Genomic DNA, 72,089 nt, shown 5'->3' with positions numbered 1-72,089 from the left:
GGATTTTTTTCACTCATGCCATAGGTTGATTTCCCATACCTGGAGATGATGCTGTACACAAAACGGCTACTTGGCCCCCTAGTGACAGGGAACAAAACCCAAAGTGCTGTGCATATCTGTTCAATTACCTTATTTTCCATTAATCCTCTTGGCCTGACCCAACAGCCAGCTTCTGAAACTGACACAACCAACCATCAGGATCCTAAATATTCACAGAGTAATCTCTATTAAATGCGTTCAGGTTAACCCTTAATACACAGTGAGAAAATGCCCCAGATGCAGAATGTTGGGATTAAAAAAAAAAAAAAAAAGATGCCCCTTTTGGAATAACAAAATTCTGAGTGACTGCTTCTGTGAGTGTGTGAGGCTTTAAAATGAGAATGCTCAATATATGACAAGTGTCAAGTCCTGTTTTGCTGGAAAATATTTATCTGTTTTTCCTCAAGGTGTGTTCACATAAAAGATCCCCTGTCTCATGCAAGAACTGAAGCTTGTTATATAAGCCATAAAAATCAATCTTAATATTCTGAATTTATGAGATTTAAGTCTTCAGTATTGCCGTTTCTCTGTAATCTGCTTTTGATGTAATTATTTTCCTTTGAGAAAGGAATGAATGTGTATTACTGCTTAAAAGAGTCTTACTTGAGAATTGTGTCCCAAAGCATAGGTTAGGTTTTAAAACTGAAAAGTTCCCTTTGTATGCAGATGGGATATGGGAGTCTCCCGAGAGTTCATGATTTGCACTTCTGTGCTGCTTTGTGCAAACAGTACTTGATAGCAGGAACTTACCTCCAACTGTGTTCTTGGAGGAATTTGTTATTCTTGTTCTCAGGGGGTGTTGCTTGTTTGATCCATATGCTCTTTATTAATCTTCTTTGCTGAATGCCTGAGAGAAAATGTGATAGGCAGGTATGGTCAGTTTAATAAATGAAGGCATTTTTGTATCTGTTTGAAATGTCTCTTTGCTGGCTGGAGCTGTGGCTGTTCTGTAAGGCTGCCAGGGTCTGAGAAAATTCATACTGAGAAATGGTATTTTTGAAGGTTCTTGAAGGGTGTGGTTGAATTCACACTTCTCTTATCCACATAGAAGAAATAACTATATAAACAGGATGCCGTGATTCTCTCCAAAAGTAGTAAAGAGCAGGTATGTGGATTTACAAAATAAAGGAATAAGAAGTTATTCCCAGCTATTTTTTCATTCTCATTTAAATACCTGAACTATTTGATCTTGTTTCCTGCTCCTTTTAGTGATAATTTAGCTGAAACTTTGAGAAAGGATTCTTTGCTTGTGGTGCTCTTGATGTCATGTCCATCATCTAGAAAGTCATGACCAGGCCAGAGACCTAAGGCCTTGGAAGACTTTTATGTTGCATTGGGATTTTTTTGGTGAAACATAAGTGTATTCATTTTAAGTACCCATTTTCCCCTGCATTATTCCTTTCTCCTCCTTTTGGGATTAACCAAAAAGCAATTATTAGCTGCTTAGTACCAGAATTCTGTATTCTAATTTCTGGGAAAAAATCTCCTAAATAGAGAAATCAAGTGAATTACTCTAAGCATGTGATTTTTTGTGAAACTCTGAATTAAGCATATAAAAAGTCACTCTTTTCAATGTCTTGCTGTGCTAGAAAGAAGGATTTTTACACAGGGAGAGTTCTGCATACTTTGGAAAGCACAGCAAGAATGCCAGTGTTCATAAGTAAAATGCATTTTCAAATATAGTGGCAATGCCCTTAAAGTGGATGTTATAAAGTCTATTTACTGGCTCATCAGTTACCTATAACCTTTACCTTCTTGCTATATATCAAATTTTCCACATTTTGAGGAGTACAAAATTGATGATTTGAGATTCATCCATTTTCAATTTCTTTTTGGATTGGCATTTGTGCACTTATTGTCACTTCTTGAGCAGGCTTTTTGCACTATCTTCTGTTTCTGGCTAAATAGGATGGATGTGCATATTAGGGATGTGTACTGGGAAATGTCTGCTAGGAATTCCTTAGGTCTGTAAAAGTCTGGAAGTGCAGGGGCAGCCTGCTCACCCTCCTGGCCTAGAAACAGTTGTTGCACAGAGGCGCTGGCGTTCTGCAGACACAAACTCTTAACTTTTGAGTTATAATGGTGTTGAAGGGAGTCTGTGAAGTGCAAATACACGTTAATGGAGTATTGTATGTGTTATAGTGACTCATATTTAGCAAAAAGACCATGGCTTGCCTCAATCCAGCGTAGCTGCTGTTAAACTTTTATTTGTTTTCCCTGATATTTTAGACTTTTTAGCAGCTGTCATTAATCGTGTGCTTGAACAGTGTGAGAGCTAGTTGGAAACAGGTGGTGCATTCTCCAAATATCTTGAGATACAAATGATGGTCAATAGTGTTACTGAAATGTGGATATTTGTGATAGCTTGTGTTGGTTTTGTTTCAGCAGACTTTCCGTATTCTTTGCTCTGGAGAAATACGTACAAAGTTCAAAAATTAATTTAGGCATAAAATGTTGCTGAAACATAATTCATTTCAAATTGCTAAGGCTGTATACAAAACCAACATAGAATTTGTTGGCTTTATTGTGGAAGGTATAGATTAAAGCAGCAGCAGAATGTCACGACTCTCAGCTGAAAGCCAGCTTTGTATGGAGCATTTCATTTAGCACTCTGCAATTCCCACCCCGAATATTCCCATGTCCAGTGAATGTGGTGTGTGTATAACTGGGAGATACACTTGCATAGCACAGTGATATCTTTCACAAGCAGGCACTTTGGGAAGGCTCAAACTCCAGGCAGGATCTGGTATTTTGTACCTTATTTCATTTGCATTAGCCTATCCTGTAGCACAACATTACTTTTGGGTCTTAAATCTTTTTGCAAATTGAGCCTTGTGAAGTTGCAGCTAAAAGTGCATCGTTCTGAGTGTGCTGTAATTGAAGACTTTAGAGAAGAAGAAAATTGAGGCGATTAATTGGGCCTCCATAATTGAATCTATGGCTGAAAGGCTCTCATTAAACCTTTTAAAAATATTTTCCGTATCTCTGTGCAATGTTGTTTTGCTAATCTGTTCAGTCAAGTAAATGAGGGTTGATTCAGAGCTTTCTTTTAAGCAAAGTCCCTAGACCATTAAACTGGCTAAAATAAATGTAGGCATTTGGTTTTCATTAGTGTTGTAACTGAAACAAAAACATTTTAATGACTGATCCCAGAGTGTTTTGAAGTTTGTGCAACTTTGCTGGGAAGGTATTTAAACTGTAGTATCAGTTGCAGGTTGGCCATAAGCCAGGTTTCAAAGCTGTTTCAAAGCGACATGTTGGATTTCCAGAGTGTTGCAAAACAGTAAAACTTTGAGAGGAGAGAAGTACTGGAAGGTAGTAAAATTTGTATTTTATACAAATAAAATGGTGAAATGAAATTATCTGCTAAAAGGAGACAGTGGCAATGTTCATGCTGCACAACAGTTTGCTGCTTTATTGAAGAGATATTTCGGTTATTTGGAAAGAAACATGATTTTGAGCTTTAATACTTACGTTAATAAAGAATTAACTTTGCCCAGGAAATGGTGTGCATTTTTAGTGGGCTTTTGGTATCTTAAACTTGCACAAAATGAGATCCTGCTTTTAAGGGAAAGAACTTAATATATTGCTTACAAGATCTAATTTAAAAAGTACTTTTTGGGAAAATATTTAAATTGGTCTTGAAAGATGATGGCAGTGAAATCTGATTAAAAATCAGCATTTGGTTTTGCACAACTAAAATATTCTATAGCTTTATATTTGTAGGAGAAGCTGGAGATAGCTCAATCTTCTTCTTACAGTACTTTAATATTCTGTATCACGCTGTAGTCACAATAATGTCTCGAGGCAAGCCTGCAGAAATTGTTGAAATATTCTGGGTGATCAGGGGTCAGTCGTGGCAGCAGGGACTGGATATCAAGAGTTTCATCGTGGCCAGACTGCATTCTTGTGGTTGCTGCTTGGCCTGGGTACCAAAAGTACTGTTTACCAGAATAGTCTTAGGTTTTGGTGTCTCTGTTTTATTTTTTGTGTCCTTATGGTTGATTTGGGTGTAAGTGGTAATTAGAAAAAGACCGATGACTTCATTTAGAATATTAGAAATGGGTAGCTATTTGAGCTAGGGAAAACCAGCACTTCTAGCCAAAAACTCCAGAACTTCTCTGATGGAATTACAGAATGGTTCATCTGAACATGTTTGAATTTTGATGGGTTCTTTTGCATAGTTATAACCTTAGTGATTTAATCTGTAGTTGACTAAAAGTAAGTGTTTTTACAGAAATCCCTCTGTTTTAAGCAAGAAGCAGTGATCTGAGAGTTTCATCCCAGTTTTCCAGTTGGAATGTTTATACTCCACTTGATATATTCACTTTTAGGAATAGTGTTCTTATGTAGAGATTTTGCATATCATGAAGGTTTTATTTGAATGCCTGAATTAAAGATTTTTACAAATGTCAAATAATGAAAAGTTGTTGCCCTTCTGGGATGGGTCTGAAAGGCAGTTTGTCTTTCCTCTTCTCCCATATTCTGTCTCCAGGCTATTTCTTCTGTAGTTTCACTGTTGGAATGTTCTAGATGAATTGTACCATCTCCTAAAGCTTATGGAGAACATTGTATTCTTACACACTCTCATGTTCTACAAATGGAAATAAAGGAACTGATGCACACAAATGTTTACTTTGGTTTCTTTAGCTACAGGTTAGAAATATTTTCACATTGAAGTTGGTTTTGCTTGGCCATGTAATAGTCATCTGACCACAAGGTCATAATAGAGATAAAAAGTTTTGCTGAAGATGCCTTGCCTCAGCTGAAGATTTCGGTAGTACCAGTTTTGTGATGTTCCACACCTGAGAAGGAACAATCTGTCATAATTCAGTTTAAGGAAGATAACTTTTTTGTGATCATAAAATGCTAGAAGCTCATCTATAATTACACTGTTCTTTGAAACCACTTCAGTCAGTTTTCTTTTTTTCATATCTTCCCCCATTCTAATAGTCATTAGAGGTTCTTAAAAATATTGCTTTCAAGTCTAATTTTAGAACTTAATTTCTTGAGAATATTTAGTTGAGATTTATTACTATTTGGTAGCACCATAATCTTGGTACTGAAAGGAAATACTAACTTGGTGCTAGTACTAACATGAAGAGAAACATCTGATCTAGCCTAAGGAATTAAAAACCTTATTAGAAAGGGGAGAGCTGTTCAGTACCCTTTTGCTGTACCATTTATTCACTACTTTTTTTGATATTGTGGTAGTTTGAGGAGAGACGAGATGGAGATGGCAGAGGACTGAATAGCTATGAGAAGGCAGAAAGAAATCAAATCCTTCTGTTCAAGGCTTGTCAGAATGCTGGGTGTATATAGGAGCAGTGATGCTTTTTGCAAGTGTGGAGGAACAGAATAAGCAGGAAGAGAATGCACCATTATTAAAGCTGGAGAAAAGGCAAGTTGGTGAAGAATGTGGAATCTTACTCAGAGTGTGAAATTATTTGGGCTAGAGGCATGAAAAGCTTAACATCTTAAACAGCAGATACTTATCTCTCTTCTAATAGTCCTTCTGTTGACATTAATAGTACAAGCAGCTAAAAGTTCCTGACAACCATAAAAATTTGCAGTGTACTAAACTTTGCTGTTTTCCATGGTTAGCATCATGTGGCAGGGATTTTTAAAGGCTGATTGATTTCAAAGACATTAAGGTGCCAAATTTAGATTTTTATTGAATGTTCCCTTGTCAGGAGCAGACAACTTGCTTTGCTTCTGTTGTATTGCTCTCCACTGTTAGGCTGCAACTGGGAGCAATATTCCTTCTAATGAGACTCCTGAGCATGGAGCTGCAGTAAGAGCAGCAACATCTGTCTGTAATAAGGCTTTCCTCTCTCTCCTGCTTTATTTCCAAATGCCTGGTGGCTTCATGCAGCTCAATCTTGCTCAAAGCATTTGAGTGTGGGGAAGAAAATGAGGGTGCTGTGTGGAAACCCAGGAGATGCAGGCAGCTGAGGGGGAAACAATGTAAGGTGGGAATATAAATTGCAAGCTCAGGAATGTGAGTTATTGCAAGGGAAATAACTTCTGTAAATTCAGTGTCTTTTGGTATGGATGGGCTTTTTTCCCTTCCACACCTGGGTAAGTCAGAATGACAAGAGTGCTGTTTTACTAGGGAGAGTTAGGATGGAGGGTAGATGGAAATTCTGTGATTGGGAATTGGTTTCTTGATGCTGATGGAGAAGAAGAAAAGCAGGGACTTGGGGAAAGATGCTGCAGTATTGACTGCAGAACCTGACTTTGAGAGAAGGACCTGAGGAATCAATCAAGAACAATGATGAAGAGGTCTTGGGTGGCAATTGCATTAAAGGTAAACTTTACAAGTACAGTAATTGACTTTTAAGTAAAAACTGGTCAAATGAGCCATTATTACCTGTAAAGAACTTGAAAGTTCTTTAGCAAAGCAAAGTTGAATGTATGGGATTTAAAAGGCAATTAAGTAACTGAGGATTCTTTTTACTGAATTTTTTTGTTATTTTCATTGTTCTGCTTGTAATTATTGTTATATCTGATTTGACTCTGTTAAAAAGCAAGTAGAACAGTTAAATGATTTAAAATATAGTGCAGACATAAGTGCAGCCTGTTGCAGAAGTGCAGACCTAATGGATGTGCTTGGATGGGATGGAAGCTGGGCACAGGCTGTGGGTGAGGTCCTGCAGCAGGGAAGGGTGTGCCATTAAAATGACATCAATACTTCACTTAAACATCGATCCTGTCAGTGGAAGCAAAATAATTTCTGTGTGATTCATGGAATTGTTGACTTGTTGGAGTTTTTCCCTTTGGTTTGCCTCATTGCTTGGACAAGTAATGAAGGTGGCTATAGGAATACTTACTTGAAATTTGGAATTAACCCGTTTTCATTTGAAGAAAGAAGGACTTGGTCTGGGTGAAGCTAAGGATATGGTTTCTCTATAGGAATAGAAAATTGTGTAAAGCTTTTAGGTAACAGAACTGAGAGTGAAACTTGCAAATAAAACTTGCATGTGTGCATTTTCCTGTTCCCTTGTTCACATTACCCACTCAACATCTCTAAAGGGCCAGTGGCTGGAAATATTTATCTTCTACATGTCCAAGCAGAACTACACCTATATAATAATACCTAAAGATTAGAGAGATACTGTGTGTTGATGTAAGCCTTGACATTTTTAGTCATTTAATTGGAAAGTAGTTCCATGACAGGGAAAGCAGCATCCAGAATTAAGTACTTCTAAAAATTTATTTGCTTTGTAGAAATGCAAAAATTGCAGCTCTTTATTTATAAGAGGCATAGTTTGTTTGGAGATCAGACAATTTGGCTACATGGTGCAGAATTGATGATGCAAAGATAGGGTCTCTGCCATATCTGAAACCTACCTTAAAAATGTCATAGACTCCAAAAGTTCAAACAGTTTAAAAAAAAAAAAATCATAAATTCCTAGAGAAGGCATTCCCTATAAAGTTGTCCATTTTGTGGTAATCATACTTTTATCTGAAGAATCAGATATTTTGTTGGTTTTGAGGCTTAAAAAGTTCTTATTTTGTGGATTGATTATCACAATCATTCCTGTATTTCAGTCACAGAAATGTAAATACCTACAGTTGTATGGACTGCAGTGTGTAGTATTATAGCTGCTTTCTATGAGAGAAAGGATTTCATGAGCTGCAGAAAGCAGGAATGCCTTTTCTAATCCATAAACACATATACTTCAGTACCATTGCTAATTGTTTCTCTTAACCTGATAAATACCAGAGAGAACTGTTATTTCTGTATTGATTTACATGTGATTTCTCCTCCTAAAGGCCTCTCTAAAAATGTGCAAATGAAACTAACCTGTCTCTAAAATCCCCAAGAAAAGAGACTTCTGGCTCACTTTCTTCCAGCAAGGAGATTCTTAGTTTTCTTTTTCTTATTGAATGTTCACTTTCAGTGGCCCACTACTGCCACTGATGACCTTAAAGATTTCAGAAGCAAAATTTTAATGTGATTAACCTGACACATTAAGCAGAGATTAAATTAGAATTTTTAAAGCATTCATGGTTCATGGAAATCAGCAGACTGTGAAATAGCAATAGGTCTGCCTTGAAGTTTTAAGCTGGGAGTGGGAGTGCTGGAATGCCAGATTTCTGCCTCCTCCCTGACTTTTACTTTTTGAGACTTTGCACTGCACTTTTTCAAAGAAAGGTCATGAGTAGGAGCATAGTCCCCTGCTATTCCTGAGCACTCAGAGTCTTCTCTGAGAGTGAGTGGGGTGATAAACTGCTTTCCCTCTTTCCATTACCTCATCCTTCCACCTCCTTGTTTTTCCAGTATAAGCCAATGTTACAGACACTTTGCTTTTTTTCACTTCTTTTTGCTACAGTGACCTGATGGGCAAAATTGCATGTTTTAATGGTTTGATACTAAAAGCCTAATTCTTGTTTGTGCTGTGAAATAAAATTGCACTTTGTGTTTCTGCTTAGCTTAGCAATTACAGGAGGAAGGGGTGTTTGTATTTGTCTTTGCATTTCTCAGAGCTGGATGAGTATCTGTGCAGAGCTCATTTCAGGAGATGAAGGGGGAATGATAAACAACCTCACTACTTCCATCTATTTTCTGTCCCATCCAGCTCTGCTGCTGTCTATAAGAACAGGTCCTGCCTGGGGATTGGAGCACTTTCTCAGATGTATTTTAGCTCTGTGAGTTATTTAGTGGCAACAGCTGCTTCCATCTGTGTCCATGCTCAGGAAGAGATGTTCAGCTGAACAGGCAGCTTGCCTTTTTATTGTGGTGTGTGTAATGCTCACATATGGTCTCAGTTTGCAAAGCTGCAGAATATGGCAGATTTTTTTATAAAGCTCATTGAGCAAAATATGACTGTAAGAGTGTGTATGTTTATATTTTAAAAGCAAACAAACAGCTCCAAAAAATCACCCCGAATCTCATAGTGGTAATTTGAAGCTATGACCTGTTTGGTAGTCTATCCAAATAAATTTCTGTTATAAAAGACAGATACATTATTTTTATTTTGTGTATTCCACCCTAAAAGTGAAATTCTGTTTTCTGTCAAGGTCTCCAGAGATGGAGCCAGGGCTTTTGGCCTGTCTTCCCAGTTCTGACAGTGTACCTAGACTCTATTTGCAACTGGCTGATGTCATCACAGGCAAAGTTTCAGTTCATTGAGTCTGTGCACCTCAGTCTACAAAATATGTTTTTGATGCAAATATATGTTTGAGAATTGGAGTATATATGAACTGTGGATTTAGCTATTTAAAAAAAATCCAAAAACCAGTAAACTGAGAAATAGAAATTCTATTTTAGGATAAAGAGAAGTGAATTTTCCTCTTCCATGTTAAAATATCTGGATATTGTGAGCACATTGAAGACTTTTTCTGCTAAAACAGTGGATAGTTGCCCTACTACTTGTGTTAGCTATTGTTTTGCAACATCAGCTAACTTGGAGCCCAGCAGCCAATTCTTTTCTCAAGTACTGTGATTAAACACTTGTTTTACTTGTGCTTGCAGACTGGAGGGGAAAGAATGGTGTAAGTCCCACTTCTGCAGCAGACAGATTAATATACTGACAATGTAGCTTTTGTGAAGAGGAGCTGTGACTTGGAAACCTTCTCACTTTTGAGTTCCAACAGGACAAGCTGAGGTCAGCAAGAGGGAAGGCAAACTGGATCTTCAGTCCCCTGTATCATGCACAGAAGGGTGAGGAAGCATGGCATAACTAAGGTTTAAAAGCACTCTAATTATGTTAAGATATTTGGAGCCAACAGGTAAGTTCTGGTGCTTCCAAAGAAGCTTTTGATACAGGCGTAAATAATGTTAGCTGAAAAAAATGAAAAGCAGACCTGCTCAGATATTCTCTGTCTGTTCTTATGTTTCCTGTAGAGTACAGATTTTTAAAAAATTCCATGTTTTATTCAAATGTTGTTGGAAGTACTGGCTCCCTTTCTGCAATATTGTGTGTTTCAGCGATCAGTATAGACTTGTCCCACTTTGAAGTGGTCTATATCTAATTACCTTGTTGAAATTCCAAGCAGAGCTCTGCTTAAAAATTTACACTGAGATTCCCTCGTTCAGACTGTTTATTTTCAATCTAGTTACAACTTCTTTTTCACTGCAAGAAAAATTGTATTTCCTTGAAAAACTATGTAGAAAGTGTGAAGTGGCATGGTATTCTGATAATGAGAAACTTTGTTCTTATCTTTCTCATAAGTATCCTTTGCAGAGATGTGATTTTCCTAAATGAGCACAAGTACTTTGTACTGGTTTATTTTCCACCTCAAATAAAGGTTAGATAAACATGAGATCATATTCCTGGTCTTAATCACGTATATTAAGAGTATTAGAAATCTGCCATCAGTTGCACACAAATATTTACCTTTTGATTGTCTCAATTACACAGATTTGATTACATTTTGGGTTTTGAGGGAGGTATTTTATATTCATGTAGTAGGCAAGATCAGCGAGGTGCTTCAGCCAAGGAATTGTATTTCCTTGGACAGCTAACTCCTAATTCATGTGGCTTTCCACATGAATTTCCACCCAGCACAAACTGCATCATAGAGGCCTTGACTGGAACATTCTTGGGAGTCTCCTACCCCAATGGCAATCTCTGAGGGATGCTGAAATAATATCAGGTTATTTTTTAAGGCGTGTCTGCTCCCTTCCCATCACTCCCGAGGTTTCCACCAAGTAAAGTTTTTTACTCTCAGTTCTTGAAATCAAGTCATTTGTTCAATTTGCATGAGCAGTCAAAAAGTTGTCTGATAACTTTTTAAAATGGATGCTGCCTGAAGCTGAGTATCAAGACACTTGTTGATAATTGTTTTGTTGGTAATGTATAAGCATAAATGTGGAGTGTAGATGTTGTCCGCTTTCACTGCGTTGTTTCAGACTGGAAAATTTTTGCTTGAAGATACTATAGATGAAATAATAAATCCATACCAATTACTTTGTGGAGAGAATGAGATGTGATAACAATTCCTATTCCTAATCTTGTTGTGTAAAAATTGCATCTTGGTCTAAAAGTCTTGAGATAACACAGTTCTGACAAGAAGTCATCATCCAGAACAGGCAGAAATTCGATTTTAGTTGTATCATACAAATCCAATGAGGGGGTTACTGGTGAAGCAATGCAAAAGGGAAAAAAAGTCGTTGTTAACCTTTTTGACAGAGGGGTCTGCAGGGCAAATTCCAGGGAGTTGTACAAGTCTTGGGCTAGTAGTCATTGACTCCCTGTGTGATGGTAGGGTGAAACTTTGCCTCGTGGCAGAACTCGGTTGGCTCAAAAAAAGGTGTCAGAAAGCTTATGAATGTCTTCAGCTACCAGCAGTTCTAAGACAGACACCTGTTTTTCATAGTGTAAAACTTTGTCTTTTTTCAGTATTGACAGATGAGGAAATTGATGTAACTGTTGTTTTCAGCTAATGGAAATTATCCTCACATCTTATCATTGGAAACGACTTCTCCAAGACAGTGGATTTCTCCCGTGACCTCAGTGATTTACAACCATTTATTTGTCTGCTTCATCCCTACTTCTGTGGATGTCATCAGCCAGTGCACATCTGTCCCATCTGTTGGGTGTTCCAGCTGACACTGTGCTGCTTGAACTTACTTATCTTCCAGATAAAAGAATATTTGTACTGGGCAGTTGCCAAAGTTGAGGGTAGCTGGAGGCCCAAGACAGGCAAGCTGCTGTTACCCACCTGTTCAAATGGCAAATTTGGTTCATGTCACTGCTGGTGGAGAGAACAAGATAAAAAGAAAAAAGAGTGGGATCAAGAGCTGCTTTTGGGATTGGATGGAAATCAGTGAGTCCAAGGCAGGACACACACCTCTCCAATCTTGTGGTGTAGCAGTACAGGGAAAGCAAGAGATATCCTTTGATCCATCTTTTTTGGAGTAAAATGTGTAGATAACTGGTAACTTGGCTTATCAAAGTTTTATGTGCCCATGCTTCTCTGGTCTGAGAATTTATTAATAGGTTTGTTTCTCTTGTCTTCTCTTCCTTCCTTCCTGCTCCTTGACATGAGTTGTATGAGGAGAAGGGAGAATCTACCCTGACCAAGAAATTTCTAAGCCTCATCTTAAGCTGCTTCTGTCAAGAGCGGGCAAAAGTTCCTGCCAACGCAAACAAGGTGCAGAACTCGGATTCAGAACATTGCATGTGACAGCAATCTTTGCAGCACATGGACACAAACAGTGAATCACCAGTGCCCAGATAGCAGACAACAGCAGTCTCATGAGATGGCTTAAAACTGCATGTCGTGCAGTGGGATTTATGACTTCAAATATCTCAGTGCATTAGGGCTGCTTCTAATGTGCAAAAAATCATGCCAAGGTTTGCATGTTCAAGTGGTCAATAAGTTCTCTGTGTTAACCCTTCTCAGGACAGTGAACTTTCATATACAGCAGTTGAGACACACAACCTCACCCCATACTCTGATTTAACTTTCTTTTCTGGAAACTAAGAGCAGTATATTTGGATGGATGTCTGTGCTCCCTCTGTCTTATAAGAAGCACAAATTCAACACATCTCACAACTTTTCAACTAAAACAGATGTGACTGGCTAAAGACCTTTAATTTCTCTGCCTACTTGGAATCCATTTTAGATTGTCTGGGATGTGGGAGGGGAAGTCAAATATTGCAAAACATTGTTTTAAGCTGTGACAGTCAATGCCTGATTATCTTAAGTCTCCAATGAGTGTACTGATTGAAGCAGCAAAATCCTTCCACAAATACTGGTTTCTCTCAAATTGATAAAAAGGTTAACTCAGCCTCTTAGCTGTGACAGACTGCTTTGGGGATTTTGGCCTCTTTTTTGACTTTAAGGAGGGATGTAAGTTTTGGGGGTTTTATTATTCCTTGGGTTCCAACCTGATGTCTGGCCTCCCAGACAAACTCACCCTCTTAAAGTCCTTTCATTTTCTTCTCAGAAAGTTTGTCCAAAAGGCCAAAAGAAAGGGTTTTCAGATGTGTAACACTTCCAGATGCACACTTCCAGCAATGCCAGGTGTTTGACCAAGCCCATCACATTAAGGACAAATTGAAATCCTGCTTTGCCATGAGTATTTTCATTTTTATTTGTCTGATCTCTACCTGTTTCTGCTTATTCTTGTGGCCATATCAAAAAGTTCTCCTGTAGTGGCCATACCACTTTGGGTTGTTCTCCTGCTGACCTCCCATCACAAATTCATAGTGAGTGTCTGAGCTTCTGGCTGGAAAGCTGAATTTTGATATCCACCTTGGTGTCTGTTTTGTGAGGAACTTCATTAAACCAAGTGCTCAGAGTATGACATACTTGAGCACAAACAGTGGCTTTGGGCCATAATCCTCGAAGTACATAAGTATGGTGTAGTGAAGATATGCCTGTAGCTAAAATCCTACAATTCCTTCCTTGGCAAGAATCTGTTTGAATCATGTCCACCCTCAGTTCCATTGATACTGAGGATTTTCTGAGTATCAAACCAGCTCAATTCAACTACAAACTGTCATTGTTTCTACCTGCCTGAGACCTATTACAGAATCACAGATTCATTAGGGTTGGAAGGGACTTCCAGAGGTTACAGTCCCAACCACCTGCCAAGGCAGGGTCACCTGGAGCAGGTGACATAGGAATGTGTCCAGGTGGGGTTCGAATGTCTCCAGAGAGAGACTCCATGACCTCCCTGAGCAGCCTGTTCCAGTGCTATTGCTTTAAAGAATATTTGAAGAAGGAGCACTTTCTATGGCGCTTCAAGGCAGTGTTCTCTTTGATTATGTACTGATAAGTTAAGAGGATTTACTTATATTGTCAATAATAATATTGATGCATAAGTTGACTTTTTTGTTTTTTAGTGGTAAATACACTTTAAAAAGCTACTTCAGAATCGTGTAATGGAAAACTGCTAAAGACTTATCTGGTTGTTTGGGGATTTCTTTTGGTAACTTTGCTGTTGGAAACACAAAACACATAGGTAGCCAAATTGCATTCCAGCACGACCTGCTAGCAGGCAAGAGGATTTCTGCTTCAGTGCTGCAGTTCATTAAAGAGTTGTAAGCAGAAATGCTGGAAAAGTTTGCTGTGGGCATGTGACGGGAGATTTCTGATAACCTCAAGGCTGCCTTCCAAATGATCTTATTAATTCTGTGAGTAATCCGGGGAAAACCAGTAGGGTTTCTTTGACTTTTGCCCTCCAAGGTTGCAGTTTTTACAGCTCAGAGCAGCTATTAGTAACAATAACTCTTGAAGTGTAATTTAAAAAGCCCCAGGAAGTGTGTTCCTGTTTTTCTTTCTGGTGCACTTACAACTGACAACTCCTCTTCCTTTACCTCCTTTTTCTGTGTACTGCTGTTCCTGGAAACCTGTTTGGAATGTTCTAATGAAGTTTTTCACTTGCCTGAAGTACATCAAGTGTAACACATGAGCCTAATTTCCAGCAGAGACCTCGGTCTGAGTGCAGTCAGCTGCTTCTCAAGAGTCACACTCGTGGCTGGGTAAGGAGGGATGGGGTTGCTTTGTGCAGGCTCTGGGAAGTTCGTGTTTTTAATTCTGCTGTATTGGGAAGGTGCTGTTAAAGTTGTCAGCTCACTTGTGTTTAGGTAACTAATCCAGAACCAAGAATCTTTCTTGCTTTTAGTGAGGCACATTGATGGAAATGGAGATTTTAGGACATATGGACATAGAACGTAATGGTGTGCATTGATAATTGGAAGAAAGGGCAATAAGTATTTGCATCTCTTCTTGTGAACATGTCTTCTTTATGTGGCTTGAGGTAGGGGTTTTTTTCAGATTCTCTTATTTTCATTATCATTAAAATCTTCTTTTGAAGAGTAACACAGAGTTGTTTCAAATTGCTTCTCTCTTTATCCAGCAGCTTTCAGAGTGTTATCATCCTACCTAAAACTGGGTTACTTCTTTCCAGGTGCCTTTCTTCTCCTGTTCCCTTTTGCCTTTCCTCTCCAGAGTTGACATCATACATTCTGCATTGGAGAGGGCAGAATTCCTGAGAACAGCCGACACTGTTTGGAAAGGATTGTATCTGTGGCCAGTTGTCTGAATGTTATTTATTATATATACAGAACTGTTAACTCTCTGTCTAAATGTTTCCCATTTTAAGACTGTTCTCACCATGCAGATTCACCTTGACTGCTCTTTAAAACTAATTTTCCACCTGAAAATAGGACCCTTACCTTGCTAGTCAGTGTTAGCAATGTATTTGTTTGCTGCATATCTATGTAACTTTACTACTATTACAGTTTCCAGTTCAGCTAGCTGTCTTACCTCTCCGCTTTTAATTCAGATTTTTGGGAAGCATACCTTTAAGTCAGATAAATGGGAAAGGCGGAATAAAGAGTATTAAAAAGTTTGGTCCAGTCCTCAGTAGTGTTCAACTTTTGGTTACTGCAGTTGGGAGATTATGAAAAGTTTAACTTTTTTTTTAAACTTCTTAAAATTTTCTCATAATCACTGGTTTTGAATCCAGCAGCTGTGTTACTCAATGCATCAAACCCTAAATGTCCAGCTATGAGTTTTAAATGGGCAAGGTAAACAATTGTGTATTTTTTTCTTACGACTTCTAAAGCAAATGTTATACCTGTAAAAAAACAAGGTTAAGAAAAATAGGTGCCTACAATTTGTCAATATCAACTGTTATTTTCTAAAGTTCTGTTTTAAGGGTTTAAAGTTCCAGCGCTGATTTTCAATATTTTCTAAAGATAGGAGCTTCTGTGATAAGTAGCTATTGCTTGTTCAGTGGTCTTTTGAGAATTTAAAGCACTTGCCTGGCTTGATCTGAAATTGATGAAATGTAGCTGTATTATAACTTACCAGTGAAGTTAGAACCATGTAGAAAGGGTTTTCTGAAGTATTTTCTTGAAGTCAGTCTATAAAAGCAGTCATTTTAATGACGACTTTGAATATTACAGTTTCTCCTTATTCTCATGAACAAAGCTTAAGATTTTGTTTTCCAGCTCTTTCCCTTAGGGGTTAAATATCTTGGAAATAATCTTACCCTAATCTGGAGAACTCAAGGAACGCCTCATGAATGAGCATTATGGTGACTGGCACTCGAGTGTTGTGTGAGGTGCAAGTGCAGTGCAGGTCACTGCAATGATTAAAAGGTGAAACTGGTTAATGGGATCCATGGAAGCTGTGTGCCCACAGCAGCTCCTTGGCTATTTGTTTAAACTGTCCTGCACATCTAAACTTCTTGCAATGATAAGTGGTGTTGATGCAGACAGGTATTCTACACAGGAAGATTGCCTGCAGGACAGAGACAGATTTCTCCTTCCCTATCTAGACTGCTGCTCCTAGAAATTTTTCATCTAGGTTTCTGATTCCTCTGTTTTAGAAGGCTTTGTAATTAGGAAAATTCAGGACAAGAGGAGATAAAACAGAAGCAGGAGGGGAGAAAGAAGCAAAGGTCATGTAAAGTCAGAAGGAGTGGTGCAGTACCAGGAGTATAAGATGATGTTGCTTTTGGTAGACTGGTAGAACTGTGTGAAATGGGTTTGGCACTAACAGCCATTCCTTTGAAGTACTTTTGTCCTGTTTTTAAAAAAAATATGGCTTGGTTATTTTTCTGCCTTAGACTGAAAAGTAGATTGGGACAACCTCTGCTTTTTTCTCTCGTTTTTGATTTGCCCATGTGTTCTGAGTTCAGTACTGAAAAATTGTAGCTCCCTACTGTGCAAAAAACACCTTTATTTTAAGCTTCTTTATATTCCTCTGTTGATTACTGTGCACTTGTATGGATCCTTAAGGAGTTCTGTAATACATGGGAATGATGATCTCGTTTAGATCCTTATCCCCCAAGTTTTCAGCATCTGTAAGGGGGCAAAATCCAACTTTATCAGATAGAACAGACACACAAAGAAATGTTTACTTTGATAACAAAAGAGGCTCAGTGCTCACAAAGATTTTCTGGAAGGATTTTCTTTAGTTAGAGTGCATAGTTTGACAACTTCAAAATAAAGAATACTATAATATATTGATACTTTTATTCACAGCTTCAACTGAAATGACACAATCAATGACTTCAGCAAGTTTTAAGTAGTTTTCTGTCTATCCTTAGCAACAGATTTCTGTTAAGTAGGAGGATATAACTCAGTGTGTGCTTACAAAAATAGGAAAACTGCTTTTGTCTCAGATGACTCTGTAGTATCTTACATGTTTACATCTCCTTTACTGTAGCATGACTTTTTAGACTATAGGGTTGATTTAATAAATAAACAGTATATGGAGCATTTCTCTTACAGGTCACTTTGCTGAATGTGTGATACCAGCAAAGACCAAGCTGACTTCCCTCTTTGATGCCAAGGACTAAATTGCTCCTATGGAGACTCCAAAAGATTCAGTAGGCGTAAAAATGCAGTTTTCTTTTTCATGTTGTTTATGCTTGCATTTTGTTAGTATTGCCTTTACACTTTTGATTAAGCTTTTACTGAATCCTTATCTATAATGACAGTTTAATTTTTCAGAAGATAAATTGAAGTGACATATACAGAAAAGTAATTTTTCAGTAGCTGAGTGCTAAATATTTCCAGCTTTAGATGCAGTTTAATCACATCTACACTTCATGAAAAATGTACATCTGCAATTCTCTAAGGAATGTTTCCTAATACCTTTATTGTTTATCATTGTACATAGGGAAGATATACATAATCTCTCTGTGTTAGAAAGATCCTTCCATTTAAATTTATTAAAGATTACTTTACCCTGTCAGGAGCAAAGTATCCCCTAAATCCAGTTCCCTCCCATGAAAGCGTGAGAATTTCTCCACTGCTTGGGGTCTGTGCAAATCATCTGCACTACAAAAGAGCCCTGGCTTCTTCCATTTTAGGAATCTGGGAAGGGTAAATATTTAGAAGTGCTGGCATAACAATAGCAGAAGTAGAAGGAAATTAAAGTTTGGGATCCAGTACTGAGACACATTTGGCTTAAACCTTAGGTGAAAAAAAATACAAGCATTTTGGTAAATTAGTGAAATGTTACCATTTTCAACTTTGGAGTACAGAATCAACGTGAACTGTTCCATGTAGAATAAAACATCCCGTTTTGAAAATGTTTCCTTTTTGTTCTTCTTTAGGCTTTTTTACTTTTTTTTCAGGAGGGCAGACCAGAGTGTGTTGTTGTTCAGTTCCTTTCTAACAGGTTGCAAGAACTATTATTTCACTGAGTAAATACTAGCACTGTTAAGGGAACAAGGCTCTTTATGGAAGACAACTTCTGGTATGAGACCTTCTTGAATATAAAGCTCAGGGGCTGTTGGTTGAATGAATACATGAAGTAAACTGAAATTAAGACCATGGCATAAAAATTGATTTCATTATAGGAACTCTGGTGTGGTGTTTAGGTTGCAAAGTAATTTGCTCCATAAAAGATTTTTTTTTGTAGAATCTGTTAGAGAGTTTTCAGCATCTGTTATTTCCAACAGCTGTTTGATATTGAGCAGAAAGATTCATCTGTTCTCTGCATAGCAAGAAAAATGTATTCGTTATCTTGATAAATTCAATTGAGCTTGAGTAACTCTTCGGATATTAAAACCAGTTTTCCTGGTGTGTTTCACTTATCTTTTGGAGATTTTTGGCACCATGTTCAAATATCTAAATGTGTCCAAAGACTGAAGTCTGTTTCTGCCAGAATTTGCCGTGTGACTTATGAGCCTATATAAAGACCATTATAGTAACTTAAGCTGATACTTGGCTTGTGTTTATGCAAGACAATGCCAAATAATCCTTTAACTTAATTTTGAGCAGTGCTATGTTTTTCAGAAAGAGACTATACAGAATTGGCTGGATAAAGAGAACTGTACTTTTGGAAAGAATTTCAGTGTTTTAAAATTAGATCTATATTTTTTATCCAATTTAAAAGCGAAAACAAAAAAAATCTGCATTTCATTGTAGAAGGAAATAGAGTTTAATTTCCACAGGTAGGAGACTCTGCTTGGGTAGCCTTACCTGATGCCTCAGGGCTCTTAGCTCTTACTCAGCTTGCTTCAGGTTGTATGGGTCTTCAGAAAAAGCGGGTTTCCAGTTAGTCCTTTTGGAAAGTTGTCAAGCTTCACCATCACCGTTGTGTTTTAATAATATTTTTTTCGTGTCCCTTCCTATAATTTTGGTATTTACAGTTTCCAAATGGCAGATAATTCAGCACAGCCCCTGACAGAGTTTGTTGAATTTTAGATCACCTAATGTCTGAAGGCTGTCAGAAGTTGCTCTGCAAGAGGAGCTAGACTCCTGAAATGCAATATAAAATAATATTTGGAGATAGTTTAGACCACTCCAAGACTTCAATGACTCAGTTTCCTTGCAAATTCCTCAGCATTTTGGTTACCTACTTAAATTAATATTTGTTACCTGTAAGTTTCTTTAGGAGGGTGAGAAACACTTTAGTATTTAAATGCCTGTCCTTTCTTGGCTTATTCTTACTGAGAGTCCTCTGCAGATTCTGAATACTGAGAGTATTCTGTAAATTCTGAATTGGAACAATTCAAAGAAATTCTTATTTCAGTGAGGTTATTTGCCCAGCCTGCACACTGGAGAGTGTGGTCATTTTTTCAATTTAGACACCCGGTGCCAAAAGGAAGTGGAATACTATGGTTTACTCTCTACCACAAAGATACAGAGACTAGCACAGAACAGAGCATGTTTGCCTGCCTTGTTCAGAATGACATGTGTCCTATGCAAAAGGTGATATTGAATCTTAGAGTTGATTAATCAAGATCTTTTCCCAGCCTTTTGTTTCATTATCTGTTTTGTGTATGTCTGGTTGTTGCAGGAGATATATATTAGTTATTAAAACAAAACCCATTACAATGATAAGCAGAAAAAAAATCACAAAGGGAACTGAATTTACAGTAAACTGAATTTAGACCAATAAACCTGCACTCTATGGTAGCTTAGTCTCTTAGTTGCAAATTAATATCAGTCTGCTTCAAAGTCTAGTGGAATTTTGATAATAGTTCCACAGAACTCATGACTGGGGTCAGTGGGATTCTGTGATCTTTGCACAATAGTATTCCACTGGTAAAATAAATCATAGCAGAGCGTGTTTTACTTCTATTTAAGGCTTGTGAGACTATGAGAACTTGGTTAGGTTCCTGTTCAATACTAATGAACGGGGCTCAGTTGTGACAGGTGACCCTCATTTGGCATAAGATTTACCATGACCATTTCATGGAGTGTTCCATTTCTTCCCCAGTAATTCAGTTATAGCCCCATCTTACCTGTCAATTCCTTAGGAAGCAGCAGAATTCAAGGTGTTTATTTTACACTGTGTAAAAATAGGCATTTCAAAATGGGTTTGGCTGGGATGGAATGGCATTACTTCTGGGAGTTCTTGAAGTAACCTCTGACAAAGTGGATCAGAAGTTGGGAGGGACAGCAGGGGATGAAGACTCTCATTGCCTGTGGGAGGAGTGGAGAGCCTGGTGTAAGCAGATGTGCCATCCTGTCCCTCCGTGGTCCCAGCAGGCAGGCAAACTGGTGTGCTGGGGAGCAGAGCTGTGCCCAGTGCTGCTCCTGCCAGTGTCCCAGTGCCCCTGCAGCAGCACCACAGCAGTGTCTCCACATGCCCTGCAAAGGTGGGATGTCATTGCTGGGCAGCCGTGTGGTAACCCTGAGAAAGGGAAGACTTGGATTTCATCCTGAAATCCAGCTAAAGGATCTCAAGCTGAGGTTTCTCACCAAGTAGTGGACTCTTAACCACTCAGCTGTTTACTGGATTGTGATGAAGGGCATCCTTTGTGCTCCTAGGAATGCAAAATTTACAGGACCAGGGCGACAGAGAGCACCAGTAAGAGAAACAGGACTTTATAATCTGGTGGTGAGGTCACTTCCTTGGAAGGGGGAAACACAGGCTGGACTTTGAGGACTCTGTATGTACTTTACATGAAACAGTGCACAGTTTATGAACTGTCTTGGAAGATTAAGCAGAACTAAGCGTAACCTATGAAGTGGTGGATTGAACAATTTCTGTCTAAGGTGCTTCGTCAATAATTGTGAGCAAAACTTCAAAATTATGGTAATAAACACAGAATGAAAGTAAAGTTTTTGTACATGTGGTTTCTTTTTCTTCAGATTCTTGCTATTGCAAAATTGATTCATTTCATAACAGAGTTTTATGTGGTGAAAGCTTTTGTTTAATCCTATTTTAAACCTCTGTATAATCTTATTTTAAATGTGCTAATCAAGCTATGTTTTGTGTACTTGCCAGAAAAATTATTCTTGATTTGTGTTATAGTTCAAAGAGATCTGAGCATATTTAAAATCAATAGAAATTCTACGTCCACATCTGTGGATATAAAATGTTGATGTAATTGTGGTGCATGCCAGAACTCTTGTATTTCTCAGTTTACAACTTCAAAGTGAAGAAATGAAAATGTATTGTTCTACAGTGGATGACTAGATTAGGGTATTAAAGCAGGTTCTTTATTATGTTTACCTCTAATTTAGTTGGTTTCAAAAACTCAGTTGTTATTAGCTAAATTTACAGTGGCAGTTTTAGATTTCTAGGAAGCTCCAGTGACCTCTGTAAAGAGGTAATTCAGTGAACCTGTCACTAATAATTTCGTTCTGCAGCTAATAGTAATGGGTTTAATCCAGAAATTATGAACTGGCCCCCTCTTCCCTGAGGGAAAATTTTCTTTCCACCCTTAAATATAAGGAGGAGTGAGCACAGGAAATTTAGCAGAACCTGTTCTTTCATTTTTGAAATCATGAGGCTTTTGTGAAGTGTTCAGAATCCAGTGATACACAGCAGAGTTTTCCTTGAATCACCTCCCTCTGAAGGTTTCACTGTTGCCATTTTAATGGACTACAGCTTTGTCTGCTGTCACTCACATATTTACCTGAAAACTAGTTCCTGATGGCTGTGGAGTCTTTGGGGTGTGTTCTGTGCACAAGGAGCCTGACTGTTCTCTGTCATGCTCTGACTGGTAATCTGAAGAGCATCGATGCTCCTGCTCAGTGTTTACAGTAGCCATGCAAGGAGCTCAGTAATGCAGCACTTGTGAGGAAAGTCATAGCAGATAATGATGTTGTTGAACTGTTGACTTGTTTTTTTTCTGAAAGAAAAAGTGCAGTCATTCAACAAGGGACCTGGGAAAATGCCCATCAGTGCCTTTACCAATTGTACCCCACTATGTTTTAGTATTGAATTAGAATGCTAATCACTGACTTGTTTTCCCATCTTGTCCTAATGAAAGAAAGTCCTGTATGTAGGGAACTGGAATTTCAGTTTGTAAGTGGTTTGTGCACAGCCCTTTGTTTCTGTTTTGTTATTTTGTGAGAATTCAAAGCTAGTTCAGGAATAGCTTTTTGTACAGAAAACTCAGAGGCAGACATTGTGTATCATGCTTACCCCTATGATTTGCATTTCTGCCTTTTAGTTATATTCTCTGCACTGCATCTTTTTCTTAAGAATTTTTAGAAGTTTCTCTTTGGTCCTATAAAGCCTATTTCTTTTGCAGTTTGTACTCTAATATAAACATTAAACATTAGATGCACGTGTTCTCCTAAGTGAACCTAAATTATCAGTGCCACTGAAAGAAATGCATCTCCTCCATCTAGTTATCCTTGCTTGCTATAGCCACCATCCTTATGCCAGCAAACAAGCTTGTGCAAGTATGTGGGGAGTTGAATGTAGAAAATTTATTGGGATTAAAACTGATCTCTGAAGAGGAAGTGTGTGGGTGAGCATGATGAGCACATGTTTGCGTGATAGGCACTTCCCTCTTAAAATTACTGCCTAACTCTGAGATTCTTTGTCCTCTGACCCTGGGCCAAGCATTCCAGGTTCCTTTCTCTCTCTTCTTTCCAGCCCCCTTCCCCTTGATATGAGTGAGCAGTTTGCTCTCACCCCTGGTGTATAATGTGCCAGTAACAGGAGCTCAGGGTCACTCACTGTGCACGGTGTTGGTCCTGCCTGGCAGCTCACACTCATCTGTACTGGAAAGGTGGAAGGAACACTGGCTGGTATTACAGTCTCTTCTAATCCCTAGCAGTAACTCTGTGTGCCTTTTTGAGTACTGTGACCAGATCCATGTGATACTTTTTTTTTTCCTTTTGTTCACTGTGAGGAAAAACGTGGATGTCTCATACAGGTATGAAGAACAAGTAATGCAAAATTCATTGGGATGGTTCCTTTAAGGTTAGATTTTTCTTGGCTTTGTTTCTAAAGCTAACTCTTTCTCAAAGATTTTTTTTTTTTGCTGGTAAATTTATACTTAACTTGTTTTGGAAAGGGCATATGCAGAGTTTAATATCTTCTGACAAATGGAGCAACCTTACTGAGGCTGGTCTTTTTTTTTTTTTAATAGCTGGGCTGTGAGTTCTGGCTGGGAAGGTCAGTATCTTATACATGCATTGCTCTTTAAAATGGTATCTGCTGGTGACTGTTAAATCTGTAGACTAAACAAGGCTGTTTTGTGAAGTAAGATTTAAAATTATAAAAGCATATTTAGGTTTTAACATCTGAACACTTGCTATAAAGGTTCAATGGCTTGGTAGTAAATGGATTTCTCAGGTTCATTAAAATTACCAGTGCCCACACCCTGGAACAGGTACATGGTGCAGTTAAGGGAGCTGGAAGGGAGGGAATTGCAAAGGGACCAAACTTTCCTTGGAGCCATGAAATGGCTGTGCAGCTGCTGCTGCCTGGGGCTGCCAGGAGTCTTCCACAGCTGCTGTTTCCTTGTCTCCATGTCTGATAATGGAGGTGCTCTGTTGGTGTTAACTTTGTACAGCTGTGGTACTGCTGGCATATACCCAGACATTCCTCTTTGCCAGGATATAAAAAAACAACTGCACAGTTGTAGTCTCTTATGACCAACAGTGACTGGTGTTCTCTCAATTCTCATAGCCTGGCTTCCTTTGCAGACTGGTATCAGAGTCCTGATCCTCAGATCCTGGGTATGGAGAGATGCTGTACTCCTAAATACACTTCAGCAGCTTATCCTCTTTAGATTCCTTAATTCCTGTGTGAAGAGAGTTAATCTCATACTAGAGTGCATATAACCAGTAGAGAATCAAATCCTATTCCAATGAATCTTGTAGAAACTGAGCATGTGTAGCCTGTATAGTAATTGGACAAAATGGTAAAATCAGTATTGTCCAACTGAATTTCTACATACATCACAGAATGTATAAAGTAATCTAGTCAAAGTCTGCTCTTGAATTCCATCTTTAAGTAGGTATCCAGCTGTATTTATTGAATATAAATCTCAAGTGGTACCCTTGAGCTTGAAAAGCACTCAAGTACCTCACCTTAGACATTTTGGTCAATACTAGGCCATCTTCTGCATTAAAATCTGGTTTGTTAAATGGACTTTATGCAGAGAAGCAATTTATCTGGGTTTGTATTACAACTGTAATGCAATGTTTGTGTACCTTGTGCTTTTCTAAAGGATTTGTTGTGAGGAAGGTACAATTGCAGTTTTGTACTGACAACACAAGTTCTGTACAGTCAGAGCTGTGTGGGAACCTGTGCACAGTAGAAAACACCAGATCAGTTTTTTGAGAAGACACACCTCATTATCCCTGGGCATAATGCAAAAGGAATAGAGGTAGCATTAAAGAAATCCATAGGGGAATGTTATGTAGGTGTTACACAGTTTAGACTTGTCTCAAGGTTTTTCCTGTAGAGTAGCAGGTGAAGCAGAAGCATTTCAATCTTGGTGAACAGTTTTGGAAGTTGTGACTTGCATATGATTGGCAGTAACTGTATTTAGTCTAAGTGATGTGAAATCAGAGGCTCCTGCAGAAATCTGACATCTCCTTCTAAAGCCACAAAGGTTGGAGTTCTGAATGGTCTGGTGGTTCTTGATTTATCTGAAAATATGAGGAATTCCCAGGCTCACATCTGTTTGCTAAGAGACAGCCCGAAAAGACTGACTTTGCATTGCAGGGGCTGTGTTTGGGTAAGCCTGTGGCAGGCAGGCAGCCTGGTGAGCAAACATTGAGGTTGTGCTCAAATACCATTTTCTCCTGCCTTGTCTGTCAGGCCTTCGTTAGTGTGTCAGTAAAGCTCACTTCAAATAAAAGGTCCTCTGTGGGCTCTAGCAATGCTTGTTTACTCCAAACACTTAGATCTCTCTTTTTCTGGGGAAAAAAAAATAGTTCTGGTGCTTATTTCACTTTCCTAATGAAGAAAGGTGAAGGTGTGATGCTGGTTGAGCACAGAAGGAGGGGGAGCTCTTGCATATATTGTTTGACGATTTAGGCAGTTAATTTTGAACATCTCGAAAAGAAAAGAATAAAAAAGAAGCTTGGTAGGGGTTTTCTCTCCTGTTAGTTTTCTAAACCAAGGGAGCTAGGCTAAGCTGAAATAGATAGAAGAAATGTTTCAGAATTGTTTCAGAATTGCCATTGTTACCTAGTTTACTCTGAAGTGAATAGCAAGAACCTTCTGTTTAGTTCTGTAAGTGAATGAAGCGAACAGCAAAATAAAGTTTTCTGATATCTGTAGCATAGACGTTTATTTGGCACACAGCTGTTAATATTGCATAAGCGTTCTGTGGCAATACTTATGCAGTTGCAATAAGTACAGATGTTACGTTTTTAGTTTCCCTAAATTTAGTTCAAAGCAGTTGTCCCTATCTTATAAATTATTTATATATTTTGAAAGAATCCCATACATTGCAAGACTTTGCTGTTTCCTGAACTAAGAATATGAATCTGAAAGAAGGGACTTTTCCTTTGCTTCCCTAACTGAAATGGAAATAGTAGTGTTTGTAGTTTCTGAACTGCTGCTATATGAATTTCTCCAAATGATGGGAGAAATGCAGTTCTTTGTTACTTTTTGATTGCAGACAAGTTAATGTGGTGGTTATTAAAACAGTATTAGTAGAATACATTTCTCCTGTCATGGGGAAAAAAAAATTACACTGCAATAGTCACTTTCACTGCCATGAGGCTGGTGGTTGTGATTTAAGTGCTGGTGTTGTACAAGTGGTAGAATTACTGCTTTTTATGTCACTTGTTTATTTTATGTTCAGATAAAGCATTCTGTTAGTTTTTCCCCTTAGTCAGTCTGGACTATTTTACAAGTGACATTATACATGTGTGCACTTACATAAGATACGCTTAAGTTTAGTTACTTCATAGTGGAAAAGGTACACCTGTGAGAAAGGAATGTGAATGAGAAAATGTAACTGTGTGTAAACATGTTTATGCAGCTGCATTTTAATGTAACTTATTATTGGAGCACTCTGTTTAGAGAATGAAACTTTGACAGCTGAAGACAAGCTATTAAAAATTCCTTCAAAACATCATAAGCTGTAGATAAATCAGAAGTACGGCTATTCAATTCTGCTTCCAGATTTATTTGGTTTTTTAACAAGTTTTCTTCATATTAGTATCTGAAAACTATTTGAGATGCTAATAAAACTGTCTTATAAACTTTCCATATTAAAGCTTTTTTGCAGAGTATTAAAACTAATGTTTTCTTCTGTTTTTCATGATTAATGCACTGCTTTCAGTTTTATTTTAGTAATGTAAATAATTTCATCCAGTGTGGGGAATTTTAAAACTTAATAGCTTCTCAAGGCTTTTGTGTGTTGTGGAACTTGAGTTACTGTGGAGTCTCAGATATGCATTTCAGTTCACAGTATATGTGGTTTGGAAACATGGAAAATAAAAGGTTTATGTCTGTTAGATCTCCACCAAAAAGGTCATTAAATTTATATTAGTATTTCTATTCTGTAAGTAGATCAGACAAGGTAGTCTTATACATCATAAAACTCAGCCTTCACATTTAAAATCTCAGAGTCTCAATGAAAAAAAGTTAGAGAAATGCTGCTGGTGACTTGTTTGGGGGAAGAGGCAAGGCTGTAAAATGTCATTATCATACTTTGAGAGCTTTTTAAAAAAATCAATAAAGGACAAAAAATCAATAAAGGAAATAGTTTAGAATCAGGCTGTATTTGTTTGCAGATTCCTGCTGAACTAACTTTTTCATTACTCTGGGGACTGAGAGGACATTGTTCTAGGCTCTTCATGGACAATGAAAGACTCTCTTTGCCCACAGAAATTTATTTCTGTACTTTGACTTTGTGTTATTTAAGCTGATGTGGCCTTAAATGTCCAGTTTCCAGCATATTAAAAAGAATGTGTTGGGATCTGGTTTATTGAATGTAGTGTGTGGAGTTTAAATTTTCCAAATCCAAGCCAGATGTCCTTTGCATATCTTAAACCCAAACAACCAAAACAAATAAATAAACCAAAGCCCAAAAACAACCACAATGAATAGAGCTTGAGCAGTGGGCATATCTTTTCCTGTCACTAGAGCTAGAGAAAGACTGCTTTGCAAGGTTTAAAGATTTCTCAGCCTGTAAACTCACTCAATTCTCAGTCTTTCTCCAGGCTATCAATTATGAAAGATTTTGTGATAAAGTCTGGATGAGTGGAAGCTGGAGAAGCACAGTCAATTTACTTCACATCCTCTATTGATCAGGCACTATTTCATCTTTGTGGAGGCAGCAGTCTGTAAGTGGAGGACTCTCCTTAAGGCTTCTGCCATAGGTATATGATGATATTGAAACAGTTTTGTTTATAGTACAACCTGTATTTATTAGAATGTCTGTCTCTTCGACACTTCAAGGAGAAGAAAAATGTGTATGGAAGAATAGCAGTGTAAGAGGATTCAGATTTTAATACCTTGAATTTCAGTCACTTCCTTTTCTTCATCACGTATCTCAAATAAATAAACCTACAGACTGAAGTGCCAGATTTTCATTGCTGACTGCTTTTGGTTTTATGTTTTGCAATATTTTCCTTCATCTCTGGATGGGTAACAGAAGCTGTAAATTAACTCTAATTTTCAGAGGCCAGTTTTGAGAGTTTCCAACTTCATTTCCTTATGGACACAGCCATTCTCTTTTCAGGTTCAGTTTGTGCTTAGGAGCAGACAGCTCACGTTTGCATGGCTGCAGTCTCAGATAAGTCACTTTGTGTCTTTGCCTCCTATTTCTGGATCCAAGAACACTTGGGAACACCGTGTAGGCTCTTGGATCTCTGCATGTTGTCAGGTGTGAGGATCAGTGGCAGTCTAGACCTTCTAATCTCTGATGGATCAAGCTGACTCAGCCCAGTTAACTTCCACAATTCCTAGAAGCTGCAATCTCCTGGTCTGTGCCCTGTGTGCCTCCGAATAATTAAAGTAGGTGCTGCTACCTTAGCATTACCTCAAGTGTTGCACAAAAATATACTTTAGTATGAAAAGTAATAAATGAAAGGTTGGTTCCTACCATATTTTTCCTGCTACATTGTTTATTTTAAAAGGCATTTGGTCAATTGCCTACTGTAAGTGCTGTGCTATGGCATCTAAAAGGCAACAGAGACATTTGCGTGCGAGGAAAGAAACCTACCAGCCAGGAAATTCTGTAGGTGGATAGGAATTGTAATAAAAATTCAATGTAGCTGTAATAAAATATGTGCAGAGTACATGTGCCACGTGCAGAACTCATTTTGTCATTTTAACCTCTAATTGGCTCTTTTATTCCATATTCCCTTATTCTCCCCAGTTCATTAGCAATTCATCAGAATTTCTAAAGCACCTCTTGTGCCTTCTGTCTGGCTTTCAAGGATTTTGGAAGCCTCTGCATTTTTCTCCTGAGCACTTGCTTAGTTCTTCATCACCCATTTGTCCCCAAAACACCTAAGACTTCCACCAACTCTCTTAATAACATTCAATGCTCAAAGTCTTTCATTTTTTTCTGGATCTCTGTGGAAGAGTGACACTGTGCCAAGGAAAGCCTGTGATTAGTGTCATATTAAGCTCAGAGAGGCAGGTGCAGGCATCCAGCCAGGAAAAGGTACAAGGTGTAGCTGCACCTCCTGTGGTGGAAGGGTGGCAGCTTGGCCACGGCTCTTGATCGTTGGCAGCCAAAATTTAAAGAATTGGCTGCACTCGATGGCATTGCCTGATGTCTTCAGTTTAGGAGAGGCTATGAAAGGGCCATGACCAAGTGTTGCAGCTCTTTGTGTCTTGTTTGGAGAGAGAATGGTCAAACTTCTTGCATTACAGCACTCTGTCAGTCCTACTTTGTAAATACAAGCTTCAGTTTATTAGGCTCATTTTCTTACACAGACTACAGCTCACCTGAGTCTCTACCAGGGTTATCTTCATAACATAATAATAATATACAGAAATCTGGGAAATGTATTGGTCTTTTTAGTACAACTTGATTTTATTCATGAAGTATACTGTGAAAAATACTATTTTGAAATCTCAATTTGAAAAAACGACTTGTGATAGGAAAATAGAGAAAGCATCTCTTATGATAAGTTAAATAATTGTTCTTTGACTGAACAATCAAAGTACTTGTAAAATGTATTGGTAGATCCATAGGTAGACAAAACTTCCTGATGCATTGAGGATCATTTTGAATTAAACCAAGGCTAAATTAGTAGTGCAGATGTCCTCCAGATTCCCTGCGTAGATGCATTTCCAGGCAGTGAATAGGGCAGAGCGTTACTCATTTATCCTCTCGAGGCATCCACAGATCAAATCTGACATTCCTGGTCTGCCTTGAATCACTCTTAAGTTCTTCCATCCTTTTTCACCTTCCCCTGGTTTTCCTGAACCTGCGTTCCATATGCTGTAGGGCTCAGTTGTGTTTTTAATCACTTGCAAATAAAGAAGTCAGCATTTGTCTGCTATTGCTGGAGATGAATGGTGGGATAAGTAGCAACAATAGAAGTGATGCAGAAGATGATGTTAAAGGGTGGATGATGGAAATGTCTAAACCAGAAATATGCTGGGGGGACCCAGGGCAGCCAAGGCTCTTGGGCAGGGCCTAAGTGTAGTGTAGGGGAAAGGTTTCTGAGCACTTAGTGATGAGTTTGATTTTCAGATACTGGCCAATAATCTACTACAAAGCTGTAGTTCAAATATATGATACGCTATTTAAATCCCATTTGGATACTTTTATTAAGTGTATCTCTGAACATACATTATGCATTTGTCTTACTGTCATCCTAGGGAACAAAGTATCTGCATTAAATTTATGTGCTAAGAAATTAATAGTTTTTTCTGCAGTACATGTAATCTTAGAGTTTTAATAGACTGTGATCCTTTAGATTTTTATAGTCCTTTTCCTTCTAGATATAAAAGCAGTGAGCAAATACTCTGTGCCTCTTGTCACTTCTTCGAGGGGGTTAGCAAATACTAGGGACAGTATCTGCAGTGAACTGATACACAGTAATATTTATACATTTCAGAAATACTTTTATTAGTAGATAGGTTTTTCAAAACTACAAGGAGTTGTATGACTTTGTAAAAGTAACTGAGATTATTCTTCTGGTGCTTCCAGGCTATATTATGTGTTTTAGATATTCAGAAAGTGAATACTGTGTTGCAGTCCTGCTTTCATTTTGAAATATGGTTGAAAGTTACCTGCTTCGTAGTAGTGTTGTTTTGCTTGATAAATACATTTGAGCAAAATACATTTCTTACATAAAATCTGTCCTAGATCATTAACACTGAATGGCTCTACCTTGGGAGGAAAGCAAGTTTTCTGCAATAGAATCTGTTAATGTTAGAAAAATGATGTTCTAGATAGGATGGTGACGGTATGGGGGAGGTGGAGGCAGCAGTTGATGCCAGTGAAATTTCCCAGTTGAAGTTCAATGAGAAAGTCAAGGAAGACAGGTTTAAAAACAAAGTTTCCCTTTAGAAGTAGGGAAGCAGCAGTTTATCACCACCTTTTAAAGACCAGATCTAATTAGCAGGAAGAACTACTTTGTGTAAAAACTTGTATCACAGTTGTAATGCATAATTCTAAGGTCACACTGAGGGAAATTGAACCTCAGTGTTTCCTTTGGTTAAATCTTTTGCTTTAAAAACAGTAAAAGTGTTTAAAGATGAGAAATTACTTTTGCTCCAACCAGTTCAACTTGACCCTGAAATCAGAGCTCCTGTATTTCAATAGAGAGTAAGGAGAGCACTTCTAAAAGCCAGTGCCAGCCAGATGCTGTGAATTGTGATCTACTTTGGATTTACAGAGACTGATTCACAAGATGTGTCCCAGGATGATGGCAGTTCAGAGGTTTGTATCTGAGATAGCCAGAGCTGAGGAAAAAACAGGAGTCAGCTCTTAAAACACAAGGCTTGTGAGTATATGGGCTTTAGCAGTTAGTTTGAACATAATATCCTGGTGTACCATAGAATGAGACCCTTTATAGCACTTCTGGTAGGGTTTAAACTCCTCATAGAACGGCTCTGCTATGTGAGCTGTTCCCCACGTTCATACCTAGAATTGAGGGTTCAAATATCTCCAGACTTTGGTAATATCTATTCTTTCATTTTGAGTTGTGAACCATGAAATTTTCAGTTTTTTGCATTAATAGTCTGTAATAATTACGTTTATATTTATGAAGTCTTATAAAAAATTGTTATCTAACATATGTGGACATGAACTGCCAGATCCTCAAGTACTCCTGTGTGGAAGAAGCTTTCTTAGGTACAAATATCGTAAAATCTGGTGGAGTACAAGCCCTTAAATCCCAGTATGTATTTCGTTGCTGGAGACCTGTTGGAGATTTGTAGCCACACACCAATATTTTGTAAGAAATACCTGACGACCGAAGGATGAAGTAAGAGCTTGGTGCTGAGGGACAAGCCCTTGCCAGGAGCTAATGCGGGCTGCAGCGAGATTGGAAAGCGCAGTTTGGGGTCTGCGGCCTTCTCTGCCTCTTTCCCTTTGCAGCAGCCGGTGCCAAGGTGCTGCCGCTCGGGCTCTCCCGGTGGGAAGGCTGGCGCGGCGCCGCGGGGCGCGGGCAGGTGAAGCTGCAGCCCCGAGCCCGAGCCCTTCCCGGTCCCGGGGGCTGGCAGAGAGGGCGGGGAGAGCGGCCCGGGGCTCCCGCGGCACCGGGAGCGGGGAGGAGCCGCCAGAGCCCGGACCTGCGGCGGGGAGGGGCGGCCCCGGCTCCCGGCGCTCCCCGCTCGGGGCCAGTGCCGGGGGAATACCTGGAGCGAGACCGCGCTGCCGGCTCCGTCCCGCGCATCTGCCCCGGACTGCGGCTGCTGAGTGCCGAGAGCTGGTGAGTTGGGTCGCTTCGGACCTGGCCGTGCCTTCGGATGGAGGTTTAAGTCAGGGCGTTTATTTACTCCGCAGTGCTACTTTGTAATGCAAGTGGGCTCCTGGGGTTGTGCGAGACTTTCCGGCTGGGTAGAAATGCCGGAGAGCTTCGCACAAGACGCTGCCAGCGCTGAAGAGCCTGGTGAGAAAGCAACCCCCCCCCCCGCCCCCCCGCCCCGAGTCGAGATGCGGCTCTTTGGGCAGATGCGCTGTGATAAAAGTGCTGTACAAGATTTATCATTTGACCTTCAGAGCACGGCTCAGCAAATGGGAGACTTTAAACCCGCTCACGCTTGGGAAATGAAGCGGGAAAAAAACCCCAAAAAACAACTCCCGTGTTTTCGCTTTCGAAGAAAATTATTGCTGGACTGATAGTGTAAAAGTGCTTCGCTGTGTTTTCTGTAGCCAAATGCAAAGAATGCTCTGTGTTTATCAAATAGGTGGGACTGCCAGTGTGTACCTGCCTAATGTGCCCTGACGTTCCCAATGAGTCTTTGCCTTCTTTAACGTACTGTAGGAGGACATTATATTAGTGCTTTTATTGAAATGGGAAGAAAAATGCTAAAATCAGTAACAATTCTTGTTACTATGTTACTGTGTTCAAATATAGCCTTCAAATTTGGACAGAAAACAAAAAGTCTAATTCTAAGCAGATGGTGGAGAGGTTTCTTAACCTCTTACATAACATTAATATAGCCAAGGTGATGGTAGATATAGCTGGGGCCATACCTTAAAGTGTTACTTTTGTGTCCCTTTACAACTGTAATAATTTCAATTTTAATCCCACAGCATGATGAAGTAAAAACCTGTGGAACTTTCAATGCAAGTAACTCTTCTTACTGCCAGAAAGAGACATATTTTGGTTTATCCCCACTCTGTGTAAGCAGGATTAGAGCTATTTTGGATGAGAATATTTGCAATTACAAAAACGTTAAAGTCTTTCATATGGTAATGGAAAGTCAGTAAGTTGTGTAAATAAGATTTAGTGCGATGACAGTGTGGCAGTTGTAAGCAGTGTTTGGGGTTTTTTTAACAGCTTTCTGGGCTCTTAAACTGTGCTGAGGTGTACACCTGCTTTCCAGAACTATGCACATTTTTTCTTGAAGTAATGTGGTTCCAATAATTTCTGCTTGTAGCTGTATCTCATTCCAAAGCTCAGAGTATTTGAAGCTTTTTCGGACTGCAGTACAATTTTTTCCATTTTCTCTACATAGATACGCTTTCCCTCCCTTTTTTTTATAAATTAAAACTCAGAATCATACAAAACTTCTGGAAGAGAATTCAGAGCTTCTTGTTGTTTCTATCTATAGTCTAATTATATCTATTGTAAATTTGGACTTTGAAAATACTTTGTAGTTAAAGCACTGCCATCGATTTCTGTAGTCAAAGCCCTGCAAATGATTTCTGGAAATGGTCTGCTGTTGTTTTGCTCTCTCTGTGCCAGGAGAAGTAACTTTAGCTTAAAAGCAAAGCAAAATCTGTTTCTGAGGATCTGAAGAATCCTGGTTTTCCCACCCTTTGCAGTCTTTCCCAGCTCCCTCACCCCACAGCTGTTACTGGCGGGTCCATTCTTGTGCCAGCTTGGCAGCGCCGGTTGCCAGTGCCCATCTGTACGTGAGCTGTGGTGCTGGCATGGTGACATCTGGAAACTCCCTGTCACAGGAACTGTGACAATTCCAAGGCAGCCTGCGACACAGGAAATGAACTCATGGAGTCTCAGGTTCAGGACAGGACAGCTTCACAGCCTCGCAGGATGTGCAGAGGCATGGCAGGGACAGCTGGCACTCAGAACACTTGGAGGAGGGGAGATTTCCCCTCTACAAACCTCCTTCATAATTGTCCTGCCTCGTGGAACAAGGACTTAGATTGCTGAAAATCTGCTTGTTAATAGAGTGACATTAGTAGAGAAAATGGGTATTTATAGATTGCAGAAAACAAACTCTCATAATGGCATTTCTCAAAAATAGGAACTGCATTGTACCAGTTCTCAAAGTGAAATGGCTACATTAATAAAGATAGCAGGTAAACTTGCTTATTGACGAAATAAGAATTTGAGACTTCCTGAAGCTGAAATGCATACATTTAATATATTTTAAATATCTGAGGGGGAAAAAAGGAAAGCACAGGGATGGCTTGTTCTGGGAAGCGCCTGTATTTTGTACAGAGAAAGCTTTTCAGGGAAGAGGTAGGGGTTAACAGCTGAAATGGAAAAGCAAGAATTGAGATATTGAGAGAAACCAAGCACCACATATGATAGCATTAGAGTAAGAGGTGGAGAATTTGAAAAATGTCTAGCTGAGAGCCAAAATGGTGATCAACAACCATAAAACACTGAAAAGCAGTTTGACTTGCTAAAGACCATTGCAATGATAGATAAGTAGACATCTCCCATGAAACCCGGTATCAAGCACCAGGCACCACCTGTTACTTTTCTTACCACTGAGAAAAAGCAAAGATACAAAGAATTCTGGTAATGTGAAGGAGGAGCAAACCCTCCTTTAGAGTGGCTGTGCACTGGCTGGCACAGCAGACAAAACTTGGAGAGGATTTAACTGAGGTTACCGACTGTCAGACTATTGGCCTCTTTGGAAAACTTCAGAATCTTAAAGGACTGTAAAGCCATTATTGTATTTCATCTGGAAGGAGCCTTACCAGGTAGCGCTGGGATTGTTAAATGTTGTTTATTTCAGAAATGCACTGCTTCTAGAATCCAGCTGGTTTAGATGAATTTTAACATGGAAAGACGTTTTTGTTACTTTGGACATCGTGTTCATCTCAGAACTATGATGCTTTGTAGCTGACAGGTCTGCAAAGTCCATAAAGCCTGGGCTAATTCAGCTGGCTGAGTGGTGCAATGCTGACTACAGCTGAAAAGCTTTAGATAACTCTGAAATGAAATTTGAATTTTGTGCTACCTTAAATGAAAACTCTGAAGTCTTACAACAGTTTAGTTTTGGTTTTGTGAAGTTACAGATTTTGTTGGGTTTTTTTTTCTTATGTGGTTAAAACAACGCTAAACCCTTGGTTTTTCTCTGTTGTCTTCTAAAAATCTATAAATTATCTGTACTAATATATTAGGTTATACTAAATTTCCACTACGTCATTCCCTCTTGGATTTGCACTTCTGTCATTCCCAATTGCAAGCATTATGAGTCCAGATGGGATTTGTTGAACCAATGTTTTTTTAAGTCTGGTTGGGGGTTTTTTGTTGGTTTTTTTTCTTTTTAACAAACTTAAATCAAGGAAAAATTCTTTCAGTTGCAGCCAAAGGAACAGGTGAACTTAATCCAAGTTTTAAAAGAACATGCTAGTTGGGGAGCACCAAATCCCACAATGTTTGTGTGGTACAATATTACTTTATTTCCTGAAGGGCTTGCAATGCAGATGGCAGCTGTCTGCTGGGTGAGCTGTGTTCACTGTTAGCTCCACAAATAGTAGATGGATTACTCCATAAAAGTGTCACGAAGGAATAGCACCGCTGCAGACCATGGTACATTCCAGATATGATACTCTTCCAAGAGTTGTTTTGAACTGCATGGCTAAAGTCCTTTCTGAGGAGTTACTGCTATCAAGAATGCAGTGATTAAAGACAATTCTGGTTTTCTTTCCTTAGCAGTCCAGCTGACATAATTTCTAAAGAGATGATCACGTTTAAAATACTTTGTGTCCAGCTAGAGACATAGGATGTATTAAATATGTAGATTAGCACTTTTTCTAATGGTATTTAATCTTCTATTAAGTAGGGCTGCCTGCATTGTACTTGTATTTTCTACAACCTCATTGTTCAGAATAACTGTCCACTGCATCAAAGCTTTCAGGTGTAAATTTTCTTAAGTCTGAAAATCCCACTGTACTGGAAATGCCAGGTCCTAAAGCAGTCTGAGGAGCACAGCAAAAATAAGCTTCAACACTGAAAGAATTCAGAATTCTCAAAGACTGAATTTTCAAAGATTCTTATGTTCAGGATTTTTTTTTCATGATCAGCATGTTCTTAGATTTCCCATGCCCATGTCATATTAAAAATTTTATTATGCTTTTTACTTGTCACATCTTATTTGGCTTATTTATTCACCCTCTAAAGAAAAGACTCTCAGCTATTTTATCGGGCCATTGTTACATCTCTGTAAGTTCCCAGTCACTGCAATTATGGCAGAGGAGACAAAATGCAGTCAGGAGTTTCAGTGTGACAGCTGCACGTGAAGTCTTGCTGTCAGTGGATTTCCAGTCACTTCTACAGAGAGGGACACAAATGAAGTACCATAGTACTGAATTTTTAATCCCTTTAAACATGAGTGAAACAAAACTCAGATCACATTGGCCTGGTTAAATTCAGTGAGTCAAAATAGAAAAGTTACCAAACCAAATGAAAATGTACAGCCCAGCTCACATTCTAGAGAATTGGTTTGAGTCCCAGTTCTTCTTAGCTGTGACTGAATAAAATATTTAATCAGATGGCTACCTTAGCATGCAAAGTAGCCTTGCTTTAATATATCGTTGAAAGAACTTCAAGGTAAGCAGGTGCTTCCATTGCCTCTCCAGAAGACTCCATAAAAATGGACAGAACTCAAGAGTTCCTCAAGGCTTAGGAAAAAAGAAAGAATTGGCTTTATCTGCTAAAATTTTAATGTTTGAAATGGTTCATGAATTGTTTGTTCAACAGGAGAACAAAGGCAGAATTGTATGTTGTGGTACTGATGATCTTTTCTTCAAATTTAGCAGTTCTAAAACGTTTCTGAACAAAAGGTACACAGGTAGATACTACATGTGTGGGAAAGAAAGCATTTATCTTAAATGGAGGCTGCTGAGGTGTCTGGACAAAGGTTACAATTCCCATGTCAGTGTTCTCAAGGGGCACAGATGCACTGAAGGGCCAAGCCCGTGTGTCTGTGCTGGGGGTGCCCAGCTGCTGTGGGCACGAGTTTGGGCATCTGTGTTTGGCACGTGTGTGCCTGGCACAGAGATGTGTGGTTTCCTTCATGAAGTGATTGAAAACAGCTACTAGAAATTAATGTTGCAAGCAAAAAGGTTTAAAGCAAAAGGATATGTGTCTGTCTTCCTGAAATATCAGTTATTTGCAGTCTCTCTGTTTGCAGTTCTTTCTGTTCTGTTATTACAGTAAACAGTAACTGCAATCAGTGTGCAGCAGTTTCAAGTGATAATAGGGATGGGTCCAACTAACTTAGAAGCAAATGGAACAGCATCACCGTGCATCTCTTATGTGAGTCAGTGTAGAAATAAGCAGCCAGAAATTCCTAAAATGCTGCCAGACACCTGGAGAGGAGCTTTCTCTGCTTCTATGTCCAGCTCTCACCGTGTCCACTGACGTTTGACATTGCCTGCAGTGCGAGAGAAAACCAGACTGCTGAAACGCAGTGGAATTTCACATAACTAATATGTCTCTTCAGACCAAACTGAAGTTTAGCCAGCCCCTTGAATTTGCTCTCTGTGCTCAGCAGAAAGTCCTCCTTGGGCTTGACTTGCCTGGGCCAGGGCAGGGGGTGCCCGGCAGGAATGTGTGGAATTGGAGGCTGGAAAAATTTGCTTGTCAAGCAGCATATTCTCCTGTTCAGAGCAGTTGGTTATCTAAATGAAAGTGATTTCCCAGGGCATCTGGCTCTGCACATGATCTAGAACAAATAGCTGAGGATTAATTTTCGTTTCAGAAGTGGAGGATTTAGCTCTGTCTCAGGAAGATGCTACGCGGGGGGCTGCCAGGGGAAGCATTCCAGTCGGCAAAGCACTTTCTGCTCAGAATTAGCATTCAGGCAATTAAATAGCTCAGCTGGCTGGGCAGGCTTAGCTCTCTGAGCACTCAGCAAAGGCATCAGGGAAGAAAATGAGTTAGAAACTTCCCTGCTTATCTGCCTTAATCTATGAGTATTGTGTCTCTCTGCAAAGTTCTGTGTCTTTAATGCAAGCCTTGCAATTTGGGCTTGCAATACTGTTAAATAAATTTGGTATTAAAAAGTCAAAGCAGTTGTAGTTAACTGATTCTGTTTTTTCAGCAAGTGTTGATTTATTTTTCTAAGTAGTACATAATTAGTGTTTTTCTTCCTTTCTCTTCCTCCATCCCCCAGGCCCATGTAAATTGGGTAACAAACTCTTACCTGAGTGTGATATTTGACCCTTCATGTTATTTATCAAAATAATGATCTCCAACTTACCTTTTTATCTTATTAAAACAAAGTTATAGTTAAGATGGGAAAAATTGGCTGCTGTGAGCACCTCACACAAGTTTTGATCTGGAGCTGTGGTCACTTCTACAGTGTTAATAGTGCTCATTTACCTACATATTGCTTGAAAAACCTTAGGAGAAAATCTTTTAATATCCTTTATTTACAACATGATAAATTATATACTGCCTTTAGAACACATGTCACTGAGAAGCAAGTACTTCTCAATCAGCAGTAATTCAATCTTGGGATTATTTTTTTGCCAAATTAAGAAAAACATGTCATCATATTCTATCTTTTTAGTATTCATAATAGTTCATTTTGAGCTTCTGCTAAAGACCTAGTCTACTATTCAGAAAATATTCAGATATGTCTGCTGAAATGGTTTGATTTATTCAAATAAGGCATTTCAAAATTTCTTTATAAACATGGATATGCCTCATTTTTAATAGAAACTAGAAAGGAGTTTACTGAGACCAGCACATTATTGGTTATTAAGTAATTTCTATTGTGTGGGCTTGTCTCCTGCAGGTTTTTAAAGCACACAGATAAATTGCAGTGCAAGGTGTGGATGGTGACACCGTTTATACCAAAATCTATTTTTATAAATAGTGGCTATGGCTTAGTTTTGTGCACAATGATCTTGCTCTTCATTTCAACCATTATTTGTTAGCTGTGACACAGACACTGTCAAATCTCTATTCATTTGACTTATAATTTGGTTTAATCACTGAAAATTGACATAACTTCACTCTTAACATTTTATTGAACAAATTTAAGTACATTAAAACATTCCTGGCAGTGCGTGTGACTCCTTTCTATTTCCCTGTGTTGTGAAAGGTGAAGCTCAGAGCAGAGTTTTACTCACATTAATCTGAATTTATTTTGAGCATCTGAAAACACTGCAACTCTTAAACTGCTTTATTTGTTTCTTCAGGAACATCACGTGTCCACTGAGAACTCGGAGCATGGCTATGAGCAACACCAGTGACTCTGTGGTCCTGAGCAATGGCAGCATCTTGTCAAATGCTGCCGGCCCAGGGGTTGTTGCAGCGAGTGATGGAGACATCACGGTCCAACAACTCCCATCCAAGGAAACACCAAGAACAAAACCAAGTCCAAATGGCTGCCTGCAACTAAATGGTACAATCAAACCATCCTTTCTGCCTTTAGACAACCAAAGAACTCAGCAGATGTTGTCTCAATGCTGCCACCTTTGTCCATACCACCATTCTTTAAGTAGCCATAATAGCAAGCAAGAATGTCATTCAGTGGTTGGCAGCTCAGCACCATCTCCTATGACCTCGTGCTGCATGCAGCCACACACTGAGTACTCAGCCTCTATTTGCCAAAAACACACCCCTATCTATCAGCCTGCCTGCTGTCTTCAGCCCTCCCCATCCTTCTGCCTTCACCATCAGTGGCCTGACCATTTCCAGCATCAGCCTGTGCAGCAGCACATAGCCAGGATAAGGTAAGCTGGTTGCATTATTTCTTAGTTCTCAGAATGGGTAATCTTTCCCAGAACTATTTTGTTTTCCTACAAAAGTAGAAGATCTGAAAGGAAGATGAATCAAATTTCTTTCCTGGTGATTTTACAGATCAATTTTCGATGCATTACCAAGTTATTATATCCAGAAGAAACCAAGTCAGGAGATTTGTTTTGTTGGGCTCCATGAATGTTCCTGAAGTGAATTAGTTCTTTCTTGGGAGGAAAAAAAAAAAAAAAGGCTGGTTTTTTTTTTTTCTTCTTGGGGATTGTTTAGAAGCTCATTAGCTCTTTTAGAAGACACAGGGTAAACCTCTATTGTATAAAACAAACCAGTACAGAGATAGCTAAGAATACACTGAAAGATCTGGTGTGTGTGCATAGTCCCATCAAAACACGCATTTCCTTTAAAAGATGCATTCAAAAGTACTTTAAACAATTATATTTTCAAATGTACAGGGTGTTTTTTCTTTGTTGCGTCAGCTGGTTCAGTGGGTTGCCCTCATGTCTTTCCAGTGCAGGTTATCTGCAAAGCTTTAAAATTGTGCTCAGATTGAGAAATTTGGGATTGTTCCAGGTTTTAGTCCTTTCTGTTCTCCATTTCATAAGAACTTGCCTCTGTATTTATTAGCTTTGGAGTTCTAGAGCTTCAGGGAATGACAAACACAAGAAAATTCTTCTACAGCCTCCTGGTCCTGGGCAAAATCAGTCAATCTAAGGCAATTTCTAAAAAACAAATTCCCCATTGAAGGAAGACACCTTGAAGCTTTTAAGCAAGGTTATTATTTTTTCTGGGTTGCAGTTGGGCTAGAAGTGGTGGATTTTCATGGGAGCATTAAAAACTACCCTTCTTCCTGTTCTCCAACATCTGCAGTCTTGTTCAAGAACTTGGAGTAAGATTTGTTTCTCAGTCAGTTACCATGATTTTGTCTTGATGAAATATATGAACTAATTTTAAACTGCTAAAAATATCAGACTAGGAAAAACATGTAATGTGGAAAAACTCAAAGTGAATAAAGCTTTTTTTCTCCTAAGGTAAAAGCAGATGAAAATAGCGATGATAATAGAGAGCACAAATCAGCTTTCTCCTGCCAGTTATTCCACTTACAAATGGAAAAAATCACAGTTGTCAGAACTGCTTACAATCAGAGATAATTTTTCCACCCCATACTTGTTTAAATGTCAAGCAAAGATGGATAATTTTGTATGCAAAGGTATGCAGGAAGTACTATTGTAAGATCAGTCATACTTTTCAAAATGTGAAAAGTTGGAATGGTTGTCCTGATTTCAATGTTTTTCCCCCTGTGCAGCAGGGCTGTTAAACTTCATCTGTATTCCATAGTCATGAGGAAGGGAACAAATGCCATCCATAATCTGGGTTTCTGGTTTTAGTCTAGAAATAAAAACAATAAAAATTTCTTCTGGAAATGATAAAATAATGTTTTCTGTCATACTTCACAGATACAAAAACTGTTTGAAGTGCTCTGATTGGACTCTTGAGCCAAGATGCTGGTTTTTCATCTTGAACTTCCTTGCCATGCCATACACTTCTACAAAAATGTACAGAAATAATGAATAATGATTTATGATAAATGGTTTGTCTTACTGTGAGCAGTCAAACAAAGATGCAATCCAACCTTTAAAGCACTTATACTTATTTAATGAGCTCTGTTAGCATACCCTGCATATCCCTATCAAATGATTACTGGACTGCTTCCATGCCTTTTCATTCCTTAACTGCCCATGGCTGCATTAATGGACAGTGTGTACAGTGTATACTGATCTGACTGTCACTGAGCATGGAATCAAAGACTTTTTTTCTCTCTCCGTACTCAACAAGGTGTGGCTAAATCCCACAGTCTCTCATTGCATTGTGAAGTTATCACCCAGAGAGGCCACTGTCAATGTAGACATGTTGGGAGATGGTAAAAACTGGGAGCAGCTGGATGCAGCACTGCAGGTGGATGGATGTGCACTGAAGAAGAAGCAAAGTGCCTCATTTGTAGCTACTTGGCAGGGCTAATAAGGAGAGGTGATAAATGTATATTCATTTTTTATGTGCTCTGGTAACTTCCTGTAAACAGAGGAATAACACTTAGGTGTGTAATATTTTAATGTGATCATTGTTCCACACTCTTAATTTTATTGCAGTTTGAGCTTATAATCTGCACAGCAGCTTCTTCTCCAGGTATTTTTATTACAAGGTTCATTGGAAATCATCCAACTTTATAAAATGTGCATGCTTTAACAGGATTATTTAAAATACAGGCTCTCGTACGATACATTAGTTAAATTCAGTATGTAGTCAAACTACACTTAATTTAGCTTCTTTCTATTTTTAAAAAATGCATTCAAATACTGTTATAATTTTAAGAAGGGGCAAAGATATGATTAGATAGAGGAGGGTGAACACTCTTTGCAGACTGTTTCACTGATGCTTATAGCTCTGGGCAGGTAACCAATTGTTTCAGCACAACAGGTTTTGTCAGGTTTTGAAGCCCAAGGCTTAACATTTGTCAGTGACCTAATATTAAAGGAATGTGGCTCTAGTATATCATTGCAGATTGGAGTGAGTAAAGACAGATTGAAATAATGCCACACTTGTCCTGTCCTCTTAAAGCTGGCTGGATGTGGAATTTTGTAGAGGGTTCAGCTTTGAAGTTTAACTAAATTACATGGAAACATCATCTCTCCCCCATATCTTGGGAGTCTGGACAACTGTTAATTTTTTTAGGTTGGTGAAAGAGTTCTGTAGCATAAAAGAAAATATTTTTAGTGGTTGGTGTTTTGCAGCATTATTGTGGTAAAAAATTCTACTGTAAACGTAGGTAAAAGAGGACAGTCAACATTTGGTTGTAATGATACTGATAAATTTTAGATGTTTTTCTGAGGTTGGAAGATCTTGAGTAAAGTTTGTGTTATTTTGTGCACATATTCAAGAAGTAGCTCATGTAAATATGTTCATACCTCTTTTTTTCAGTGGCCATACTATCTTGACCACACAAACACTCCTGGGAAATTCTAGCCATCTCTCCATATCAGAATGTAGTTGTCTGGGGGTTTGATTTGCTTTCTAAACATTTCTAAATTTACCTCTGTAGGAGCATGGCACATTTAATTCTATTCTGTTCTGTTGGATGATTTTTTTTTCCCTTGCCTTGTGCCTTTGGAGAGCTCATGCTGATGTATCCCATTTTGTTGGAATGTTCCTCTGTATCTCAAGAAACCTGGGGCTTAGACACCCTGGAAGATACATGGTTACTGCCCCTCCTTTGCTGCCACCTGCTTCTGTAGTCATCAGCAGCCTTCACCAGAGTGGAGTAGAAATGGGGAAAACCAACCAAGTAAGGCTGTGAAAGAGGTGTGAAGATTATCCATAATGACTGGAAGCACTGAGTTAGGAGTCCCTAGGGAAAAGTAAAATTCTGCAGCCCAGTATCATTCTTAGTGGGATGAAAGGAGGATAAATAAATAGTGAACAGTTGCATTGTTCTCTAGGAGAGCTAAATACTAGCATTTTAAAGAAGCCAGAAAACTCTTATAATCTTTCCTGGTATTTTTCAAAACCTCTTCTTATAGAAATGTATGCATGTAGATAGGAGTGGAAGAGAAAGGATGTGCAGAGATCATTCAGGAAGTTGACTCAGGATTGTGGAAGACATGGAATAACAGTGGTGGTATCTCTGGTTCCAAATTGGATTGCTTCCCTCAGAAATGTATGGGAAGTTTTTAGTGAGAAAACACAAGTCAAAAGCTACCTGCATGCCTGTTAATCCTGATGTCAACTCTGCTGGAATCTCTCTGGTGATTAAATTTAGAAAACTTAGGTCTGTGGACTGAGAGACAAAAGGTAAGGGCAGAAGAGGTCAGGGAGCTGAGAAGGAACTGCTGGAGCTGCTGCTAAGGAAAATGCTCCAGACTGGCCAGTGTGTGCAGTGCTTGCACTTCTGCAGTATCAAACCAATAAATTCAAACAAGCACTCTTGGCTCAGGGTGAGCCTGCTTTGTGTCACCCACTGTTATTTACTTTTTTAGACTATACTGTTAGTGCTTTTGTCTAAAGCAGACAAGTAAGGAAAACTGTTCTGAAAAGCATCTGAATTATCTGTGGTAAAAAAAAAAAAAATAGGCTGAAAGGATATATGGGATGATCTCTCCACAATCACGCAATCATCTCAAGCTGGAACTGGAAAATAAAATCTGTTTAAGCCCCTACAGAATGCTTACTTTGGCTAAAATTTAAGAATTGCTCCTCATTGCCCACCAGCCAACTCTGGAGGTTTTAGCTCCTAAAGCTTAGTTAGTTTAAATTGCTAGATTCAAAGTTTTTGCTTGCTAGACCAATTTATATTCTAAAGAAGGCAAAAAACAGTGTCAGGAAACTAGTAAAGCATCCAGACTTACTGTACATCTTGCTTTCAGTTAGATTTAAACCTTCTTTTGAAGTGTTTTGGCATTGCAGATTTATGTGGCTGTTCTGGGATTTTTGGGTTCTGCTGTGTCTCAGCGTTCTGTGCCACACACTGTTCAAACAGTACTGCAGATACACGTGAATACTTACACTTTATTTAATACTTTAAAACAAAGCTCTATAGAAATGAAAAAGCTGTGAAATGAGGATAGAACATTACAGCTGCCCCTTACCCATTTTAGATTTTTCCTTCTATTTATTTGGCCTAAAGATTAGAACCAGAAAAAAAAAATCTCGTGTTTTTTCAAAAAGCAAGGGAATGTTTGCCAAATACCAATCTTAATAACAAGATTTTGTTATGAAACAGTTCCCTGCTTGATTCCAGGAAAAGGATAATTGTTATCTAGTACATTCTGCATGGCTTGCAGAGCTAATTTTGCGTATACATGTGAGTAAAATATTTTCAACTATCTTCATTTCAGCAACATGAACGGTTCACAAAAGTTTGTCCATAGGGCTTTTTTAACAACCTATTCTATTTTGAAAGTTGTGAGCTTCTGCTTTATTTGATGCATTAAAAGATATTTTCATTTTCACTTTTTAGATGAATTGTATATTAATGTCTTTTTGTACAAAATACATATGCATATAATGATATAAAAATTAATAAAGGAGCCTTTCTGCCTTCCCCTAGGAGGATTAAAAATAGGACTCTTTAAGAAGAAACCTTTAGGTCAGGTTTCTGGAAGTGGGATTTCTGAAATATTTTATCAACCTTTTGCAGCTAAAGGGCAAAAGCTGTTGCCATCATTTCATTCATTGTTCAGGGTGTTGCAAATACTTGGTTCATACTATAGATCAGAAGTTCCTGAACAATAAAAATTCTGGCTCTATTCTCATTTAAGCCATTTATTCTATGCCAAAATAGTTCTCCTCTTCTTATTATGAAGCATTAACAACCCAATGGCATGCTTGGATTTTGATGTAGTTGAGAAAAAAGAAAAGGAATGTGAAGTCATCTCATGCATCCATCTGAGTCCAAATGTGGGATTCTCTGTTGTGCACATGTGGAGAAGTAGGTTTCCCTGTGACCAAATGAACTAGTTCTTTTTATTTCTTTGAAATAGTTTTTCGTGTCTGTCTAATTTGAGCTGTGCTTCTTCATTTTCACACATTTTTATTTTAGTCTTGTGTGGTCTCTGAGTGTGATACCTTAAGAGTTTTATTCTATTTTTTATTAAGTCATTTACTCTTCCCATGATAAATATTGTGCATGGTTGGCTGTGCAAATAACTTACTGCACTTTCTGGAGCTGAAAGCAAAGGGCTGACACACAGAGAACCAGAATACAAATAAAAATACCATTTATAACTTGGTGGCTGAGTGCACGTAAAAAAACCTCTGTCATTCTGGGCTGTCCAAAGGATATTTTTGCTGGCTTTTTAATTGGATTAGTTAAACATTAATGTTTGTCAAGACTTCAGGTTGTTTGGAATCAAGCATTTTTGCCATGGGAAGGTGGTGCTTGGAAGGTTCCAAGTGCAGCTGAGTACCAGCCTGCCATGCAGGTTCTGCTCCTTAGGGAATTCAGGTCCTGTGTGTGCTTAAAGATTAATTTCCTGTGCCCTGCATCCCTCACCTTTCCCTGAACAACAGAAGAGCTCACTCATAACCAGCAATCTGCTGGGCCTTTGAACTGCTGTCTTTAGAAGATGTAAAGCTGATAATGGGAGGGAAACTGTGAAAAACGTGGCTCCTTTCTTTTGTACTAAATTGACTGGAAAACCAGCATCAGCTGTGCTCCTTCTGGAAAAGGACTAATTGGTGTGGTGTTTGAGATGACTTTAAAAATGGAGCATTTATGTACACTTAGAAAAAACCCACAACATCCAAAATTATGTCAGTTTTTTGGAATATTTTGCCAATGTAAAGTTGTCTTCACGTACTTTTGATTTAGTAGGAGGTTGTGGTAAAGTTCAAATGTGAATAAGACATCACCAGACAACAAAGAATAACAGTCTGAACTATGCATGGCCAATGACTTGATTCTCATTAATCTTTAAGAGATGGGTTTTGAAAGATTTGCATATTCCTGCTTAAAAGTTTTGAGTCTTCCTTCTAATGGGGGAAAGTGCAGAATGATCAACATGTACCTGAGAAAGCTCGTTATGAGTTACCATCATTGTCTCTGTCTCTAACTCCTTCCAAAATCACTTGTTCTTCCTCTCTGATACTTCAGTGTTGTCTTTGTCTCCTAGTGAATAATAATTGATGTGCATACTTTTAATTGGTTCAGTGGTGCTTGAGCAGCAAAACAAAACAAAATCCCAAACACAGTGCAAGAGGGAAATACAAAGGGTACCTGAGCAATTCAGCATTGATTTTGCTACACAAAAATTACAGTGACATTCTGCTGAATAAAGAGATCTCTTAAAATACTGAATAAAGAAATCACTTAGTCTCTGGACTATCAGTGCAAAATAGAAATGCAAAGCCTGGACTACCAATGCAAAATAGAGATGATATCACTGGCAGATCAGTGGAGGTAAGGGAAGTTACAGGTAGAAATCCTGATGATATTTCAGAGAGCTTAGCCTTATTATTTGCAAATTAGGGTGTGTTTTGGTTCTTTTCTAGTAAAATCATAAATAGATTTATGTACTGGACTGGAAAAGCTTATTTGCTTCACTTCTGCCACTTCCCCCATATTTTTCTAGCATGTTAATGGGATACCTTGCTTCAAAATTATGATGTTACATTTCCATTTTGTAGGATGTTTCATTTGTTCTGTCAAATGGATGAACTTTTGCAGACATTTTGCTGAACAGCTTTGATTATGTTAAATCTGTTTTGTAGTCTGTTCAGTTCTAGAGCACTTTGTTGAGGTCTTAGCTACAATACTGGAAACCTTAAATGTTCAGTAAATATTTCCTTTTTTTGCTTGCTTGTTACTGAGCATACAAAACAAATTTCATGTCAGGAGGTCCAGAAGATAATGTTGCATTATATATGTACAAGTTTTCATTAGCACTAGCAAAAGCTAAAGAGCCTTCTTTGTGCATTTGCATATTAAATCCTTTTAAATATATTAATTGTGTTGAATAAACATTGGTTTTACATCACTTAAAAGTTACGACATTCTAAATTACTAAATTCGCAGATATTGGAACAGAAGTAAATTTGGAACAAAGATCTTAATTAACAGTATTTTCATTTGCTGCAAGAGATTAAATATGTAGAAAGATAAAAACTATTGGTTGTCCCCATAGTTAGACGAATAATTTCGAGAAATTGTAAGTGCTTTTAGCCTATCTTTAGAAAAGTTCTCTGGTCAAAGGAGGTTTTCTGAGAGCAAACCTGAATCCCTTGGTGATTTACATTCACAAAATCTTATATCTAAACAGGAAGGAAGAGTGAAGCACGAACCAGTTGAGGTGTGATTTATGACACTCCAAGTCTCCTTACTCCAGAGCCAAACTTCCATGTGCTTAATGTCAGTCATTAGTGCCTATAAGAACATGCACTTCAGCCTGTGTGGAGAGATACCATCATAAAAATTGGCACTCTTGGACGTTTTCATTCTTGTTGGTATCATGAGATGGGGTTTTCTTTCTGTGTATGTTGTGATTCCTTGGGTCATGTTAATTTCCTGTCTGTCAGAGAAATACAAGAAGTGGCCATGACCTTGCTTTGCTCCATTCAACTGGGAAGTCTAATAAAAACAGCTTTGAAATAAAATATTTCTAAGGAAGGGACTTTCTGCCAGTAAAAATGTTGAAAACTACTCTAGTCATCATTTAAATCCCAGAACATATCTATTAATTTCACTGTAATTACCAAGAAAAGAGAAAAGACTAATGGTTTTAGACTTGTGAAGGATCTTGAAATAATATTAGTCTGCTCCAAATTAGCTGTTGGCTTGTTTTCAAATAATGATTCATGGTGGTATTTTACTAAGCTTTTTTTTTATTCTCTCTAATAGTTCAGAACTTTTGTTTAATTTGCCAGGCAGTGCTCTATGTGGTCCTGCCTTCAGTGCTTCAAAAGTTTAAGGAATATATATAGCTTCAATTAAACCTTTTAAAGAAGTGTATACTTTAAATTGTGTATAAACTTTGCCATTTAAAGCAGGGAGAATCCAGTTGAAGCATGCTTGATGGCAGTCTTCTTATTGACAGTTTTGGAGCAGTGTTTAAAAGTAGCTACACTCGTTGGAGAAAAGTTCAGGGAAAGAAGAATACAAGAAATTCTCCTTGTTTGGAGGGTCTGTATGGCTTGGCTCTTTCGTATGCTCTCAGATTTTCCTACAGAGAAGATGATTTAATTCCTTTTCAAGACAAGTGAACCAAGTAGATGCTATAAAGGAAAAGAGCCAGCTTTCCTAGTGGTTTGTAATATTTAGTCAGTTGTTGAAGATGAAAGAGGAAAGACATTAGAAGTCAGTGTTGCACAAATGGGTTTCTAAGGAACTTTAAACTGAAGACTTGCTCAGTAAATCCCAGGCTCTTGTATGGATACCATTCCTATGGAGCAGTGAGGAAAAGGAGAGGGGGGGAAAAGCCAACAATCCCCCCAGCCATGGAGATTATTATAATAGAATCATTTCAGTTTCAAATTGCCTGTATGTTATAAATTTATAGTAGTTTTAATTTTAGCATATAATGAGTTATACAGGGTTGGAATAAAATAGACTGTTTCATTTGGAAGGGACCTGCAAGGACCACCTGACCCAGCTGGCTGAGCCAGTTAAAGCATCTTGGTAAGGGCATTGTCCAAGCTCCTCTTGAACACTGACAGGACTGGGACATTTTAAGTGAAAGAATAGTCATATGTACCACATTAAGAAAAGCTGCAATATTGACATTTCCCACATTTTAATGGGATGAAATAGCAGTTAGTTTCAGATCATTTCACCCTGATAATATAGACATTAAAAAATATAAAATCCTTTTGGATTATTCCTAGATATTTTATGTGGGGATAAAACCCATGAAAATTAGTTGCATTCTTTTTGGTTTTAATAAAACCTTAAAAAAGTAACTTACCAGAAAACTGAATTCTCTGTCTCCTTTACAACATTTTGCTGTGGGTTTTCCTGTTCCTTAGAGATGTAAACAAGTAAAGCCAAGTGCAGACAAATACAGTGAACACTGCATGTTTAAAAAACGTCTAGATAGAGTTCATGATTAAAATAATGGAAAACTGCTCATCATAGAAAAAAAAATAAATGGGGAGGTTTATAAAAACTTTTTTGGCAACTTAATCTGTTGGATTTGTTGTCTGAGTGATCGTTAAAATGAGAAAGCACATAGGTGTTGTATCTGATATAACAGCAAAAGTTAGCTTGATATTTAGGAGCAATTCAGATTGTTCTCTTGGGTCAATGACATTCTGAAAACATGAGGATTTTCTTCCTGTGTAGGGATTTAGTTTGTATTGTATTTTCTGATGGAGAATGTGCAATATGATGCATATCTCGTTCTACCCTGCAGGGATTTAGCTTATCCAGGAGTATAATAATGACAAAAAGCTATGTTTTATCATTTCTGGTAACCAGATCTACCAACAAAGGGAATAGTTTCCCTCTGGCAAAGTAAAGCATTGAGGTTAAACACCTCATAATCCTTGGACAGGAGAGTCTTTTTTTTTTCAGTAAATGCAGCTATTTATTGCAACTTAACATTTTTTACTCTAGTGAATCTTTATGTGAAAAGCAAGAGTGCAAAATGAATCTCTTGTCTTGTGCAGGGCCAGGAGTTGGACTTCAGTGATCCTAATGGGTTCCTTCCATCTCAGGATATTCCGTGATTCTATATTGTATAAATCCTTTATAATAAATATCAGTAAGCTGTACATTTATTTTCAAATTTTTGTGCAGCTCAGCACCAAAATGACAGTGCTGGATATCATTGCTGGGAGAGAAGCTTCTGCTTGCCTTCTCTCCTGTCTCCCAGGAATGAAGCACAGGAGAAGCACCCACACTAACTAGTTTGAGATTTATACAATGCTGTTTATTGTTTCCTTACACCTAAAAATAGGGCACATCAATTGCAGACAATGCCTTTGTGCTGCCCCATGTCAGGCTGGGCTGGTAGGCATTAATTTCAGCTTAAAGTCTAAATGGTTTGTTGTTCCTCCAGAGGAAAAAAAGGAAAAACTTTTCTATATCCAAGTTCCAGTCTCTACATCTTCACGTGGTAAAATAGAAATTAATTGCAGCTAAGTGAAATGACATCAGTCAGAAATCAAATGTTTAGACAGGGCAATATCCAGAATTGTAATTGGAATTTTAGGAAGGTAATGTTTAAATAAGTCAGTACAAAGATATGATTTGGAATATATTGATGCATTTTAAGTGGCTCAGAAAAACCCCAACCGACATTACTGTCAGTGTAAGCAGGAATCTTCCTATCTAAAATCATATTAATATCTCTTTCAACCTCTTAGGTTATTGATAGCTGCCTTTTTAACACTTTCTTGAAATGATGGGTGTTTCACAACAGCTAGAAAACTCTTCAAAGTATGCTTCAAAACAGCCTGTTTTCCTAATTTTCTATTTCATGGCTACATTCTGCAGGGTTTCTTGCACCACTAAGGAAGCAGCAAGCATTGATTCCTTGGGGTGTGAGGTCAAGGGGTTGCTTACATTGATACCTTTCTCACAGCTGAGGTTTGTGAAGGAAGCCTGAAAAAGAATGTCTTGGAATATCTAGGTACTTTTATTGTCCTCTGACACATTCAGGTTTGTATTTCCCTGAAATGCATTGGATTAAGGAAACATGCTGCAGATGAAGTATGTCAGCCATAGTGTTATTATTAAGTCTCATGCTGAGGAACATGTTTTGTAACATTGCTTTGTGCCCTGTGATGTCCAGGTGATACAAAGCTTATGAATTAGATTTAATAAGACACAGGATTTCCAAAAGCTAGTTTTCCAGTGTGATGCTTGAAATTAGGACCAAACTCTCTCTCTGATATAGCTATTCACTTCCATTAACTCATTCAGAGAAAACTCATTCAATGCTGGAATCTAAAGGAGACTGTTGCCATGTTGCACAGCGTTTTCCCCTCCAGAAAGCTCAAGCATTGGTCATTGTCTTTCTCAGATGGAAAAATATGTAAAGCAATCATATTTTTTATACCTGTGAACTGCCCCTATTTAAGTAGGTTTGTACACAAAGGAGCAAATGTTTTCTACTACCTCACTGTTCAAAATCCTAGTAGAGACACTGAGGTTGAGTGCTTATTTAGGCTGGAAAGTGAATAATTAGAGCTGTAGTAGTCCAGTCCAAAGCTGATCAATCCTCCTGATACTCAGTTATTTCCTAGAGTAAACTTGCTGTCCTAGAGTAAACTTGCTGGTATTACAGCAGCCCTTTTTAAAGACACCATTCCTTCTTTTCAGCATGTTACACAGAAGGATGCTAGTCATCCAAAATATATTTCATACTGAGATACATCTGTGGGTTTTAACCAATCTATTTATCTTTATGTATTTCTTAACTGTGTGATATTCAGACAGAACTTGTCACTAGGAAAGGACAGAATGAAGCAAAGCACTTGTTGAGCAGGGGCTGACACTCGGAGTAAATGGTGCTAGAACAGGGCCTGTCCTTTTCTTCCTCTTTCCCTTTTCCCCTCTTGGAGCAAAGTACTTATTAGATTTTAATCAGTGACTGCAGTTTGTGCAGTAACTTGGTTGTGCTGGTCTTGTCACAAACGACTGTGATTGTCACTTTCTGCTATCAGACTTGTGAGAACTAAGTACAAAGGTAATTTAATACACAGATCAACTTGGCTTTTGTCCCAGCAAAAGAGTGTAATTCAATATTTCTTTCTCATGAAAACTGATGAGGACTCTTTTGTCCACACTTTTTTTTGGAGACTGATGATGTCATTTAAACTGGCTCAATGAAAGTATAATACTTCAAAAATTAGATACAGCAACATTAATTAAGTGGGAAAGATCTGGTTTTGCCATGCATTTCTGTATTTTAGAGCATAACTAAAGAATTTGGGGGCACAGTATTCAGGGATAACTTTTCCTATTGACCAATATAATAGAGTCATCACAACAGCTGCAAGGGATTGGTTACACTGCTGGAATTTAAACCCGGGTGTACCCAGGTTTTTTCAATGCATGCTTTTCAAAACAAAACAGTTTGATAGCAGGTGTGACCTTTAACCTTCCCTAACTTTGAAGAACTTAATCATCATCATTTGTTCAGGACTGAATATATTTTGCAGGTGGAGGAAACAGAGGGAAATGTAGTTTGGTTTTGATGGGACAGGGGGAGGATGAGGAATGATTGTGTTGGTATTTTTACCCACTTTGTATAAACCAAATTAGACACATTTAATTTTAAAGTAGCCCCCATGCAGAAGAAAACTATTTTATCTGCTGATATAAACTGGAATTATCATAGAAACCTTTATACAAGTCAGCATGAATACAAAGCTTGTACTAATCATTGTCATTGGGTGGCTCTGCTTGTGCCAAAGCATTGTCTGATACTGTTGCTCATGGCAGAGTCCATTATGGCACAGACAAAAACGAGTGACTGAATATATATGGAAATTCAGATCTTTACAAATGAAAGTTAGGAATTCATATTAGAATCACCTTACTAACAGTAAATATGTCTGTTTATATTTCTCTCTCATCTGTAAACCCAGGAGTCTATGCTGCAGTTAAAAAATTTGTTATTCCCAACCCTGTGGCTTTGCCCCCTTTTCCATAAAGTCATGAAGGCACATTCAGCGTGTGCTCTGCCTTGGTGCAGGTTCATGAAAGGGTCTGTTAAGCATTTCTCTTCATCCAGAGTCCTGTTACTGCTCACTTCAGATTCGAATTGAGTGAGTTTTGACTTCAGTACCTGGTTTCTGATCCTCCAGTCTCAGTCTAGCCTGAGCTGGGAAAAGTTGGTTTTGTGGTTGAGGCTGTCGATCAGACAAGCAGTCCCCCAAGCTTGCCACAACTTCTTTTCAGCCTCAGGGAATTTACTGTTCAGAGTAATTTCAGAACTCGGTTCTGTTGGGTTTCTCTACATTTTGGATGCTGGTGAGTCTGTTGTAGTGCTACCAGAAGTTTTTTGCATCAGTTGGAAAATTGGGTATTCAGTAGGGTTCAGTAACTCTGGAAGTCAGATTTGTGCACCTAGTCTGAAGGTTGGTGACACTTCATAAATTTAATCTTTTGTGGTTGCATTCAACAGAGAATCTTTGTCTATACCTTTCCTTAATCCTTAAGTTACTCTGTAACTGTAGATCGGTTATTCTGGTTTTCTCCAACTTCCTCGTGGCTGAAAAGAGCAAATCTTACTACTGTGTTGTAGTAAACAACTCTTACTACTTTGAAGAGCAGCAAATTTCATTCCTATGTAGTTGATTAAGTTTTTCTGAAAATCTCAGGGTAGTTTGAAGTTTGAACTGTTTATCTGTGTGTAAAAACATACAAATCTATGCTTTTGGCAATCTCAGTGTGATGCTACTAAGGGATCTATTTTATGCAAGTACCTGCTTCTTAACTCAGTGCTTTCCATACTTTTTAAAAGAAGTAATATTAAATCTGTCCTTGGTGGTAAAACAAATCCATACGTTAACTGAAGCCATTGTATGGTCACAACTTCAGAGTGGTTTTATGTCACATTCATGAAATTACTTGCAGATTCTTCATGAAGTGTTTTAAAGTGAAATTTATGTGAATACTAATGGTCCAATAGCTAAGAATTTGAACTGAACAGTGTTAGGTAAGAATAATTTCCACTTTGGGTTTGCTGTCTCCTCCTCAAAATAATGTACTTTATATTAGATTCTTAAGAAGTAACAAAAGCTTGCATAAAAATATTTTGTAGAGGTATTTTATGTCGTTCTATTTCCTGTATTATGGCAAGACAGAACTTATGGCCAAAATCATTTTTTGTAATGGAATTGCAAAGGACAACTGTGAAGTTTTGTGAATTGCAGTCAGAACATGATGTTGTCGTTGTCTGTTTCCATCATATGCAAACTTTGTCATGATTTTCAATAATATTGAATTTTTATCATATTAGTTTATTTGGTCTCTTGTTGAAAACTGGAAAAGCCTCTGGAATAGTAATTCCAAAATTCAGCTGCATAAAATTCCACTTTTGAAAACCCAGCTGTCTATAGCTATAATTATTCTCTGAACTACTTGTTTGCAAAGACTCAATTGAATATGATTGTGGGCCTTTCAAAATAATTCATATCCTAAAATATCTGATTTTTATAATTTATTTGCTTACCCATGTATGAGAATAATTAAACAAATTGGTGTGTGCATGCATATTTCATGCATTCTCAATTACTCACTTTCTTCTCTTTTTTTCAGACCAACCAGACCATTCAAGTTACCAAAAAGGTAAGATTTAGTGCTGTCATAGCTGAGGTTTGTGGAATTCTAGATGGGATGATGGCAAAGCTTTTATTCCCCATACAAAGCAAGAATAAGGAATATTCAAAGGAAATAATAGACATTCAAATTAAATCAGATTTTTGAAGTGTTTCTTTAGTCAGTGGGTAGTAAAATTCTGCAACTGCCACGGGAAACAAGGGAGGCAGATGCTATCAGCAAGGTCAAACAACATTTAGAAGAATTGATCTGCAATGGGTCCCTAAATAAACACTGAAATAAGGAGCCAGGGCTAAGTTCTTTAACATCCGTAATAACACATCTGTGAATCCAGGGGGAGCAGGAAGGGGATAGAACATGCAGGATATCCAAACTCAGGCTCTATTTACAGACAGAAAAGCAGTCTCCTCATTATTACTAGGCCAGAATTTAAAAATCTATGCTTTTCAAGAAAACAAGATTTCAAGGCTTCTTGTTTTCAACTATTTTAGGGCATTTTTATTAAAATCTATGCCTGGATGGATACTCCATGCCTCAGTACTTTTTTGATTAAGGGTTTCTCTGAGAAGTGGCTAGGTTGTATCATCAAAAGTGATAAACAAACCTGACATTCAAGTTCAGAAAATTTCATCATAGAAGTTTTAATTCTTCCTAAAACCCCATGCAGTCTAGAACACTTTTACAGGCTCTGTAGCATGTCAGGGTCAGAAAATAACAGCATTATATCTAAAACTATCAGTGCATCAGAATGGCAACAAGAAATCATCTCAAGTGAAAATACATTAAAAATCCATCATGCACAATCCATCTTTATGATTTGCTTTCACCAGAGAGCAGGCCTGTTTGTTAAGTACCTGTTTTGAGTTACAGAAATCTGTGTGTTTGTAAGATTTGGGTCACACAAATATCTGTTGTTCATAGTGACCTTTCTACAATACAGAAACTATATATGGTACATTTCTGTTTCTGTATGAGCCTGAGGAATGGTTGAACCTGAGGACATCTGTATACAGGAGCTGAATTGAGAAGTTTGTCACTAGCCACATATTATGCTTAAAATAGGAAAAGAACCTAAACATTCTCTTTTTTACCTTCTCCTTTTGAAGAAAACATCTGAGGTCTTGGATCACTTTTTGACAAATTGCTTGCTAACAGTGGTGCTTTTAGTGGTGCTAAATATAGGTTGAATTACTGTATCTCCTAAGCATTTTGAATTACTTAAAGCATGAATTTTTTAAAAAAAGCAAAAAAACAAGAAAACCAAACTGTTTTAGGTGTGTGAAAAACATCAGGAGGAAATAAATTAATGAAAGCTGTATGCATTTTAATGGTACATAGCTAGCTAAAATTAGTACCATTCTAACAGACTGAAAACAGGGCAAAATGGCATAAAAAGTGGTATTTCACTCAGTGTCCAACTTATGTGAGTTCATCATTCAGTGCTGAAATATTTTGGATGGAGAAAAAGCCAAGAAGGTGTAAGTGTGGCTATATGTCTAAGTCATTGCACAACCAAAAAATAGTTCAAATTAGGCATCCAAAAGTGGGAGGATTTATCTTGATTTAGAAAAGTACTAAATGCTGTGCTTAGCACTAAGGATATCCTTTCTGAACGTGATTCTTTCACTTGGAGGAACTGATTTAAGCGTTTTCCCCTTGGACTCAGGCATTTTCAGGCAAGTGCTTGTTTATGCCCAATATGTCAGGGTGGTGGCTTTCTCCTCACAGAGAAAAAAAAAGTAACTAAACTTATGTTATAGCTTTTTAATGGGTAAAAAATAAAAAACCTGTCATCTCTTTAGTCATGTACAGTGAGTTGGGGTTGAGGCTGGTTTAGGCAACTTGGTTGGAGCTAGAGCCCTCAGCAGCACTAAATAATGCTCAGACAGGTAAAATTAAAAATAGAGTGGTCAGTCCTTTTGTCAGCCCAGATCATCTTTGCTTATCTGAATTTCAGTATGTGGTAAAAGAAACAAGAGAAATGTGCAGGTGTAAACAAGCACTTCACTGTTTTCTGTATATGGCTTATTATCACATTAAACACTTAGGACAGAGTTTCTTTTACAGCTGAAAGAATTTACCCAATTTGAGAGTGCTCAGCTGAGATTGGAACTGTAGAGACAATATGTCAAAGTGGTAAATCTGGCACTAGTGATGAATAGGAAAATAAATCTTTGGGGTATAACTTTTATAACTTCAGAGCAAATGTCTGTAATGGCTAGTCAGTTATGGTTGGTGCTTAGAAAAACATTTAGTCCTATAAATAGGAAAAATCTATTAGGTCATTTACTTCCCTTCACTTCTTTGTACAATTGCTCATTTGGCAAGCTGCCCCTTTGTGATTGACTTTAATGAAAACTTTGACTCCAGATAGCTTTTCAAGCTTTTGCTAATTAACCTCTTGTGTGAGTGTGTCAGAATTATTCCATGTTTACTTAATGGGAAATGGAGAAACACCCAGTGCTTTGGATTTCCTTGCTATTCAAAGCTCTACTTAGACCCCTAGAGGTGCCTATTTCCACATGCTATGGAAAAATAGGAATAAACTTGCTCATGCCATTGGTTTTGCTGTCAGAACACTGGGAACCTACTGCTGGAGTGGGGAGATGGACAGAGTAGGACAGAAAATTTTGGTCGAGCTGATAATTGTATTGTGATTAATTAGTAAGTTGCTCTTAAAACTGAAAAAGAGCCATAATCTTTTAAGACAGTAGAAATAAGTAAAGGAGCTCTCTGCTATAAACTTTGATGTTATGCTGCTTGTAAGTTGAGGAGGAAATAAGAATGGAGATCTTCTTGATCAATATTTAATATCTACAGAGACCATTCATATAGAAGGATTCATACCCTATAATTACTTTTCTAATGCCTTTATGGGACTTCCTATGCTCTCTTTGCTCCCAATATTAGTGCTGCTTTTGAAATGTAAACTTTATGAATTCAAGTCTTGTAAGAAAAATCATTTAGAAACTAAGATTTCTTGATTTCACTTAGTTTTCTGAACATTTTTCTTGAATTAAGAACAATAAAAGTATTTTACAAAAATAATGAAAATTAGGTTTGCATATATAACAATTCTTCCAGTCATAAAATTTAGAATGAGATAGATGTTAAAATTCAAGGATGCTGTAAGAGTGGACAGTAAATGTTGGTTACTTTATGTATCATGTTGCCAATCTTTGAACTACAACAGATTTCATGGATTATGAGTATGTAGGGTTTGAATTTTTTTTTAATGACTATTTTAAAAATAGATCAAATATTTTCTTTGGGTTCTACTTTAAAACAGATCTTTTTCTTTCTTGGATGTTTTGCTTTAAAACGCTTAAGTTTAAAAAAGCCCAAGTAGTGATGTTCTTGACAAAGCATTTTTTTTCTAGTGGTTTGCAGTCATGGATAAGCTTGCATTTTGTCAGAATCTTGGGGAAAAATACTAGTCTGATCTGCAAAGCTCTTTAAAGAGTATGGATTTGTGCAGCTTTGGTTGCTGTAGCACCTCTCCCTGCTCCTCTCTCACAGCTACGCCGCGCTCATCGCCGACTGGCCCGTGGTGGTCCTGGGCATGTGCACCGTGCTCATTGTGGTGTGTGCACTCGTGGGAATATTAGTTCCAGATCTTCCAGATTTCTCTGATCCACTGCTGGTAAGCCAATATCAATCAGTTGTACTGTGAAATAAGTATTTTTTGTTTGCCATTTTATCCAGTAGAACCACTAAACAGCAAATGCAAGTGCAGCAATCGATACAGTATTAAATGTTGACATTGGAGCAGCAAATGATAATACAAAGCTGCAGTTGCCATCAGAGAATGTTACCCACTGGTTTCCATTCCCTCTGATGAAGGCCAGGATCTGTTAAAAGAATGGGGATTCTAAGTGTCTTCTGGGGATCAAGTAATAGCCATATTGCACTCATTTTTTACTTTCGTGAATTGTCTTAAGCATGAGTACTTTTCAGGATTTTTCACTGAAAATACGGCATTTAAGTATTATCCTCAAATAAAAATAAACTGTTCCTCTAAGTTATTGGTATTTATAAGATAGTATGTGTATCTCTGCATATCCATATTTAATGGATATATCTTGAAAACAGCCAAGTTGTTAAAATTGTTTGAAAGTCACTTTCAAAATTATTTAAATATTTGCCTTATTCTTGGAGAAATAGAGAAGAAATACTTGACAGTTTTTAGTCATATATAATCAATAAAGAGTGATAATTGAGGTACAGAAGAGAACAATATAGAAATGCCCTTTCTCTGAAAACCAAGTGTTGAACATTTGGTGGACTAAATCATCATCTCTCCTCAGGGAGAGCAGTAGGACGTGTAAGAATTCTTAATCCCTTGTCACTCTCTACAGTTGGTCATTATTTTGTCTGACTTGTCATAAAGCATTTTACCTCTAAAAGTAGAGGCCTGGAGTAATTATGCCTCATAATGAAAACTATCCATCACTTTGATCGTGTAGCTGCTCTCCCGTTTGTGCTGAAGAATGAAAAGCATTAATGGAATTTTGTGCTTCTCTCCCTTTAGGGTTTTGAACCCAGAGGGACAGCCATAGGACAGAGATTGGTCACCTGGAACAACATGGTGAAAAACACAGGGTACAAAGCAACACTTGCAAACTATCCTTTCAAATATGCAGATGAGCAAGCTAAAAGGTAATAAGGCTTTATAGTATTTTGTTTTATTGGTGGTTTTGTATGTACATCGCCAGTACCCTCTGAAGTTAATATATATATATATATATATATATACTGCCACTGGCTTCCATAAATACTAATCTAATATTCTACAGTTCTTAAGGCCTTTCATATCAGGCTAGATATTTCCCATTACAAGCTTTTTTAAAAAATGTATATTTTTACTTTTATCTATGGGTATTTTCGGTACTGGACTCAATGTCCTTTCATTTGAAGTCTCTTAATTTAAAGAAAAAAACTAAATTGCTCTGTTGGTTTTTGTATACCAAAATCACATATATTTTCTCATGTGTGAAAGCTGTTAAGCTGTGTGACTTGTTTGGATGGTGCTTCTTTAAATGATTTCTTTGCTAAGGTAAAGTAAAACTCTTTGTTCTGGTTTAGTCATCAAGATGACAGATGGTCAGATGATCACTATGAAAGAGAGAAGAGGCAAGCAGACTGGAACTTCCACAAGGATACCTTTTTCTGTGATATTCCAAGTAAGTTGAGAAATGATACAAGGAAAGCTAAAAACTTCTAGCATTTCAGAATTTTCTGAACTCCTCTGTATATTGTATGCCATATTAGGAAGATTTTTTTTACTTAATATATACACACAAGAAACATCATCTTTCTCCTTGCAGAAATCTTGATAAAATTGGGCTGAAATGTTTCAAAGTCACTTTCAAAATTATTTCAAAATTTGCCTTATTGGTTCTATTCTGTTGGCTCTTTCTCAGAATAAACTGTATTTACTTGAAGTGCTTCCTTTAAGTGTTTCCATTTCCTGTAAGGAATTTTATTAGTTCTTGGTAGTACTGAACATTCTAAAATCAGTGTTTTGTGTGTGGCTAGACATGTAGCCCTTAATTCACGCTTGGGAAGAAGTTGTGTTTTGTCTGTGCCATTAAATTAATTCTAAAAAACCTAAATCAAAATATTTTTCCTGTATATGTTAGAAAATAATCCACCAGTTATGTTTTGTACAGAATGTGGAGGTTTGTTTATGGAAAAAACAAAGACACACAAAAAAACCCAACAAAGAAAACATCCCCCTCAAAGAAACAGAAATAAAAATAAAAATAAAATGTCCCCACCTTAAAGCACTGTATGCTTATGGAGCTAAGTTAAGATAGAGGACAAAAAAGACAAAGTCTTTTGACTTTTTGCAAGGCACACTGCAGAACTTTGATAAGTTCTGTTCTGGCAGAGAGATGTAGATCTTGCCTCTATTCATAGAAGGACCTGAGCTCTTTTGTGGCTACTTCCACATGTGAGGACTGATAACAGCACAAAACACAATTGTGAAATTATTTGTTTAGATTACTTGGTCTAAGAGAGCAATGACCAGGGAAAACTGGAGTGAAGAGCAGATTTTTATTCTTTTTTTTTTCAATTACAGTATGGTCTTATATCTAAGTGAGAGGATGGGAGCAAGGTCATCATTTCTGCTCCTGTGAACAGAACCAAATTAGACTGGGAATATCATGAGTAAGGGAGAGGAAATGTGCTTGGTACTCTGCTGAGCATTAACTTGAAGCAGAATTAACTCCTCTTATCCAGGCTGCTGTTCTGCACAGTCTCACTCTTCTTTCCTCTGCTGTGTCTGCATAGTCTCAGTTGTGACAGTCATGAAGGAATTGTGTTTCTATGGGAAAATTTACCAGTCCTTTATGTAAAGAAAACAGCTGACTTCCTCTTGACCCACTTTTGTCATTCCTGTTATCTTTCTTTGTCTGCTCAAGGACCTTCAGATTTCAGTTCCCTTGATCCTAAAGCATGGTTGGAGATCATAAAGCACTGCCCCTGAGTCTTTTCATTGCAGCCTTGTGGAAGGCAAAAATTCTGCAGCTTCACAGCAGTGGGGAAAATTTGGCCTTTTGGGTTTTTGGAATATTTTAATTAATGTGATAATGTTTCTTAACCCAAAGTACCATACAGTCTTAGGCAGTACTATATATTTGCATGTGTGTATTTGTTTCCCTTGTGAGTTCTGCAGACAGATCTCACTGTCACTAAGTAATTATTTCCTTTCCTAAATCTATCTTCTGATAAATGCAATTTAATTTGTAATTTAAGCTCCATGTGTCTAAACTGTGGAATTCTTGAAAATGGCCTCAAGGATATCACAACAATTTCCACTGCAGTCATTTGCTTCTAAGGCAAAAACATTCTTGTAGAAACAGCTTTATAATTATTATTTATATTCCCAAATGACTTAGTAAATCAGCCTTTGATTACTATTATCAGTGTGCTGCCATTATGCTGTGCCAAGAATTTCATAGTTTGCTGATTAGATCTTTTGATTTTTATTTGTTTGTCATATTTCAGAAGATAGTTTGCTTGAATAGAAGTCTGTAGAGCTTCTGAGTGGTACGTAGTATTGAAGATTCCATGTTTACTATAAGCACTTTAAGGAAATGGAAACTTTCATGTGGAGTGAGTCTTAGAGATAAACAGCTCATCTTGAAAAGGAGGTGAATTCCCATGACTCGACAAAGATTTCAAATGTGTCATTTGAATGGTGGGATTTTGCCTCAGCCTTTGATACCAGGCCCACCCAAACAATGAGTGAAAACCCCCTTCTGTAATTTCAGGTGATCGCTATTCACGAGTGGTGTTTACATCAACAGAAGGAGAGAATTTATGGAATTTGAACGCAATTAAGTCAATGTGCAATGTAGACAACTTGAGGGTAAGTCAACATGGCATTTGTTTCACTTGCAGATACAGAGCATGCATTTGAAGCTTTGTTTTGCTGCCCACTGCCAGCTAGTAGCATATGAGAGGACTTTATGTGGTTCAGCTCGTGTCAGATGGTTGGTCAACATGTACATGCAGTTAAAAACAACTTCCAATTTGTACATCAGGTTATATATTGGGGAAATTCTCTGAGTTTTCTACTAATAGCATCCAGAATGGGTTAGAAGAGGGTTGCTTCAGGAAAGGACTAGCTTAACTTTTACTCTGTATTTCCTCATAGAATATTGTTCCATGGAGTTTTGTTCTTGGGTTCCAGCAAATAATTGATTTTTCTTGTGTTTTCACCTCTAGGTGAACTAGCTATAATCTCATAGTCTATGCAGTTTTCTCTGACACACAGTGGATCACTCAAATTTTTTTTTTGTTTGCTGGCAAATGGACAGCAAAGGAACTTAAGTAAAATAGCTGGAAATACAGTCCAGTTAATTGGATGTTGATAACGATAATTGAAGAGTAAAACTAATTTTCTCTTTAAACTTTATCAGTAAAATGTAAGCTTGTCACTTGCTGGAGCGAACTCCTTTGAACCTCTGAGTAACCATGAACTTTTGGTTCACATACTGATGACTTTGCATGGAAATGAAGCAATATGTTTTTCATCTGTTAATACTGAACAAATTATTTCCATTTTGCTCTTCTCCAAAACAAAAATATTCATAGACAACTTAATTCATATTTCTCATTTATTTAATGAGAAATATTTTCATTATTAGATTGATCGTTGCCTATTAGACAGCTATATTAATTTAGCAAATTCCCAAACTGTTTTCTCTACAGCAGCTATCGTTTGCTGGCTTAAAATGTTGAGCTGTAGTGGAACATTGTATAAGGAGTCTCCCTTGGCAGTCTGCTGACAGGCATTTTGTCTTGGTTGGCCTCCCTTGGTGGAAGTGGATTTTGTCCTCACACACTCTTGAAATGTTCTCTGTTTCCCCATCAGAGATGATTGCAGTGACAGGATGGCTCATGTGGTTTTATCTGTTGCAATCAGAACGAGCCAGGTGAGCAGAGAACAGGATCTAAAGCAGCCCAGCTCAGTTTTGAATGGGCTGAGCTAGGGAGTCATCATATCACCAATTCAATCAGGAGATCCAGGGGAGAATAACCTTTAACAAGGGTAAAAAACTGAGACTGAGGGAGGAGATGCTAATCTGTGCATTTAACTGTAGAAATTTAGTCACACAGGCAGATCATTGCAAAGCAATGCAGTCTGAATTAAAAAACATCATTCTGTTTAACAGATGACAGTTAATTACCTCTGAAGAGTATCTCTGTAATGGTTGCATTACTCCTGAGAATTTTCTTCTTTTGTTCCTCCCCATCTGTTTACCTTGATAATAATGTATTATATCAAATACTGCTATACTTTCTGAGGGAAGGATGAAACTACTTTACTACAACAAACAAGCCCCATAAAACCAGCTCTTCCTTTGAAATAAGAACACTTCAGAAAATGAAATGTTTGCTGCAACATCTACACCCACAGTTGTGTAGATATTGATAAATAATATTGTTGTAAGTAATGTTTTTATAGATATTTATTTGTAAATTACTTAGGAATAAAGTAATTGAACATCTCAGCTGAGCAGAGCAATAGTGCATCATGGCAGCAGCATTGATTTTTAGCTAGTTAGTATAGAAAACAAATTAATGTCTTTAGGTTTTGCTATTATTGTTGGTCTGTGCATGTAAATTTATTATAAAAATTAGATACTCAGGACTCAGAAAGGGATGAAGTTTTTTTTATAGTTTCTTTTTTAAGTGCTTGTTGCTTATAAATAGCATTTTAAAGTATTTTAACACTTTCTAGCAGTTTTTGAGTACTTTTAACACTTATTAGAACTCACAAAGTGCTGTGCTTTATCCCACTTCTGAATGCTAAGTTCTGCTGGCAGCCAGTCCCTAGGGAGGGAGAGGATGCTGACTTGCAGTGCAGCCATAGCAAAAAAAATCATTATTTTGGTGACCTTCTGGTCTTACAGACTCCTTTCTGGCTGCAGTTATTTTTGGTTTTGTGTTCATGGTTGTTTAGGGCCACAGTTCTGTTGAATTAAGTGGTAAAGCTTTCTGTATTCAAAGACAGGAAAACCAGTCACTGCTTGGTGGAAATGCAAACCTTAGAATTTATATATTTTTCTGATGATATGCAGGATATCAGCACCAACTAGTATTGGCTTTAGTACAGAACTAACAGCATATCCTCTATGTATTAATTGCATTCCCATCTGCTTGTAACTGCCTTAACTAAAGGTTTTACTGACACTTAGGGGCTCTACCCTGCAGCTGTTCAGCATATGCTAGTTCTATAATCTTGTTGGAAACTTTATATACAAAATAGTTATAGGAGGTGTTCTAATTTTTTTACAACTTGGATAAGAAAAGGGTTTTTTTTTTCACCTGTTAATTGCAGAATGTTTTCCCTATATACTGTATACAGTTATTTTATAAACTTTAATGACTGTATATTATGTCTTCAGACTTCCCCAAAGCAATGGATTTGTGATTCTCTGTCACTGCAGAGAGCCATTTGGGCAGATCTGCCCACAGATGCATACAGGTTGCACAGTTTTGTTTCCTTGCTTGTTCCAAAATAAATTAAAGTGGTGCCAGTGGTAGGCCAGTCTGGAAACACCAGAATGACCTTTCCAGTTCCTTTGGATCACCAACAAAGCCCAATGCTACAATCTATTAACGTTTTACGTAGTATTTTAATGAGCTATCAGGAGCTAAGTTTTGTATTTTACTTTCTAATTTCGAGCTGCCAGCTCATGTTACTTTGTCTGTGGCAGCAGTTACTTTGCCAGTGAATGTTTATGGCCTGCAGCAAGTGTAGAAGAACAGTGTATAAACCTCATTGTCCCATCTTGAACCTGAGTACATAGGGAAGACAATACAATCCTTTCCTCCCAGTTTGCCTATTATATCCTCATAGGACTAACCTGGAGATGTGCCATGAAAAACACAGATATGCTATTCCAGTGCTTCCTTTTATTTAGTAGGTTGTTCAGTTTTTCCTGAGTTTGCATGTGTGAGTGTTTTTATCTGGAAACAATCAAATGTGAATTATCCTGTTTTTTTGGAATGCCAGTTTGTTATTGTTCAGAAACCGGTTGACAAAATTTGGTCCATATTAAGACCTTTATAACTGCTGAGAGAATCCCCAAGTGTATCTTTTGGTCTGCATTATAAAGGATTGCTAATAATAAGCCTGTGCAGTTTTGCTGAAGGAAAAAAAAAAGAAAAAAGAGACTAAGTGGTTTCTTTCAGATCACCTAAATTTAAAGCATACATGGACAACTGTTTCAGGGTGCACTCCTATGAAGTCTGAAGCACATGGCTTTATTTATGTGACTCTATTAATATGTGTTCATTCTGTGTAACTTGATCAAAACAGAACTTTTACATATATTTTAACTATTTGAAGGATTAATTCTACTTTGTCACATGTAACAGAAGCTCTGTTTTTTGAGACACTTATTCCTCGTGCTCTTCAAAGATTGAGTTTTCTCAACTTGAGAGAATTTCCCTGATCTAGCCTTGTTACTTAAGAGTTTCACTTCTGGTTTATAGTTACCTTCAGTTTGTGTAGAAGTGTCTTGTGGTGATTTAGCTAAGTCATGCTCTTACTGTCTTCAACTAAATCTGGAGTATTCTAGAAGTGAAAGAAAAATACCCCATAAGGGATTAAGACTCATTTAGTTCAGGAGAATCTTTAGCCAGAATGTGCCGTGCACCATGGGTGCAGTGTTCAGAGGAGTGACCTGTTACTTTGGGGTGCTTCAGGACAGTGCAATTATCTTGTGCTTGTGCTTTGGAAATCGTGTATGACTTAGGGACATGCAGTGCCTGGGTGGCAGGCAGAACTGTTTGGGGACAGTGCCTGCCAGCTGTACAAGACCTAAAAGAGACCCATAAAATCAGGATTGTAGAAGAGAGATCAGGTGATGGAAGTTAGGGTAAAGCTGTTATATCCTTCCTTTCAGGTAAGTCCTTGGCTCTCCTAGGAACTTCAGGATGTGATTCCAAGGAGAATGAAACTTCACTGATGTATGGCTGATTGTTTATTCTTAGGAGTATAGCATGAGATAATAGAAGAGAGTTAACAGTCCTCAGTCTGGAAAGAAACAAAGCAGCTCAGTGGATCTTCAAATAATACTCTTAATGCTTCTGCCAATTCTGTGCCACTGTGACAAGTCCGTATATTGGTGGTTTAGTCTGCTGCATGTAAGAGGATACTGATCTAAAGCAGTGTTTGTGGACATAAGAATTTAAAATGGTAATGCCAAAGGACCGTAAACTGAATTTTCATAATTTAAAGGGGTTTCTTGGGTTGGTTTTTTTGGTTACTGAATGTTTCAGACTGTTACTTTAAATTGGATTTTTCTCCCTGTCTGTCTTTATACAGATCAGATCCCATTCCCAGTTTGGTGATCTGTGCCAGAGAGCCACTGCTGCTTCGTGCTGTCCCAGCTGGACACTGGGCAATTACATTGCTATTCTGAACAACAGGTCATCATGTCAGAAGATTGTGGAACGGGATGTGTCTCACACCCTAAAGCTGCTTCGCACTTGTGCCAAATACTACTACAATGGGACCCTGGGGCCGGACTGCTGGGACATGAATGCCAAAAGGAAGGACCAACTCAAGTGTACTAACGTGCCTCGCAAATGTACCAAGTACAACGCTGTTTACCAGATCCTCCACTACCTAGTGGACAAGGATTTCCTAAGCCCAAAGACAGCTGACTATGTCTTACCAGCTTTAAAATACAGCATGCTCTTCTCTCCCACTGAGAAAGGGGAAAGCATGATGAGCATTTACCTAGATAACTTTGAGAACTGGAATGCTTCGGATGGTGTAACAACCGTCACAGGGATTGAGTTTGGAATAAAACATAGGTTGTTTCAAGATTACCTGTTGATGGATACTGTGTATCCTGCCATAGCCATTGTAATTGTTCTATTAGTTATGTGTGTGTACACCAAGTCCATGTTTATCACGCTGATGACTATGTTTGCAATAATTAGTTCCTTGATTATTTCTTATTTTCTCTATCGGGTAGTATTTAATTTTGAGTTCTTTCCATTTATGAATCTCACAGCATTGATTATCCTTGTTGGGATTGGAGCAGATGATGCTTTTGTCTTATGTGATGTTTGGAACTACACGAAGTTTGATAAACCTCATGCTGGAACCTCTGAGACAGTGAGCATCACATTGCAGCACGCTGCTCTTTCCATGTTTGTCACGAGTTTTACAACCGCTGCTGCCTTCTATGCTAATTATGTCAGCAATATCACAGCAATCAGGTGTTTTGGTGTTTATGCTGGCACTGCCATTCTGGTGAATTATGTTTTGATGGTTACGTGGCTGCCTGCTGTAGTTGTATTACATGAACGATATCTTCTCAATATTTTCAGTTGCTTTAAGAAACCTCAGCAGAGGGTATACAACAACAAAAACTGCTGGACAGTGTTGTGCCAAATGTTCCACAAGATTATTTTTGCAGTCTCAGAAGCATCCAGAATATTTTTTGAGAAAGTTTTGCCATGCATTGTTATCAAATTTCGGTATATTTGGCTTTTCTGGTTCCTTGCCTTAACAATTGGTGGAGCATATATTGTGTGTGTGAATCCAAAGATGAAGCTGCCGTCGTTGGAGCTCTCCGAGTTTCAGGTATTTAGGTCTTCTCACCCATTTGAACGATACGATGCAGAATACAAAAAACTTTTTATGTTTGAACGTGTCCACCACGGAGAAGAGCTCCACATGCCGATTACAGTAATCTGGGGTGTCACACCTGAGGATAATGGTGACCCTTTAAACCCTAAAAGCAAAGGAGAGCTGCAGCTAGATACCAGCTTTAATATCGCTAGCCCAGCTTCACAGGTTTGGATTTTACGTTTCTGTCAGAAGTTAAGAAATCAAACCTTTTTTTATCAGACAGATGAACAAGACTTCACAAGCTGCTTCATTGAAACATTTAAGCAGTGGATGGAAAATCAGGACTGTGATGAGCCATCTCTTTACCCCTGCTGCAGCCACTGGAGCTTTCCATACAAACAAGAAGTTTTTGAATTATGTATCAAGAGAGCTATAATGGAACTAGAAAGAAGCACAGGGTACCATTTAGATAGCAAAACCCCAGGGCCTCGCTTTGACCTTAATGACACCATCAGGGCAGTGGTGTTGGAGTTCCAAAGCACCTACCTCTTCACACTGGCTTATGAGAAAATGCATCAGTTCTACAAAGAGGTGGACTCATGGATTTCAAGTGAGCTTAGTTCTGCTCCTGAAGGTCTTAGCAATGGTTGGTTTGTGAGTAACCTTGAATTTTATGACCTTCAGGACAGTCTTTCTGATGGTACTCTGATTGCCATGGGCCTTTCAGTTGCCGTTGCATTTAGCGTAATGCTTCTTACAACTTGGAACATAATCATAAGCCTTTATGCAATAGTTTCAATAGCTGGAACTATTTTTGTCACTGTAGGTTCTCTGGTTCTTCTTGGGTGGGAGCTGAACGTGTTGGAATCTGTGACAATCTCGGTGGCTGTCGGCTTGTCAGTGGACTTTGCTGTTCATTACGGAGTGGCTTACCGCTTAGCCCCTGACCCTGACCGAGAGGGGAAGGTCATTTTTTCTTTAAGCCGGATGGGTTCTGCCATTGCAATGGCTGCCTTGACTACATTTGTAGCTGGGGCAATGATGATGCCCTCGACAGTGTTGGCATACACGCAGCTTGGCACTTTCATGATGCTTATAATGTGCATTAGTTGGGCTTTTGCAACGTTTTTCTTCCAGTGCATGTGCCGATGCCTTGGGCCCCAGGGCACCTGTGGCCAGATCCCACTACCAAAAAAACTGCGGTGTAATGCCTTCTCTCAGGCCTTTTCAGGAGCCCAAGGGGGCAGGGGTCAAAACAAATCACATCCTGTTAGCAAGTATCAGCTGGACTCCAGAAGTCAAAAACCAGAAATGGAGCATGAGCACTATGAGCTTGAACCTCTGGCATCACAAACCGGAATCTGTAACCCTGCGGAGAAAGTGACGTACGAAGAGACTCATATCTGCTCAGAGCTCTTCAGCAGCAGGCCCCAAAACTCGTGTGTGCCTATGCATCCAGCCTATAACAGTGAAGTGAGTAAAGGCATCAAAAACGTTGCTAATTCAGCTGTGCTGCCGACATCTATTGACCAACACACCATATGCCCGATTTTCTCTCAAAACAGGCAGTGTAGCTGTCCTGATGCATATAAGCAGGTGGCAGTGAAGTGGAGTCCGCACTCCTGTCAGCAGTTAAGTGATGCCTTCTGTTACCAGTGCTCTCCTTCCCCAGGGACTGTGCAGATCCAAAGCTCTGTAGCTCCTATAAATGCTTTACAGCAAGCTGCCGAGGGTTACGTGCATCCAGTCCAGCATGTCCTCCATTGCAGCTGCCTTCAAGGAAGGCTCAAAAGAACGATGACACAAAACTCTTTGCCTAAAAACTTTTTCCTGCAGTCTGTGCAACAATTCCAGGCACATCAAAGAATAAACAGGACAGATACACATGCTCATCAAAACCCAGAGGAAAACGTAAGAACTGTTCCAAAGGTGATGAGCTCCTCACAGTTCCTCTGCCGAAACGCAGCACCTCTAATAGTGCGTTGCTCTGAATGTGAGAACAGTGTCTCAAATAACCAAAAGGGATTCTGTCAGCAGACAGACAAGTGTGATGAAAAGGGTGGTACAGAAGCAAATGGGGTGGAAAGCAAGAAAGCCTCTCTGTCCAAGCAGAAAAAGAAAGCTGAGAGCAAGATAGATCAGCGTTCTTTGCAGAATGACCGAGTTTTGAAGGCTGACCAAAACGATAGAAAACACCTGCTGACCAGGTCAGGCAGAGAGGCTCGCTCCGAGGGTTGCCATGAAAGTTCACACTGTTGTGGCAAGGCAATCGCAGTGAAGTGCAATTCTGTTGACTGTCAAATGCCAAACATCGAAGCCAATGTGCCTCCTATGTTAATGCGCCCAGAACTTTCCAATGAAAGTTTGTTAATAAAAACGCTATAATAAACCTTTAATTTGGCAATCCTGCGTCTTTCTTTTAAAAGTAAGTTTAAAGCACTAGAAAGGAAAATCCTGAAGAAATATGAATTATAATTTGCCTTTTGGAATGAAAAATGTATTTTATAGAACAATAACATTTATACATTTCATAAAGCCATTACATGTAGTAAAACCTGATGTTGTCCAGAATGTTTTTTTGCTATAACTCATAAAGTGGGTTGTGCTTCATGTAGGTTTTGTTCCAGGGCATTAGTGTTTGATTTCTGCTTATAAACCATCTCAAGAAATAAAGCATTACAAAGAAACTCTCCCTATTCTGAAGCCAGGACTTGTGAGATCGATAACGTTTGGGGCAGACTGAGATTGCCACATTTCCTGAGTACATCATTTACCTTTATTCTACTGCTGCCTTGGCAGGCTTCTGCACAGCTTGAAACTGCAGCAGGACTGTAACTTGTTCTTTCAGGATTGTTTGACAGGCCAGCTCTGCAGGGTAGCCTGTTTGGGGAATATTTTTAACTATTCATCCTAACAAAATCTAAAGAAAAGCTCCTGGAGGTTTACAGCATTTACACTGCCTGTGTTGCATTTCTGTGTATATAGTGCAGTAAAGCATTTTAAACTGCCTTTCTGGCAGTTACTGTATAGACTTTACCATTACAAACCAGAGAATACAGGTGGGAACAATAATCAGTGAACATTGACTTCTCAGTGATGACAACAAAAATACAGTTTATGCAGCTGACAGATGCATGTAAAATCAGGAGTTGTATAATTGAAGTGCCTTGCAATACTGAACTTTTTCCCACAGAGTTAATCTACCGTGGAGAAAGGCGTAGTTAATGCACAGGTTCTAGACTTACTGCCAACTATCAGATTAAGTCAACTTAAAAGGCTCAGAAACATAAATTAAAGTATTGTGCTCTGAGTGTTCCTATCTGGAGACGTTCCAGGATGAAGTTACAAATACTGAACTAAGCCATGTAATGAAGACATTGGATTTCAGATGTTGTATCTGTGTAAGTACAGGGTCTAGTCACATGATAGCTGTGGGTAATCATGGGAACACTTGCTGGTTTTACCCTCAGGGAGAGTGGATTTGAGAGCTGGAACTGTGTAGCATGTCATAATTTCTATGTGCCTTAATGACAAATCTCTCTTCATGTCATGGCTTGGTTATGCTGCTGATGTTGATTGATGATACACGGAGAATAGATTTCATGGGCTGATGTGATATCAGGTACTTGGTGTGTAATGAATCACTGGAGGAAAAGCCTGGCTAATTCTGTCCTAGTGTTCATGTTGAAGGCATGCAGAAGGTTCACATCATGCAACAAAACCACTTTGGTTTGGCTGGGAGTAGTGATGTTACTGCTTCTATGTCCCAGTGACTGGAAGAGGTTGAAATCTACAGAAAAACCTAAATCAGTTTTACATGATTTGAAAAGAGTATCATTCTTTCTTAGTTATAAAATAAAACACGGTTTTAGTTACCTTGGAACTCAATTTAGAGCCTGATTCTTTAGTTTGTAATAAGAGCAATTCAAGGCTTTTCTGTGCACTGCAGATGCCATTGATTATAAGCTGACACTTGCAGTGCTAGCAATCTAAAGAAATTTAGGGAATAAGAAATAAACTGGAGTGTTGCTGTTGTCTGGCTTTTTTCCTGCCCACCACACCTGGTGGAGTGTGGTTTGTCAGACCTTGCCAAAGCAGCATGTAATGCTTACCACAGTGCCTGTCCCATGAGCTGTCATTCACAGCTTTGAGACATGTGCCTTCAGGGAGGTCCCCAGCCAATGCATCTACAGAACAGAGAGCTTTGACAGCTGATGAGCTCAAAATGAGATTTTTCCCTAATTTTTCCAGTTTTCTATCTTGCATTCTGGGTAAGGAAACTACCTTCAATTGCTTGTATTAATAGCTGATTTTGTAATGGTGATGTAAGTGACAGAGACTAATGTTATATTTCCACAATGATTTATATGTTCTTAAAGGCTGATACAGTGAGAAAAATGGGGCAGATAAGGAGTTGTGATGTACTGTGCTCTTAGGAAAGATTAAAACGGACTAATATGCTGGG

At 38.3% G+C, this 72,089-nt stretch overlaps 1 protein-coding gene across 1 annotated transcript; it reads left to right on the top strand.

Moving 5' to 3' along the window:
- Positions 1-39,168: 39,168 nt before the first annotated feature.
- Positions 39,169-70,020, top strand: DISP1 (dispatched RND transporter family member 1). The gene is made up of 7 exons (XM_088161142.1): positions 39,169-39,715; positions 54,493-54,522; positions 58,033-58,156; positions 59,045-59,172; positions 59,599-59,696; positions 61,794-61,891; positions 66,365-70,020. Exons 1-7 carry the CDS (start codon positions 39,210-39,212, stop codon positions 70,007-70,009), a joined length of 4,629 nt encoding a protein of 1,542 aa, XP_088017268.1. The 5' UTR covers positions 39,169-39,209; the 3' UTR covers positions 70,010-70,020.
- The last annotated feature ends 2,069 nt before the right edge of the window (positions 70,021-72,089 follow it).

Source organism: Sturnus vulgaris, chromosome 3 (genome assembly GCF_052056855.1).
Source record: "Sturnus vulgaris isolate bStuVul1 chromosome 3, bStuVul1.hap1, whole genome shotgun sequence".
NCBI lineage: Eukaryota > Metazoa > Chordata > Aves > Passeriformes > Sturnidae > Sturnus > Sturnus vulgaris.
Note: the sequence above shows the minus strand (reverse complement) of the source record. Positions and strands in the feature narration are given on the sequence as shown.

Coding starts and splice junctions, on each gene's coding strand:
- DISP1 (XM_088161142.1), top strand. CDS start 39,210: ATGGCTATGAGCAACACCAGTGACTCTGTGGTCCTGAGCAATGGCAGC. Junction 39,716..54,492: donor CAGCACATAGCCAGGATAAG/GTAAGCTGGTTG, acceptor TCTTTTTTTCAG/ACCAACCAGACCATTCAAGT. Junction 58,157..59,044: donor ATTTCTCTGATCCACTGCTG/GTAAGCCAATAT, acceptor CTCTCCCTTTAG/GGTTTTGAACCCAGAGGGAC.